Below are 51,971 nucleotides of genomic sequence, written 5' to 3'. Positions count from 1 at the left end.
GTGAAAGAAGTTTGTTTGAAATCTTTGCACATTTACTAAAAATAAAAAATGAAAAAAATCACATGCACATAAGTATTCACAGCCTTTGCCATGATGCTCAAAATTGAGCTTAGATGCATCGTTTCCACTGATCATCCTTGAGATGTTTCTACAACTTGACTGGAACATGTCTTAAATTCAGTTGATCGGACATGATTTGAAAGGCACACCACTGTCTATATAAGGTCCCACAGTTAACAGTGCCTTTCAGAACACAAACCATGTCATGAAGTCCAAGGAAGTGTCTGTAGACCTCTGAGACAGGATTGTATCGAGACAGATCTGGAGAAGGGTACAGATTTTTTTTTCCTGCCAATTTATCAAATATTAAATGTCATAAATTGCCTATGAAACAGATTTTGATAACTGAATGGATCATTTTGCTCACATGATGAAAGAATGTTTAGAGGTTGTGAAGAGTTTCACTGAGAATCAACTCATCAATTTAGATCAAGCCATGAACATTGTCAATGTGAAAATGGTAGATAATTATACTTCTTTTGCACAAGTGCCAAATCACATGCATTTCAATCAATGATAAATTAATTTCTGACGTGAACAATAAACTGTTCAGAGATCTGAATTTGTTTTGAAAATTAAGTCTCATCTGAGAGTTGAGCCAAAGCGATTGAGAAAAATTGTAACCTACATGAAAATCACTCTTATAATCATTCATATAAACTTGATATTACTAAAAAACATCACTACAAAAATTTGTGACGTTTATACTTTAAAACTTAACCAAAATCACAAACTTCAGAAAACAGATTTTAAAACCACTCAACTCATACTCTCTTTATTGTATAACAGCAAAAAACATTCATCAATGATACAGACCATATGAAGTATATCATTACTCTATACCCGAGTCACACTCAGAAAAGAGCAACAAAAACCTGTATAGTATGGAGGACCAGGGGTGCCACTTAAAAATAAAAAGAAGAATCAATTAATTAATTTAATAATTCAAACATAAAAATGTATATAAATGATTCACTTTTTATATCGGCAAATTAATAGACATATTTAAAGTTGTTTATTTAATTCCTGTTTTTAAATGTAGTTTAATAAAACAATAAAACAATACATTTTAAAAATCTTTTTTGAATGTATAAATAAATAGACAAATTTGAAATGGGATATTTAATTCAGTTTTTAAAACGTAGATCAATAAAACAATAAAAAGTTCATTAGTAAATCATTTTAAATGCGCATTTAAATCGCTTTTTTAAAAAGAATTTGGCAAACGCTTTTCTTTCTCTATTTGTCAATCGAGTTGTAAAATGCCATTGGACCGTACACACGTGGGAGCAACCAATCAACTTTCACCTCAATTTGAAGAGCCAATCCTCTCTCACTTGTAACACTCACTGTCATTGGACAGTTAGTACGGTGACCGGGATGGGACATGTTCGGTTCATTTAGCTTTGTCGTGGCCGCAACATATAAATTCGTGGAAACGTGATAATATGTCGTGGGTTACTTAATTAATTAATATTATTTTTATTGAATTAATTAATATTAATTCGTGGGAACGGCCACGAGATCGTTTTGTCGAGGAAACGACATCCTTATGTGGTATCACGCCATATAAAGTCGTGGCCTCGATATCATAGGTGAGGGAACGATATATTTTTCTCATGGCCACGAGTTAAATGTGTAAACAACCTGCGTGACCATCGCAACCTGGAATTATCACAAATGGACAATGCCATAATATTTTTAATTAAGAAAAAGAACGGAATTAAGAAATTATATTAACGTGCATATTATTATTATATGAAGTTTATAAATCAATGTTTAAATGTTGTACATTTTAATCCCACCGAACAGTCTTTTAAATCCATTCACTTATCGTTTATTTTTTATTTAATATTTGTATATTATTAGTTACATCTGTATATTCAGGCTGCGATGTGTGAAAAAAAAAAACTTTTTTTTTTTCTTTTTCGTTCTTTAAAAACCACAGTAGAGCTATACTATTTTTGGCAGCTGTTACAGAAGCATTTTTACAAAAAAAATCTGATTTAACTTTGAGATTTGAAGTATTAGATAGCCTATAGCTTAGATATTTGCAGCACTACAATGATTTCTTTAGATGGAATATAAGCAGTCATGTTCATTTTTCGGAGTTTTAACAACAACGAAGTCGGAACGCTCGTCTGTGTTTTTTTACTGGTTGAGTTGAATGATGTTAGTAAAAGTCAGAAAAATTAACACGACTGTCCAATCAGCCGTTATACTGTGCTGCATAATTACTTTATTATAGCTTAAATAAAGCGCAAAAGAAACTATGAGCAATGACCTTCGGTGTTCTGTTAAGTCATGAAATTACCAAACATGCGATTAAAGCTGTCTCAAAACTGTGCATGCATGTATTTGATGACATGGTTTTAAAGCTATTATCCAATTTGTTGGCCTTTAAACGTCTTAAAAATGTACACCAGGGAAATCTAAATTTTCTCGGTGGAGCATGCCCGACATGCCCGTTTTGTCGTTTCCTCGACAAAACGATCTCGTGGCCGTTCCCACGAATTAAGCCGCCTTTCCACTGCACACGACAAACGACAGCCGTTGGACCGGAAGTCATTCGTTTCCAATGGAGAGTAGTACGGGGGCTGCGTGAAGTTCCGATCATATGCGAATGCGGAAATTTCGGATCCGATTTGAGCTTCAGATGCGTTGAAATATTTGAACTTCTGCGGCTAGACCGTATGCGACCGGCCGACCGGATATGATGTACTCTAGTCAAAACGATGAGCACGAAGTTAGAATTACCAATATTTTAACACTTTAACGTTATTATATAAACACTATTTCTTTAAAATGGTGGTTATCAATAATTATGTAAAACAAAAAAAGATATTTTATGATTATTAAATAAATTTTTACGTTGAAGCTCTATAAAATCTACTAGTATGTTTTTATTTCAAATGTATTGAGGGTCATTTGCTTTGTATGGATATATTCATACATGCATTAACGTTACATTCATTAAAATCGTTCAGTTTACCATGGTGGTTGCTTGGGTTGGAATAAGCCGAGGGTGCTTCACTACCAATTTCTAAGTTCCGTGCGACTGCCGCTAGGGGGCGAAATGCGACAATCGGATGCGAATGTCGTGTGCAGTGGAAAGGCGGCTTTAATATCTTGTGGCCACGACATATTATCACGTTTCCACGAGTTTATATGTTGCGGCCACGACAAAGCTAAATGAACCGAACATGTCCCCTCCCGGTCACCGTACTAACTGTCCAATGACAGTGAGTGTTACAAGTGAGAGAGGATTGGCTCTTCAAATTGAGGCGAAAGTTGATTGGTTGCTCACACGTGTGTACTGTCCAATGGCATTTTACCACTCGATTGACAAATCGATAAAGAAAAGCGTTTGGCAAACCGACAAAGAAAAGCAACTGGTAAATAGAGAAAGAAAAGCATTTGCCAAATTCTTTTTAAAAAAGCGATTTAAATGCGCATTTAAAATGATTTACTAATGAACTTTTTTATTGATCTACGTTTTAAAAACTGAATTGAATATCCCATTTCAAATTTGTCTATTTATTTATACATTCAAAAAAGATTTTTAAAATGTATTGTTTTATTGTTTTATTAAACTACATTTAAAAACAGGAATTAAATAAACAACTTTAAATATGTCTATTAATTTGCCGATATAAAAAGTGAATCATTTATATACATTTTTATGTTTGAATTATTAAAGTAATTAATTGATTCTTCTTTTTACTTTAAAGTGACACCCCTGGTCCTCCATAGTATAGAACTTTCAGAATTAAGAAATCAAAACCAACTCCATTAAAATATTCAAATTCAGATGTATTATTTCTTCCATTAACCAGTTTCAAACACCACTCTGTCCATACCCTTTTCCTCCATACTTCATGAAAAAGTAGGAACGTTCATCAATGATATAAAGCATATGACTAATATCATTACTCCACATCTGATTCACGCCCAGAAAAAAGTATCAAAACTCGTCATTGTGGTTTGGGAGACTCAACACTTTCACAATACACATCCTAGTTAAGAACTATAGAAATGATCCCTGAAAGTATAGTCTTAACTTTCCCACATCAAACCCAGCTGAAGTCTCTTCTGACACTAGGTGTCTCACAGACGGTAGGGTCTCATGATGGAAAAAAAGACATCTAAAACAATGGGATTTATAGTCTTAAATCTGTTAAATACACACACACACACACACACACACACACACACACACACACACATATGCAGATTGACTAATGCCAGATGAATATTTAGTAAATGGTTTTCTAAATAACATGAGGGGGGAAATCATGCTCATCATGGTCATATATAAGAAAATAACCACAATAACATGTCAACACTTCACAATTCACATTTAATCTAACCAATAACTATTTTATTTTCAGCATAATAAATGTTAATACTGCTACACAATAACCACACATAACAACACATAAAACAATAATAAGCACATAATAGTGATGTCCAATTCGCAAACGAATCGTTCTTTTTAACCGGTTCTTTTCAGTGAACCGGTCGAACCAGTTCACCAAATCGGTCTGAATCGTTCCAAACAGTTCACATCACCAGTAAGCAAACACTGATCCACAATACTAAAGTTACTCACTTTTTGACGTGCCTGACACTACCTCTCGAAATAAACCAACATCCCAGAGTTATTCAGTTACTCCAACAGCACACTGACACGTAACCTGCTGTGAAGAGAACGGATGATAGCAACACAGCAGCTGATATACTGAGTGAGCATGCACGGCATACACGAACGAACATACACGGCCTGTCACGGTTCTCGTTCTTGAGTCAAGAACCGGTTGCAGCGGTTTCGGATCATCAGTACACAACCGAGAACCGCTTCCTTCAGATTTGAGAACCGATGAGCTGATGATACTGCACATGCGTTTAACTTTTCAAGTGAATGAAAAGTACATTAGTCAAGTTTGTTGAACATCGGAAAGTGTGATAATATAAAACATACTGGAAATATGTTTATGACTTAATTCAAGATACAAAAAGTTTATTGTGCAATTCCAAATACATCATAACAGATTAATAGCATACAAAATACTGTACATGCCAACATGAACATAATATTTTGTACACAGATCAAACTAATGTTCATAAATAGTTCTACAAATGTCTTTTTCTAAGTTATTTAAAAAGCAATAAGCAGTAAAAGTTGGGCAGTTGTGCTTTCATGTTAATTTCTTTTTAAAGATTGGAAACTTTAACTTTGGAAATAAATTGTTTGTAAAACTATCAAACTGAACATTTATTTGTTTCATAAATAATCTATGGACAGCTTATTTAATTTCTAAACAAGGTGCTATAAAGATAAAAAATGACAATCAGCGTGTGATCTGAAATTACTGAACAGTAATGATTGTCTCAGCACCAGTTAACTAGAACAACTGATGCTATGAGAGGACTTGAATGAGGGACCAACCTGGCAAAACATAAGATTAGTTAATTAAAAAAATATTGTGATGTAAGAGATCCATGGTTTCTGAAAAATTACCTAACTTCCCATCATTAACACATATCCAGCTATACCCATCAAAAAAACACATTTTCTGACACATTTAAAGTATATTATCTTATATTCTTTTCATTGTTTATTAAAAACCACTCTGATCATACCTCTTTCATCCTGACCATTTTAAATAGTAAGGTACGTTCTTCAATGATGTAGGGCATATGAACTGAATCATTACTCTACACCTAATTCACGCTCAGAAAGAAGTATCATAATTCGTCATCGTGGTTTGGGAGACTCATCACTTTCACAATACACTTCCTAGTTAAGAACTATAGAAATGATCCCTGAAAGTATAGTCTTAATCTCACTCACCAAACCCAGCTCGACTCTCTTCTGACACTAGGTGTCTCACAGACGGTAGGGTCTCATAGCGATGAAAAAAATGACATCTGAAACAATGGGATGTTTAGTCTTAAATCTGTTTAAAAAATCTGCAGATTGACTAATGCTATGTGAACATTCAGTAAACGTTTTCCTTGATAAAATGAGAGAAAAAAAAAGAAATATGAAAATAACCATAACAATATGTCAATGCTCACAGTGTTACAAGTAACTTGAGTTACATAATCAGATTACTTATTCAAGTAACAAGTAACACATTTTTAAATTTACAACAAAATATCTTCAAAGTATTTTCAAAAAAAAATTTCAAAGTAACACAAGTTGCTTTTCCACATTATTGATGACAGCCCCCTGTCCCCATGTTGAGAGAAATAAATAATGCTTTTCCTTCCACTTTAGGCTTATTCATTCCACTTTTGGTGTGAAAGGGCCTTTACATTTGCCCAAAAAAAAAAAAAAAAAAAAAAAATTAAAAAAAACAAAGCACGCCCAGCCCAGGCGAGAAAAAGTAACACAAAACCAATGTAATGCATCACTTTTCATAAAAGATAACTAAGTAATACAACACTGTAATTAACCATCTATGGTACAGAGTTGCCATATGGCAACAATTAATTTCTACTAATTTCCTTGTTATTCAGAAAAAAATTTATATATTGCACTTTGGGAAACAAAAGGGTAGGCCTTAAGGTTGCCATGTGCCGTTTTTAATTCCCATGGCATTTGAATGTCCCTCAAAAACTCTTTTTCCCACTGTCACCCTCACATGGGAGACACCTGTAGAAGCGCTCCAGAAATTACTCTATTTACCTAATTTCTAAACATCTCTACTCATCTTTTCAAGGGGGATTTTTTTTTCTTTTTCTGCAGGATCTTTGATAAATTAGAAAGTTTTATTCACAAACCAACTTTGTCTAACATAGTTTTTTTCTGTAAATTGAAAAAATATCAATGTTGCCATATGGCAATGCTGTACCATTATGGAAAAATAGGTATGTTATCATATGGCAACTCTGTACCAGAGTGGAATTGCAGTATTTCCCCAATGGGATTTTTTATAGATAGTAGCATCAACAATCTGATAGCTGTTATTTATTTATTTTGAAGTGTTTTTTGTAGTATAGTTGTATTTATGTATAAATAATAAAATTATTTCTTCTTTTCAGAAAAAGAATATAGCAATATTTTACAGAAAGGGCAATAGAAAGAGTGCAGAGTTAGCTCTTCCATGTGATGACAGTGAGGATGAGTTGGGAATGATAGGGATTGAATGATAAAGATCTACTTTTTGGTTTACATGAGTTCCAAGTATATAAATATATCAATTTCTAAAAGAAATGTGCATTTTAATAGAAAAGAAAATCCTAACTTTATAGAAAACCTACTTTTGTGACCATTTTCAATTGTGGTACAGAGTTGCCATATATCCTCCTGGGACCCAGGAATAGAATTTTGTCCTTTGTAGAGGACATTATATTTTAGTGAATTTCTCTGGCAGCAAACATGCCACCGTTTTAACAAACATTCAGGACAAGCACAGATACCACTTTGCAGAGATACCAAATGTTTGGAAGTTTCCCCATGACAACAACTTCTCCTTGGTCTTTAAAAATGACTGACATTAATTTAGTGATTAAATTTAACACTCTTATGGAAATATGATAATATTTTGTAATTATCATTTAATCAGATTAATTTTCAAATTGTTTGTTATAATTTTCTAATTGTTTTTTTTTTTTCTGTTACGAAACAGGGCATTGATTTCAAAATGACCTCTGTAGAGGACACCAGGATTTAAATCATGATTATCAGGCATTTTGGGAGACAAAAGTAAATAGTGAAATAAATTATAAATTAGTATTTCTACTAATTATTAGATATTTTTACTCCCATTATTACACTTCCTTTTTCATTACATGTTGTTCCAAGAACACATTAATATGCAAATTAGTTGTACAGTGTATAGATGTATTGAATGGGAAAATCCATGTATGGCCATTTTTCCCACATATTACATAAAGTAAAATGGTTTATCGATTCATTCTGTTCTATCTTTCATAACATAGTTGAGAATCATGTTTAAACAAAATTTAGCTGAAAAAAATCCTGAAACCTAATTTTTCAAAATTATTTTATTTATTTTTTTTCCTTATGCTCTAAACAATGTAATGATATGGAAAAAAAAAATAAAAATACTAAATTCAAAAACCTTTTTTTTCTAGGTTCCAGGAGGATATGGCAACTTTTAAGTACCCCCAAAAATATTTTTGATTTGTATAATTGAAGCTAATTCATGTAATAAAAACTTATATTTAATGGTTAGAACATGATGGGTACCATAGAGGATTAATTACTTTTAAAAGTTACTTTCCCCAACATTCAATACTTTACAATTACATATGTACCCTAACATTTTACTTCATTTTCAGCATATTAAATAACACCATCAACATAGCTCATCATTGTGAAATAAAAGACCCCAACCACACTACGTCAACAAACATGTAGACTAACAAAATATTTTACTTAATTGAGAAACATTAAATTATGTTTGTACAACAGAACAAATACTATTCTAACACAACTACATCATTTTTACACTACTAAATATAATCACATTTCATTAATAAATTTTTGGTTTAAGAACCACTCTGATCATACTCCTTCCATCCCAACTGTATTAAACAGAGAGGAACGTTCATCAATGATATAAAGCGTATGAACTGAATCATTACTTTACACCCGATTCACGCTCAGGAAAGAGTATCGAATCTCTTCATCGTGGTTTGGGAGACTCATCACTTTCTTAGTACATTTCCTAGTTAAGAACTATAGAAATGATCCCTGAAAGTATAGTCTTAACCTTAACTCACCAAACCAAGCTGGAGTCTCTTCTGGCACTAGGTGTCTCACAGACGGTGTTCATCAGTTGTTCACTCGCACAGTACATGAAACAGCGATTAGGAAAGTAACATCTAAAACATCAGTATTTTTCACAATCACTAACGCTAATATTTGCAGCTAATACAAATGTTGGCTAATATCGGTGTACAACTAGTAGACACAATTTCTCTGTTAAATGAGACGCATATTTCCACATACAACATGTGCTCAACCATTATCACCGATGAGAAAAACAACAATCACAGCCACTTTCGTGTGGATTTTTTAAACATTGTTCTTATAGTTCTGGTTGCATATATAACTTAAATAACGACGAACACTATCTTTTTATTGTAGAAACAATATAAATAAACTTACATCTTTGTCACCTATAGAGTTACCCATAATGCACGTCAAGCTCTAAAAACAACGCGAGACAAAGCAACCAATCAAGAGAGAGCATACGTGTTCCTCAATAAAAAATGGATAAATCGGCATGTATAGACATTTTAGACTTTCGGACACAATGTAATATACACATACATAAGAATGCCAGTTACTATAAATATAAACATATTTTATTTGTTTATTTAGGGTAATTCGTTTATATCGCCAATTGGTACATCACTAACAAATGTCCGGAGAGAAATCGCCCACTCTTGTATAAAGGTTCCGTCAAGAATGAAAGTTGTTCATTCTAAGCAGATTTGTATTCACCAGATTTTTATTACACATTCTTTATGTCACATATTATATGTGCTACAATCCAGAAAATTACACTTGCTGTATTCTTAAGACGTATGTCTTTAAGATAAATCCAATAACCAAATTCAGTCAGCAGCATCTTTCAAAAATCACGAACGAGGCAAATTCATACAAAAGTCATCAAAACTTTAATAAAAACATAAACGTTCATGCAATAATCTTTTATGTTTTATTTTGTGTCGAATTCTTGTGTATCTGCTAATAATGAGTTTCAGAATTATTTTGATGATCTAAGGAAATTTTAATCATTATAAACCCTAAGGGGCAGTTTCCCGGACAGGGATTAAGCCTAGTCCTGGAATAAAATGGCCCTTTAAACCATATTAACAGAAATCTGCTTTCTCTGTCATGGTTTAAAATAGTCCTAGACTTAGTCTAGTCCAGAGTTTAATAAACTGATTTCCTGGAGGAAGACTAGAGCTACCCCAGGACTAAACTGAGGTTTAAATTAAACCTACCAGGAGGCAGGTTTAACTTCAGATTAACGTTGTTTCAAAGAAGACACATGTATTACTTGGATTTTATATATATATATATATATATATATATATATATATATATATATATATATATATATATATATATATATATATATATATATATGTTTTTTTCTTTTTTTGATGCTGTTCACTTTATTTAAACAATTTATTTTGCTTTAACACCATTGTTTCTGGTTGAAATGTGATTGCTTCATGTTAAATTGACTTGGAATGGTTCCCATCATGCTTTGCTCCAAGCTGAATTGGAAGAGTAAATGTTGAAAAAGTTTTATTTTATGCACTTTTTATTTTATTTTATATATATATAAATTCATCTTTTTAAATAAAATTCATTACAAACAGTTTTCCAGGCATTTCTTCTTTTTTTCCACAGCTGATGTATTTTGCTTGCATTAAAAGAAAATTTTTTTTTTTTTTTTTTTTTTTTTTTTTTTTTGGAGATTGCAGTCTTTTTCTGCTGCCATTGTTTTCCTTGGATTTGCTTCTCAGTTCCATCCAATTTTAAGATTTTCTTGGTTCCTTCCATGTTTTACAGGCAACCCCTCTCATGATAATTCAGATTAGCACAGTTGGTTTTTAATTAATCTAGTTTATTTTAAGTCTGGACTCCATAGTCTAGGTTTTAGTAATCTGTGTTTCAGAAAGCCATATTTAAAGCCACAATTGACTATTCTAGATTATGGCCTATCCTGGCTTAATTTAAACCCTGTCCGGGAAACCGCCCCTAAATCATTTACTTTTATCTTTGCTCAAAAAGGAAAACATTGCCTATTTCTGAACAGATTAAGAATTTACTTTGAGTTTTATAAATATATTTCTGTATAATATTAATTATTATATAATAAATAATATTCTAATAATTACTTCTAGACTATATGAGAATTACATATAGGCCTATATGTCATACAGAATCAATGAGGACAGTCACAGAACACAGTGCATCAGGCATATTGAAACAACTTTATTGACTTGTATAACATTTTTTTTGTAATTTCAAGTCTATTTGTCAAGTACTTGAATTACAGTCTTAAAATGCGTGCTTAGACTGTGCCGTTAATTTCCTTACATGTCAATACAACCTGATTCGATCTTTGTACAGTCATACCTGTTCAAAAATAAATAAACTGTATGAGAAAAATACGTTTTTATATTTTTAGATTAAGGCAATGCTCATTATTGCTACATGAACTACATAATCTCTTTCAAACCCAAATGACAAAGTATTATTCTTTTCACACAGTATGATTCAGTATATTTAAATCAATCATGACAGATAACAATGATAAATACATATGATTAATAGTTTTGTTTAATTGGCATAATAAAATCCAAGGTACAATGCAATATAGTATAAATATAATTAAAGGCCATAATGAGCTCATCCTGCTTAAAACATCTCTATTTAAAATGCATGAAAATTATCTCTTTACCCTACCTGGACACATATGTGCAACTTTAAAAACAATCAAAAACTGAACATGTACCAACTGAAATTCAGTTACAAGGCCATCCTACAGGTTACATGCAAACAAGATTAATAGCGGATTACAGAACAAAGTTTGATCATGCAGATATGCAGAGTAGAACATGCAGTGCAGAGCACTGATTGCAGGGACACTATCCCAATCCGAGTATCCCAAGGTTTCAAGATCAGAAGAGGATGAGGTAGATCTCATGATGGAATCTCTAACACTATGTCTTTGATCTCAAAAATTTCCAGAGCAGACAAATCCGTTTCCTTCCAAGAAAGAAAAGCCACGTCCTTCGTTCACCTGGTGCAAAGGGGAATGGAAAGGAGCTAATAAAAAACTTACACTTATTAAATCATCAGATGTATGATTTTCCAGTATAACAGGCTATAATCCAGACAGCACTATCATATACTTTGTATTTTTACAGTGATATTTTATTTATTTATTTTAAAGAAATTAACACTTTTATTCAGCAAAGTTGCATTTAATTTACCAAAAGTGATGGTAAAGACATTTACATTGTTACAAAAAATTTAACTTCAAATAAATGCTGTTCTTTTGCATGTTAATATTAAGTGGCACAACCATTTTTAACAATGATAATCAGAAATGTTTCTTAAGCACCAAATCAGCAATTTTAGAATGAATTCTACACTTCTAATGTGACACTGAAGACTAGAGTAATGATATTGAAATTCAGTTTTGCCATCACAGGAATAAATTACATTTTAAAATATATTAAAATAGGCTGTATACCCCCAGTTCCACAGACAAGACTTAAAGGATTAGTCCACTTTTAAATAAACTTTTCCTGATAATTTACTCACCCCCATATCATCCAAGATGTTCATATCTTTCATATCTTTTGAAAAGAAATAAAGGTTTTGGATGAAAACCTTCCAGGATTTTTCTCCATATAGTGGACTTCAATGGCCTCCAGACGGTTGAAGGTCAAAAGTTTCAGTGCAGCTTCAAAGGGCTTTAAATGATACCAGATGAGGAATAAGAGTCTTATCTAGAGAAATGATTGGTCATTTTCGAAAAAAATACAACCGTTTATGCTTTATAAACACAAAATATCGCCTTGAACGTACTTCCCGTTTCCACATTATTCAAAACGCTTACGCTGTATGTCCTACGCCTTCCCTATTCTACTTACGGAACGAACGCAGCGGCAGTTCAGTTTTTCTCCGTAAGTAGGAAAAAAAAAAAAAGACTGATCGTTTCGCTAGATAAGACCTGGAGACCTGAAGAAAGAAAGACATGAACATCTTGGATGACATGGGGGTGAGTAAATTATCAGGAAAAGTTTATTTAAAAGTGGACTACTCCTTTAAGCTATTACTAAAATGCATGTTTGAGCGCTTTTGAACTGAATTGAACTTTTGAACAGCAGTGGTAGTGCACATATACACATATATATATGTGTGTGTGCATGTGTGGTTACTTATCTGCCTGCCAGTTCCTTCTTCAGACATGATCTAAATGAAGTGAAACGCTCTACAGCCTTATAGCCCTGCAGGTAAAAAAAAAAACAACAACAACAAAAAAAAAAAAACAAAGTGGGATAATGATTCATTTCTTCAGTAGTTGACACAATTTACATTTTTATTAACTATAAACAACCAGATTACAAGAAAAAAATAATCATAAAATCTTGTTTTTGTAAAAAAAATCATGCTATTCATCATGCATTTGCTATTTGCATAGTTCAATTTAAAAAGAAAATGGTTTGCTTATTTGACAGTGGAATTAGGAACTAGACCTAAATGTTGATTTTAAAAAAATAATCATTGAACACTATAGACGTAGCTACTGAACACTAGATGGCACTATAGTTGAAGTGATACTGTCCATACCTACACCTCTTTCTTACCCTGCCTCCACGGTGCAGACGGTCCTTCATTATACCAATGAACTCTTTGTAACTGAGCTGATCATCATGATCCACATCAAATATCTTGAAAATGGTGTTAACCAGGTGACGGGTCAGCTTAAGGCCTGTTGCGACATACACTGCCCGAGCAAACTCATCTGGAGGATGGAGAGCAACATACATTCAGAGGATATAATGAATTTGCTCTACAAAACAAACACTCAATGTGCTGGTAAAAGATTTTCATGATCAGATCATGATCAGCTCATTTTTGATTTTCTTAATCTTTATAGTACATTTTGAGTAGAACATAAAGGCCCTGTTTAACAGACAAGGCTTAGACTAAGCCAGGATTAGTTCTTAGTTTAATTAGGGTATTTAAGTAACTTTTATAATGTACCCTAGAAAAATACATTACTGGTGTGCATCTTGAGACAAAACAATGGCACAGACATATTTTAAGATCTGTCAGTATAAGTTACTTTCAGTTAAAACAGCTCAAACATGTATTTTAGTCTAGGACTAGCTTAAGCCTTGTCTGTGAGACTGGGGGAAAGTATTTGTACCCTTAAGTCACACTTAAACAAATGTCACTGCATTAGATAACATAACAGTCCAATAATAAACAAAAAACAAACAAAAAAACCCCAAAGGTATTTGTGTGTATTTTATGTAAGCAATAAGGCAAGCGAAGCAGAGTGCCTGCAACCCCTTCAGCTATGACTTATTCACAATATAGAACTAGCCTCAAGTAGTTTATTGCTTTTATAAAACGGTTACCACACAATACAAATATTAAAGCCAGAAATATGTATCAATGCAACTTTCATTAAGTATACTCTTACTAAAAGCTTTCCTTCCACCAGAAAAAAAATAGTCCCTGACCATGAACAGCAACAGAAGTTACATTATTACGCCATTAGATGGCGGCAAAGACTGTCTTTATGAGTGTGTCAGTCAGTAGCAAAGACTTTTATATTGAAAAGACTGAATTGTTGTGAACACAGAACAAGACACAACTAACAAATGCTTTGACTTGAGCTGTCAGTCATGGGAAAACCCCTTAACTGTTAAAAGGACAAGATAATACATCGGACATTTAAACAGATTTTTTTATTATGAACATAGGACTGACCTGAAAGAAAATGCTAAATCTGAATGCAGGTAATAAACTCGCTCACTCTATCTCTTTCTAACAATACTCTTCTACATAATACAGTGCTTCAATGAACAATATCAATTGAGGGCATACAGATTACAGTGAATAAAACACAGCTGTTGACCAATCAGAATCAATGACAGGAACTAACCGTTTTATAAATATGTATTAAATACTAGTATTTGTGAATCCCAAATGCATTAAGTATTTCACCTTGTCCAATGGAACGGCAAGCGAAGTTGTACATCTGCATGGCAATGGCAAAGTCTTCAAGGTTATTGAGAAACTGAAAGAAAGACCTGAACTCGTCGAAGGTGATGCCCTGATCATGAAAAGAAAGAAATGAGCAAAAAGACAGAAATCTTTTAATCTGAGATATCAAATCCAACAGACAAATGATGTTACATTCCATTCCATTTCAAAGAGGATCTGTAAGAGACATGACATCACGCAGAATACACAAGCCAAGTTGTCATTTCATACTCAAGCGAATCTGATCCGAACAGACAAATGCAAAGATGGACAGAAAGAAATCAACATGTTGATATATGCAAAAAGAAATCAGACGATGTGCCACTCATGCTTGTTTGCTGATGCATGTTCAGCTCTTTGTGCTCTGCCGCACTGCATACAATGATACATGCAACGATTAAAGGCATGAGTCATTTTACAGCACAATGTCATAAAATTGTCAGCCTGTCTGAATGCAGAGAAGCAAAAACAAACAGCATGACATCATAGACTGGAATCAAAGAGATAACTTACAATTTGACTGACAACAGAACACCAAGAATCTTTCTTAAATACACCACTCAAAAGGTTGGGGTCAGTAAGATTTAAAAAAAAAAGAAAAGTCTCTTATGCTTACCGAGGATGCACTTGTTTGATCAAAAAGGCAGTAAAAATAGCAATATTGTGAAATATTCTGTTTTCTTTTTAATATATTTTAAAGTATAACTTAGTGATGGCAAAGCTGAATTTTCAGCATCATTACTCCAGTCTTCAGTGTCACATGATCCTTCAGCAATCATTCTAATATGTTGGTTTAGTGCTCAAGAAAACATTTATTATCAATGTTAAAAACAACATAGAAATGTTCGTAACAATGTTAATGTCTTTAGGCAATTTTGATCAACTAACTTCTTAATAATGAAAAAAAAAAAAAAAAAATCAGAAAAAAACTTCCAGACCCCAAACTTTTATACAATAGTGTACAGTACATTTAGGACTTAAAGGGATAGTTCGCCCAAAAATGAAATCTACGTAATCATTTATTCATCCTCATGTCATTCCAGCCCTGCATTTTTTCTTCTGTAAAACACAGCTTGAAGTAGTGTTGTCACGATACCTAACTTAAATATCACGATACTGATACTTAAACGATACTATGGCAAAAACCTAAAACAGCAGGAAAAGTAAATAAATTACATATGACAGAACTTTTCTTCACCAATGTGCAGGCTGATAATTCTTTCCATTCATTTTTTCATGCTCAATAAAATAATTATTTGCCATTATGCTTTTTTTATATATATAGGTGTTTTGACAGTAAGATTATTGTAAAAACTAGATTACTGTAAATACTTAATAGCAATGTTATTAAAGCATAAATTGGTTTAAAATTGTATATACCCTTCACATATTTATGCATTTTTAAATTCATTTTATTTTTGCAACCAGATATCATTTATTAATCTTAGACTCAATAATACACCTCAGGTCTGCTTGCACGAGTAAAATAAATAAATAACACTCATTTAATGTTTGAGAGTATAAACATAATGCTGGTATCACACTAACCTGTCGCTCTTTAAATTCTTTGTACAAATCGGGATGTTTGTCAGCAAGATGCTTTTTGACTCCCTTCGCTTGCATTATTTTGTAACATCTTTTGCAGACGGCTTTGTGGTGTCTGTGGGCTTGATCCGACTGTCGGCAATGTAAGCAAAATAATGCCATATTTCAGCATCTGCTTTCTCAACAATTTTCATCAACAATACCTCTCGTTTCGTCACCGGTTGCGCAGTTGAGAGGAATAAACGCACTCAATGTGCCTTAAAAGCAGCGCGCTGCATATACACTGCCCCCTGCTGTCGCACATTAGGAAATACAGCTGGCACTCAAAGTACCGGTACTAATGAAATGTAGAACCGGAACGTTTTTAAAAGCAGGGTATCGCGATACCTTTCTATTACCGGTATATCGAGCAACACTAGTTTGAAGAACTTTGGATAAAATGCAAAATATCTTCTTTTGTGTTCCACAGAAGAAAATAAGTCATACAAGTATGACATGAGGATGAGTAATTTTCATTTTATTTTTATGCACAGAATGCTGCAGCACATTGTTCTGTCTGTCCAACCAAAATCTATGATTAAATCTTTCACCTGAGGGTGTCAGATGTATTAACACAGACCTGCTTTTTTGGTTGTAGAAGAAGATAAAGGGTAATGAGGTAGAAAATACCTTAAACAAACACAACAAGAGTTGTCACAGCTATGGTAATCCACATAAACCTCTCTGGTGAGTATTTAACATAGTTCTAGTTACACATTAGGTTTAACTGAGGGTTAGGTTTGAGGTCAGGATTTGTGTGATGTTTAAAGCTGAATTTTGTTTGATTGAGTTGAGGTCTTGGTACTCATGATGGAAATCCAAAAAATGCCATGAAAGTGAGTTTAGGGTCTATTCCGTGGGAATTTGAGAGGGGGTGAAGTCATTCTAGCCAAATGTACAAACTGCTCAAAGGGGCCCCAAAACCTGATACCCTCAACACAAACAGATCCCTCAGATGGGACTAGGAAAGAGCTAAAAGAAAGCAGTCAGGCATGGAGAAACCTACATCAGGTGACCCTCGATAGAGGGGCAGCATGACAATCTGATTTCAAACACAAACTTTGCCCCAAGCACATACGCACACCACACCCACACAAATACAGTGAGTCGAAAAAAGTATTTGGACACTTCACTTAAAAAGTAATGGGATTTGGTTATACACATTACAGACTGACAGATAGGTAGGTAGACAGGAATGTTGGTAGGTAGGGTAGGTAGGTAGACACGTATGTAAACAGGTAGGTTGGTAGGTATACAGGTAGGTAGGATAGATAGGTAGACAGGACAGGTAGGTAAGAAAAGGTAGGTAGAAACATATTAAGGTAGTCACACATTTTAAGTATGGATGAAGTGACCAAATATTTTTTGGGCCCACGGTATATCTTAATAGAAATCTGTAAAAATGTTGGAAGTTCTCCAAGAACAAGATCATTTTAGATGGTTGAAAGTAAATGGGAATTTACTTTCTTGAACATGTGCCACAAGATCAAAGAGAGGGGAAACAATTGAAACACAAAATGAAAAGCACAACAAATCAAAACACGATCTGATCAAGGACTGCGGGACGACGGATCACTCTGGCAGGGACAAACCTCTGGTTTCTTCCAGTGTGTGATAAACAGGGATAACAGAGAGAATACAGGTAGTTTTTGTACATTGTAACAGAGATGGAACTTGCTCTCCAACTTGTGTGCACTTAACAAGACGTTCTTTGACTCCATCATCATTATTTCAGTGTAAGTATAGATATTAATTTACTTTAACAGCAATCATGCCACAATACATTTGAAAGAGCAATTCAAAATTCTCATTATGTTCATCAAGGTTTGCATGCTTTTTCAGATGTCTTTGGCCTTGTTCAGACAGGTGGCAAAAATCCATTTTTTGTGTATCCATCTCAAATTCATGTAAAATTTTGTAATCTGCAGACAACTATAAATAAAAATTTCCCAACATGATCCAAACCACATTCAAAGGTGGTGGGAAATCTATTAAAATGGCCACAGTGGATCATTTTTCTATAACTGTGTTATAGAAAAATATATCTGTGTTTAACTTTTTTACCAAACTGTGTTTAACTTTTTTACCAACTCTTTCTCTTATAAATCTATTGGCATTTGGATATATAGCTAATATGAGACTACAAGTGAGTTATTTTAGACAGCTTATTCATTAATGTGTAGAATACAGTTAAATGGTTTTATTACTATATTACTTACATAACCATAGCAAATGCATCATTACTACAGTAATTACTAATCAGTGTAGATATACTGAACACTGAAGACAGTATCTGAAGAAAGGGATCAGATTTCATTACTTACAAAATGACAGTCAGTCCAAAAGTTCGGATTAATGTGCAGTTTGAACAAAGCCTGTTTTTTTTTTGTTTTTTTAAGAACTAATATATTGCACAGTAGTGCACCAGCTAGATACAATAGCACCATGCAACAAAGAGACACATAATATAACATTTGCATCAAGATATTAAAACAACTGGACCTGGGAAAGTCCAGTTCCACTTTACTGCAAAGTGTGATTTTGACACTTGCTTCTCAAATAAACATGGTAATAATTAGAAAGACGGCTGTCTGCAGCATAAAAGGGCTTAGTTGCATTAGTTGTGGAGAGGTGGGAATAGAGGGACTATAAGATTAAACAGCAGTTTACATGCAAGTGTTACACTCACTATGGGGTGGTGGAGCATTCAAGGGTGAATGACCACTCAAGGTGTGGGAATGTGTATATTTTGGGGCTGGATAACATAACTATAAGACATGGAAAAAATATACGTGTGAGTGGACAAAAATTAATTTGTTGTTGTATTTTTAAGATGATAAACTCTGACAATTTCCTTGTGGGCACAGAATGGAATGTGAGTTTGAGGTGTGAACCAGTAACCTTCTTGTACATGTAAAGCTGCTGGGAGGAGGGGTAACATGGGTCAGTTAAAAGGGTGAAAGTGTGAGTGTGGGGGAGGTGGGTGTCATAGTTGTCCTACACCTTGTTTTCAGAGGTTAGCAGCTAGGTGACGTTAGTCATTACCTTCTCGTCTGGTATGCACTGCCGCACATTCTCCAGATAGCTGCGGATATCCTCTACATTAGTGTAGCGCAGCAAGATTCGTGCAAAATCCTCCTCACTGATGGTGGTCATGCCTTTGGAATAGGTCAGGAACTCAATCTCCAACATCTCAGTTTGCAGGTTATCCATAAATCTGAAAGCACAATGACCGTAAATAAGAGTCAGAATGTAAAGAATTAAATCTTTAAGATGAAATGTGTCATTTCTGTAACATTAGCAGCAAAAAAATGGAATGTGAATGGTATTTGCCCATGCAAAACTTCTCACGTTACGTATGTAACCATAGTTCCCTGAGAACAGGGAACGAGACTCTGCATTGCCACGCTTTGGAGAACGTGACACCGAGTCACGTGTGACATTCCCCAAAGCGTGGCAACGCAGAGTTGAGTTCCCTTCGAAAGGGAACTCAATGCTATGTGCCAGCAGGCCTGGCTCCACAAGGGGGCCATGGTGGGCCTGCCCCACCCAATCAGCAGCTTGGCCCACCATGGCCCCACACCAAAAAACAATCTCTCTCTCCCACACCAACGCAATGTCAAGACAATGTCTTGACGCTTGGTAACCATAGCGTACAAGTGGAATAACTGACTTTGTGTCGTTGAATTATTAGAAACATAATGCATTGTTTTTCTAATAATTTAGTGGCCCATCATAAATTATTCCTTACTTATAAAACCGAGTTTGTTCCAGTTTTTATTACATTCTGCAAAATAAAATAAAATGAAATAAAATAAAAAATATATATATTTTTTGTTTTTTTAAAGCATTTTTAAGCAAGGATGCATTCAACTGAACAAAAGTGACAGCAAAATATTGATAATAGTACAAAAGAGTTCTATCTCAAATAAATGCTGTTCTTTTGAACTTTCTATAAATTAAAAAATAATGTATTGCGGTTTACACAAAAATATTAAGTAGCATAACTGTTTTCACCATAAAAGGAAATGTTTCTTGAGCACCAAATTAGCATTTTAGATGATTTCTGAAGGATCATGTGACCCTGACGATGAGTAATGCTGAAAATTCAGCTTTACCATCACAGTAATGTATTAAAAATAGAACTATTTTAAATTATTATTTCAAATGGTAATTTTTCACAATATTACAAATAAACACAGCCCTGGTAAGCATAAGAGACTACTTTAAAAACTGTAGTTTAAAATCCTTTAAAATCCTGTTAGGACAAGCTGTTAACTAACTTCAGCATGTCCTTCTACCTGCTTGATGGATATTATTTCTTATGTATCTTTCCATGTCTAATGCCATGTTTTTACACACAAGTTGTCATACCTGTAGAAGTCATCAAACGTCAGCTCCGCCTTCCCCTTCTTGCCAAAGAAGTGCACGAGCAGAGTGGTGTCAATCATCATGTTCTCATCGGCACGCTGCCATTGGTGAGGAGTGGTGGTAAAGAGAGCAAAACGAGAAAGAAGAAACTATGACAAAAATCTAGCTGTTTTTGCAATAAGAAAGCAGTCCATCATAGGCTTGCTGAGCCATTCAAAATACCAGCCATCGAGTGCCTGAAAGTGTGCATCCATTCATATTGTCTCCCCTAGCACACAGAGGACATGTTTTGAGTAGACGTGCAGATCTTTATACCATTAGTGGCTGAGAATGGCATAAAGACTGTATATTAAACAGAAACAGAAACACAAAGAGCAATAATACACAGAAATGCACATAAGCATGCCAGTTGTGTACATATAGAAACCCTGAATACACCTGGTATATTCAATTACCACTGGATGGTGTTTAAAAGAGCCCTTCACAAAGCCTTTTAGAGTCCACTTGTTTATAGCGATAACCAAAAATTAATACCAGGTGTAAATGGGGTCGAGCCAGTATAGGACATAGATCAAGACACGACATCAAAAGCAAAGACACACAAAGCGTCCACATAGCATGCATTTCTACGGCAAACATTCACACAGGAGTATCTGCGGGGGATTTGTGAAAGAAACGCACACATGTGAGCAGATTCCACCTTTCCTTCTCTGAATAGAATCTTCTGTTCGTTTAAACTCCTTAACAGTAATGTTCAAGATCAATTTGAGTGATCTAACAAGTGTCAAGATTGCTTTTTCAGTGAAGCTCAGGAAAAGGCGCTCATTCGCCGGTAAAAAAAAGTGGCATAGCATTCAAAAAACTGGAAGAAGGTGGTTGAAAGGTGCAAGGCCAGATTAGGTTGTATTTTTTCTCTATCCATGCTTCACCCTCATCTGCAAAAGGACCCTATCATCTTTGTCTCTGGTTATGGGCCTCTGTGCAATACAGCGAGCCAGAATGCAAGTCCATGCCACTGCTGTACCTCTAGCTTAAAATCCTATCCATGAGGATACAATCAGAGGAAAGTTATAAAGAGAGAAAAAATGATTCTGTTTCACTAGCCAGATTGTCTCAGACACATATCACACATGTTTGGTGTTTTATCAACACAGTGTTTAAAAAGAGCAATAAATACACAAATAAACAAACAAATAAGAAACAAATAAATAAATAAAATAAAACTCAAAGTTGTAAAACGATTCTGGTATGCCTGATTAACCCAGGGTGTAAATGGTATCATTTGATCCCAACAGCAAGCTTGTTTCAAAGCAAAGCAAAGCAAAACAAAGCAAAGCAAAACAAAAATCAAAACAAAACAAAACAAAACAAAACAAAACAAAACAAAACAAAAAACAAAAACCAATTGAGATAACATTTAAAATAAAAAGTCACAAATTGAGATAAAAATTCACTTGTGATAAAGCATATATTATGCATCTATGTATTAACAACTAAGCTAACAACTAAGGAGTTAACTAAAGTGTTAGTGTTATACTAAAGCATAACACTAACAACTAAGGAGTTCATATAAGAGACTGTTCAAACCATATTCACAAAGGCTGTATAGATGGTGGAGTCGACAGGGAATTTTTGCAGATTGTAAATATACCGATATATTTCATTTAATAATGAAAATATTTGAAAAAAAAAGCAGTTCCACCTAATTAATTTCATCCAATTTTTGTGTGCACTGCATTTTTGTGCGTATTTGTATTGTAACGTCGCAACTCTGCTGGAAACAGCTGTAAGTGTTGGGCGGAGGAGCATTATATATTTATGACAATCATGGGGCAAATCCATATAGTGACAATATACGGAGATGGATTGTATATCAAAATGTTAGATTTGCTGGAATCTGTGCCAACTTTAGATCTGTAAAAATATTTTCTGGGACATAGCATGGATCAATTCCAAACATTTTTATCTAAATAAAAATTCTGGAGCTTAAGTTCAGTGTGTGGACATCCATTCAAATCCAAAAAACAGCATTTTTTTCTTGGTATCTCTGTTCATCTGTTTTTGTATTCACCCCCATTATTTTGCCACACTGATGGTTGTAAATATGCAGAAAAGGTGCAGAAAAGCCATGTGATTAAAACTGATGGATTGATAAATGATTATCTTTCCTTTATCTAAACCATAGCTGTTTTTCCCATTTCACAATTTCATCATCAATCTGCTGGAAGTGTGACATCACAGCACTGTGGTTACAGGAAACCATTAATGTGAGGTCATCATTACATGTAACACCACAGCCAGGCCCACAGTGTGACTTAGACAAGGCCTGAGGCCTTTTACTCTTTGATCTAAAAACAGTGGTAAAAACAGTGATTACTGCTGTCGACTTCTAAGATGAGTAACCCCAATCACACTTCCACACATGCTAGCATGCACCCTTTAGCCCACAAATACACAATGTCTGGTACCTTGCAGTTGTCAGCTCAGACAAACAGACCTGTCTAACTGCTGTGTCATCTGAGGAAGCCAAGCTGAAATTACCCTTTCATTGTGAATAACAGACTAAGTAAATACAGGGCATATGCACACAGCTCTCCACAATCATTAAACTACTGCTTCCTACAGACGCCCTCTATTAGCCATCAGAACACAAACACACCATCAGGATGAGCAGACATACTCTGAATCGGTGTACAAACAAAGGCCTTTAATGTGCCTCGCCGCTGTGAGCATTTGCAATATTGTTTGGTATTAGTCGCAGTCAAATACAGACAGAATATCAGAACAACAACTGAACAGACACTGATAAGCTGAAATTACAAAAACGATTAATTGATTAAAAAAATAAAAAATACAGCAATTCTTTGCAATACTATAATCAAATTTTTAAAATCGGTCTTTTTCTTGTTTTCCAGTAAAATATCAAAACTTCCTTATGATATATATATATATATATTAGTCCAAAAGTTTGGAACCACTAAGATTTTTAATGTTTTTAAAATAAGTTTCGTCTGCTCACCAAGGCTACATTTATTTAATTAAAAATACAGTAAAAACAGTAATATTGTGAAATATTATTACAATTTAAAATAGTTTTCTATTTTAATATATTTCACAAAGTAATTTATTCATTTGATGGCAAAGCTGAATTTTCAGCATCATTACTCCAGTCTTCAGTGTCACATGATCCTTCAGAAATCATTCTAATATGCTGATCTGCTCGTCAAGAAACATTTAATGTGTACAGATGTACAAAATATTTGTGTACAATATTTTTTTTTTAGGATTATTTGATGAATAGAAAGTTTAAAAGAACAGTGTTTATCTGAAATCTAATCTTTTGTAACATTATAAATGTCTTTACTGCCACTTTTGATTGATTTAATGCATCCTTGCTGAATAAAAATATTAATTTCTTTAATTTATTTTCAAAAAAATAAAAATAAAAATTCTTCCTGACCCCAAACTTTTGAACGCTAGTGTATAATGCTACAGAAGCTTTGTATTTCGGATAAATGCTGTTCTTTTGAACTTTCTATTCATCAAGGAATCCTGAAAAAAAAAGTACACAACTGTTTTCAACATTGAAAATAATCATAAATGTTTATTGAGCAGCAAATCAGCATATTAGAATGATTTCTGAATGATCATGTGACACTGAAGACTGGAGTAACAATGCTGAAAATTCAGCTTTGCATCACAGGAATAAATTACTTTGTCAAATATATTTAAATAGTACACAGTTATTTTAAATTGTAATAATATTTCACAATATTACTGTTTTTTTACTGTATTTTTAATTTTAAAAAAAAGTAGCCTTGGTGAGCAGACAAAACTTCTTTTAAATACATTAAAAATCTTAGTGGTTCCAAACTTTTGGTTTGGACTGTACTGTATATATATATATATATAGGAATAAAAAAATAAAATGGTAATTGTTATTTTATAAAATAGATTTAATTGTGAATGTTTCTCAAATTTGTGCCTTTATATGCCACAATTGTGACAACTTTATCTCACAATGATTATTATTATTATTATTATTATTTTTTATATTCTTATATTCTTAGAATCTTATAAGACATTTTCTATGAACACAAGTTGTCTCACAAAATTTTGCCTATATCAGGTAAATTCACAACAAATTTATCTAGTTTAAAGGATGTTCAGATGTTTTTCGTGGAAAACAGAACAAAGATACTGAATCTGATATGATTTTTTGGAGTGGAGCATCAGAAACAGATTTACTAGAATATCAACAGTTGATAATATAAATAAAAAAGAGGGATGAAACTAATGAAAATAAACAAAAGAATAATCATAGGTCATTAAATGACAATGACCAATGTTAGGGTTAAGGTGGATATAGGGTTGGGATGCTGGAACAGGAAGGAGGAATGAAAGTTACGATGTACCTTTTTTCAGGTGTGACCATTGTGTTAGGGATGGCTAGGGGCGAATAAAAACATGGGATGAGACAGGAGGACAGAGGGCTATGGCTGTACCTCTGCCAGGTCAGAAAACAGGGCTTGGCTCGCGCCACGTCTCAGCATGTCCCAGTAGCTCCTGGGCACAAACTCCTGACTCTCTTTTTTTAGCACCTGCAGAGGGGTTAGCATGAGATGGAAAGCTGTTATCATGTTAGCTTCTATAGACAGGGTTAAATAGATGATGTTTCGGGTGGTCTCTCAGATCTTTCTGGACTGTTAAGGACATATTGCTAATATATCAACTAAAACCAATCAAATATGAAAGATAAATATGAAGGTTGGAGGGGGGGGGGATTGGTTGATGTTAGCCAAATGCTAATTGTATGATGTTCTATGATGTGAATGATCAATAATCTGAGAGATTAACCGAGGCTGGAAGGTTTTAAATATCAGCATATAGTGTACCAGGATACCTATAAAATGGCTCAGAATGTCATCATGTCATTATTCACTCTTAGTATTCAGTTTATACAATGACTCTGTTGAATTCTTGATTATGATTGGTTGAGTCAATTTTCTGTAACTGCACAGCTATGGAATAGATTCAGGTTTGTTTACAGATGCATATCACCTCATGTTATTTTTATACTCTTTTGAACAGTGGCTGTTTTGAAGCAATATACTGGCATAAGAAAGTTTTTTTTTTTTGGTGTGTGTGTGTGTGGGGGGGGGGGGGGGTGTTCTTGAAATAAATGCATGGAGTAAACAAGATATAAGCAAAATAATTGATTTTGAACAGTTGAATGATTGAAAATGACTGCATACACATTTACAGCATGGCAGCGTGTGCATTTTCAATAATTCAATGATTTGCCTCAATTATTCTGTGCAAATTTATTGAATAAAGAGGCTGAGAGACTAAAGGTGACACATCAGGTTAAGGAAAACCACGGACAATGCTGCTCTTTCACTCTGTCATTCTGTACATGATTCACAGATATACAGAGTGGCTTTATCCAGACATCACATAACCACAAAAAGGAACACCAGCTCAGGAAGGCTTTCATGGAAATTCTTGTATAGATGTTTGTGTTTTTACTCGAGTTGACCATGTGTTTGTTCGTGAAAGTGGATGTATCTGTTTGTATGGGAACAAAATTGTCCACTAAATTGAGTTGTTGACATTCAGGGATGTCTTGAATTTAAAAATAATTTTGTTAAAAAAAAGCTTTATGTGTGTGTGTGTGTGTGTTACTCTATAGTAATTATAATTAACTTTTTATTATATTAATTTATTATTATTATTTTATTATACTGTTATAGTATAGAGCTACACTACTTTTCAAAGAAGTCTCTTATGCTAATTTTAAAATATAATGTATTCCTATGATGGCAAAGCTGAACTGTCAGCAGCCATTACTCCAGTCTTCAGTGTCACGTGATCTTTTAGAATTTGTAGTTAAGTAATAGTTCTAATTATCAGTCCCACTTTATATTAGGTGTCTACTATATACTAACATTTAAATGAATCAATTTATACAATGCACATACTGTGTACATACGTTTTTACATATAGTTATATATAAGAAGTACCTGGATGTAATTACAGCTGTAATTAATTTCTGTAATTACAATGATAATTACACTGTTGACCATTTTTTTTATGTAAGTACATAGTAGTTACTACTATGGACATAGTTTTATGTCCAATATAAAGTGTGACTATGTTGAAAACAAAACAGCTCTCTTGCTTAATATCATTGAGAAAACTGTTTTAGTATTATTTAATGAATAGAAATCTTGTAGAACAGCTTTTATTTGAATTAGAAATCTTTTGTAACACTATAAATGTTTTTACTGTCACTTTTATTCATCCTTGCTGAATAAAAGTATTCATTTCTTAATTATATACTTGTTGAATGGCAGTGTATAAAATTTAGTCTTGAAAGAGTAGAATTTTTGTGTCCATTTAATCTCATTGCCGTTGAGGAGAAACAATCTCAACATCTCATTTGTGATCTTTCTTTTCTTTGGGGTGTCAGTGAGGGAGAGAAATGTAATGTAAGTGATTTAATGTAAGTGAATGTGAAAGACTCCAGAGCTGGCTCAATAGAAAACACATTTTACACCAACAACTCCACCCACTCTTACCCAGACCTGTTCTTTATAGCCCACTGATGAAGTTTGTAACTGACACGTTGTGGTTAAAGAAAAAAAAAAAAATCAATAAGAATGAAATTAGACTGATTGTGGCAAAACACCCACATGCTCTCTGACCTCTGAGGTCCACTCCACCTCCCTTCACATTTTCATTCAGTCATCTGCAGATCTCTTTCATTCTCCCATCATTCCTTCCATGATTTCAAGATTCACACAGAGGTTATAGTTCACAGGTCAGAGGGCCGAGGTTATACATACGCTGTTTACGGGGGCAACCTGATATCCATAGAGCTGCATACTCTACACAGAGACGAGAGGAGAGGTCACAGCATGCGGAAGAGGAGAGGAAGCAGAGAACCACATAAGAAGAGATGGACAAAGACAGGTTAAACATGCAAAGAGTAGAAAGTGGTTTAACTACAGGACAGTTGGCACACTTTCGCAAGCTTCCAAGAGGGGATGATATACGACTGGCTCCCTCTCAGACTGCCCTTGATAAACTGGACAAGTGAATGAGATAAGAAGGGTTATGCACCCAATATAGGCAAAACAAATACAGTCTAGAGGAAGTTTACAGAAGATGGCCAATTGTACTCTGATGTTTTCAAGATATATATGGGATTTTGAGCATCCCATATATAACAAGACTTGTACATTTTCTGAAGAAAATGTGAGCTTTCCTGTGCAAAACTCGCCATCATGATGCTAGTTCGTTGCGGCTCATTGTCATAGCGATGTTTTGTGTTGTTGCTAAGTTCTGAGTGCTAGGGTGTTGTTAAGAGGTGGCTTTGTGACCCAGGTCAAGAAAGCCCAAGATATGGCTCGGGTCCCTCGTTCAACGCACATCAATGGGATTATTAACCTAATTTGTCATCCGACAGCTTAATCAGAAAAATTGTAATTCTACTCAAAAGTAATAAATAGGGATGGATGATATGCACGGTACCATATCAGTTATTGGCCGATGTTACACGTATACACTATCGTTTAAAATGTTGAGGTCAGTAAGATTTTTTTTTGTCTCTTATGCTCACCAAAACTACATCTATTTGATTAAATGCAGTAAAACCAGTAATAATTGTGACATATTAATGTGAAATATTAATAAGATTTAAAATAACTGTTTTCTATTTTTAAATATTTTAAAATTTATAATTCCTGTGATTGCAAATCTGAGTTTTCAGTCTTCAGTGTCACATGATCCTTCAGTATCATTCTAATATGTGACCCTGGACCACAAAACCAGACATAAGGGTACATTTTTTTTAAATTGATTGTTATGATAGGACAATATTTGGCTGAGATACAACTATTTGAAAATCTGGAATCTGACGGTGCAAAAAAAATTAAATTTTGAGAAAATAATCCAAATGAAGTCCTTAGCAATGCATATTCACTCACAAAAATACATTTTTGATATATTTATGGTAGGAAATTTACAAAATATCTTCAGGGAACATGATCTTAACTTAATATCCTAATGATTTTTGGCATAAAAGAACAATCAATCATTTTGACTAATACTGTCACACCCTCATACCACATGGACTTTCAGTTTGTTTGTTTTCATTAGTCTCACGTGCTACTTTGTTCTAGTTTCCCGCCACTAATCAGTCACCATGGACACTAACTCACTATCACAGCTGTGTACCCTTAGTTAATCTAATCTTGTGTGTATCAGTTGCTGTTTGTGTTTGTTGTCCAGTCTCATTTCAGTTATGTGTACATGTACCTCGACCAGTTTGGATTATTTTAAACCTTGTATTGAAACTTTTTTGTCTTTGTCTTCATCTGCATGCCTACGCAGATGCGTTATACTATTGCTACAAATATACCCGTGAGACTTTTGCCTGGTTTTGTGGTCCAGGGTCACATCAGGGTATCATACATATCCGTAGCACATAGGATGCTTTGTACACTAAAGTTTATCACTTAGGGTTAGGGGTTTTGCTCATATTACTAAACCCAAGTATGAGCAAAACAAATAGTGATGCAAAAGCCACTAATTACATGTTACAGTACCAGTATTTCACACCAAGTGCTTTCAAAGAGCGCTGAATTCAGTAAGTGTGAATGGATGTCACCCCTCCATTTATATCTTATGTAGAACACTATATAATTTAGTAATGATGTGTTGAAAGATTTTTACACAAAGTATATGCTGCTTTACACAATAACAATATCTCTGACTAAGTTTTAACAACCTGGCAACATTTTTATCTCACAGTCTTTTAACAAACAAACATCTTAATTAGATTATAACAAAGCACAATGCTTACAAGCGCAAAGTTGTTGCTAAACAGCCATTCTACTTGGTGGTTCTTTTTTTTTTTTACTTATAACTCACCGAATCTGACATTTGACATAAATTACAACACAATTATATGACAAGTACATTTTTCACATTAAATTAAATTAAATTAAATTAAAATAAGCCTAAACTTCTTAAGATTCTCAGTAAAATCATCATCTATGACATCAAGATTTTGATGAAAAGTATTAGGTTTGATTAATATGAAATTAATCATTGGCTCATTGTACATTTGGAGCATTTAAAATGACAATAGCAAATATTCGGCCCCATGTCATGTTTGCTCTGATACTGGTTGCCAAGGCACAAAACATAAAGAGCTTTATCATGTATTTCCCTTTATACAGAAGAATAACAAAAAGGCATCATTTTAAATAAGAATCCTCAGTAATGTGGAATAAAAGACAATGTGGTAAATAGTGAAAGACAGATACTGCATTCCAAGTCTTTGAACTCCTGTTTATCTCATGAAATCCTCTTGTTTGCATGGCTCTCCAGAAACAGCTTATGGAAGATACAAGTATAATCCATAAAACTGAACAAGTGTTTGATTTTAGATCAAACCCTTCGTCAATAATATGTACCACTCATTAGTTTTAAAGAATGGAGGCAATTTAGACAATACTGAACATTACTGATTTGCTACAACAAACTTCGCTTTATAAAGCCATATAACTCTACCTCTAAAAATCCCTTTGTGAGAAATGAGAAAGAAATAGGCAATGTATGGAAGCTTGTTTCCACCATGGAGTAAATAAAATAAAATAAAAAAGGAGTTTTGTTCTTGCAACTGTTTACAAAAGTATTTTTCTCGCAATTCAGACTTTTAGAATTGTGCAATATAAAATCAATTAAAAAAAAGGTAATTGCGACTTTTTATCTCGCAATTCTAACTTTTTTCTTACAGTTGCGAGATTATATCTTACAATTCAGACTTTACAACTCAAATCACTTTTTTCCCCGCAATTGTGAGTTTATATCTTCCAATTCTGACTTTAGTTCTCACAATTCAGATTTTATAACTTGAAATGAGACAAAATTTTCGGACTTTTTTTCCTGCAATTGTGAGTTTATATCTTGCAATTCTGACTTTTTTTTCATAATTGCGAGTTTATATCTCACAATTCAGTCCTCTTAATTGCAAGACAAACTTTTCTGACTTTTATAACCCACAATTCTGACTTTTTTTTCTTTTTTTTTTTACTCAGAACTGCGAGTTATAAACTATTCTGTGGTGGAAACAATCTTCCATACCAATGAGATACTGTCTACACCTCAGTATTTATTAGCATATAGATATACTGTTTATGGCTCTTTCTACAAACAGAAAACAAAAAATGTCTGAAATCTTAAAAATGGAAAATCAACCTTTAAAAATGGTAAGAAAATGTTGATCATCAAGTTCAGGAGGTCAAACTAAATGTTCCGAATGCTCTGTGAGGTTATGATTTAGTTATTTTTTACAAATTAAATGTGAAAATGTATAAAACTATCATTTTCATACAGGATTATACTTTTAAGTTTACAATTTGGGATAACTGGAACTGAAAAACAGATTACAATATTATTATAAACAAAAATCCTGATATCAACTTACAAGTTGAGCAGATTTTTCAGCATCTCCTTTTCTTCCTTTCTTCTCATTTTTCTTTCGGAAGATTTCTTGCAACTATTAAAAGAAGTAGAGAAGGAATAAAGCAAATAAATGAAGTTGAATGATTAAATAACCAAGACGACTGTTTAAAAACAAACTTCTAAGGCCAGATTCTACACTCTATCCACTCACCACGAGAAATTCCCGTTTATCCACCATCTGGTTACCGTCAGCGTCAAACATGTTAAAGGCAATCTTAAAGCCTGCATGAGGCTCTGAAGAATAGATGTGAAAAGAATGTTAAATTATTATAATGTGCTGTACCATGTATATAATAAAACAATGCTATGCATAAATGTATTTGCTCATTTAGCACTTTAAGTTTTGCAGTAAATCTGGTTAACCATTATTAAACATTTCAACCACTAGGTGGCTAAATCAGAGATCAGATCAGAGGTGAAGCCAACATTTGTAAGAACCTGTTATCACCCCAAGAACTTCCAATACACTTTTGCTTTCACCACTTTTCCTTTCATCACTCTCTTCAGGTGTTTTTCAACCCATCAAGAGCCACATGTCTCCACTTTGTTATGTTGCCCAAGCAACAGCAGAAGAGAGAACACATTAGGCAGTTCATTTCTGTTTATGCTGTGTGTTACAGCTACTTTAAGATGCTAGCTTAGTCAGACAACTCTGTACAGCTGGACAACTCATAAACAGTACATGGAGAACAAATGAAGACTTTTGTTGAAGTCTCTTGCTTCTCATATTTTTATCTTAAGGAAAAGTAAGTTATGCACGAAAGTAGAATCTGGGCTATGTTATCCACATTTATTAATATCTGTACAGTTATACAGTTACTGCTAAAAAATTACTGTAATGCAGCATTTGTCTCACTTGTTTCTAGATAAATGACAAATGTATATGGAACTTTATATTTGCATAAGCAAAAATGTATACTTAACAGTGTAAGTGATCAACAGTTTTTTTTGTTGTTTTTTTTTTTTTTTACAACATTTAATCAATCTTTTGACATCGCTAGAATATTTAAAAGTAGTAGATTTTGTCAACACCAATAACTAAATTAATATTAAATGTTTTTCTATTATTTTTTCCTAACTTACAAACTTGAAAAAAGACTTCCAATTGGGGTCCTAATTAACATTTTTAGGGAATTCAAATGGGAATTTTGTTAGCCACACAAAATTCCATAAATGGTGACAAAATTGTATATATATATATATATATATATATATATATATATATATATATATATATATATATATATATATATATATATAGACACACATATATTATATTATATACACACACACACACACACACACACACACACAAACCCGATTCCAAAAAAGTTGGGACACTGTACAAATTGTGAATAAAAACAGAATGTGGAAGATTCAAATTTTTAATAATTTATTCAGAATACAACATAAATGACATATAAAATGTTTAAACTGAGAAAATGTATCATTTTAAGGGAAAAATAAGTTGATTTTAAATTTCATGGCATCAACACATCTCAAAAAAGTTGGGACAAGGCCATGTTTACCACTGTGTGGCACCCCCTCTTCTTTTTATAACAGTCTGCAAACGTCTGAGGACTGAGGAGACAAGTTGCTTAAGTTTAGGAATAGAAATGTTGTCCCATTCTTGCCTAATACAGGCTTCTGGTTGCTCAACTGTCTTAGGTCTTCTTTGTCACATCTTCCTCTTTATGATGCGCCAAATGTTTTCTATGGGTGAAAGATCTGGACTGCAGGCTGGCCATTTCAGTGCCCGGATCCTTCTTCTATGCAGCCATGATTTTGTAATTGATGCAGTATGTGGTCTGGCATTGTCATGTTGGAAAATGCAAGGTCTTCCCTGAAAGAGACGACATCTGGATGGGAGCATATGTTGTTCTAGAACTTCGATATACCTTTCAGCATTGATGGTGCCTTTCTAGATGTGTAAGCTGCCCATGCCACACGCACTCATGCAACCCCATACCATCAGAGATGCAGGCTTCTGAACTGAGCGCTGATAACAACTTGGGTTGTCCTTGTCCTCTTTAGTCCGGATGACATGGTGTCCCAGTTTCCCAAAAAGAACTTCAAATTTTGATTCGTCTGACCACAGAACAGTTTTCCACTTTGCCACAGTCCATTTTAAATGAGCCCAGAGAAAAAGCCTGCGCTTCTGGATCATGTTTAGACATGGCTTCTTTTTTGACCTATAGAGTTTGAGCCGGCAACGGTGAATGGCACGGTGGATTGTGTTCACCGACAATGTTTTCTGGAAGTATTCCTAAGTCTATGTTGTGATTTCCATTACAGTAGCATTCCTGTATGTGATGCAGTGCCGTCTAAGGGCCCGAAGATCACGGGCATCCAGTATGGTTTTCCGGCCTTGACCCTTACGCACAGAGATTGTTCCAGATTCTCTGAATCTTTGGATGATATTATGTACTGTAAACGATGATAACTTCAAACTCCTTGCAATTTTTCTCTGAGAAACTCCTTTCTGATAATGCTCCACTATTTTTCGCCGCAGCATTGGGGGAATTGGTGGTCCTCTGCCCATCTTGTCTTCTGAGAGACACTGCCACTTTGAGAGGCTCTTTTTATACCCAATCATGTTGCCAACTGACCTAAAAAGTTGCAAATTGGTCTTCCAGCTGTTCCTTATATGTACATTTAACTTTTCCGGCCTCTTATTGCTACCTGTCCCAACTTTTTTGGAATGTGTAGCTCTCATGATATCCAAAATGAGCCAATTTTGGCATGACATTTCAAATGTCTCACTTTCAACATTTGATATGTTATCTATATTCTATTGTGAATGAAATATAAGTTTATGAGATTTGTAAATTATTGCATTCCTTTTTTATTCACAATTTGTACAGTGTCCCAACTTTTTTGGAATCGGGTTTGTATAATATACAATTATTATAATATACAAGTATTTGTATAATAATTGTATAATATATATAATATGAAAAGCAGGAGATTATATTCTCAAGACTATATTCTTGAGAGAATATAGTCTTGTGGTCTTTGAAATAGAAATCTCTCTCAAACTCTCTGTTCTCTGGCACAAAGTCTGGAACGTTGACAAACGTGCAGTGAGTAAAATGTGAACTTGAGTGAAACTTTTTTGGGTGAGGGTGAGAGTCTGGGTGGGCCTTGTCTGAGTCTGAGCCACACTATAGACATAAAACATCCACGGACCAGAACGATCCTTGATTCATGTTTAAAATAGGAACCATGCATAGTGTGCTGATTTCAAAAGAGAGGGGCACAGAAAAATAAAGCATGGGATAAGAATGAAAGGTTAAGGGAGGGAAACAGAGGAAGAAAAGATGTAGAGATAGAGGTCATACTCACTTGTCAGAATGCAAAGCAGAAAGAGATACTCCGTGTAAGCGATGATGCCTGAAAAAGGATATCAAAGGGTCACATCCATTCTGCTAATGTACAGTAACACACTAACAACCTTCAAATGGCCACGTCTTCCCTTTTTATAATCTCTCCTTTTTCTTTTTACTCTTTGTCTAAACTGAAAACTCAGGAGGCGGCTCATCTGAAGCTTGGATTAAAATGTTTACTGATTTTCAAAGCTAGGGGCCTCCAGAGATAGATGGAGTCACATACCCTTTTCCCTTCTTCTCCTGCTCAAAAAAAAAAAAAAAAGGGACAAGTAATCCCCCCTTTCATGACGATAACATCTAAAAAGGTGCCTCTCGGCTAAAGTGTCCGTCTACATTTAGGCAACATTTGCCCCGCGTTTGGCCCACACACTGAATCTGAAGACTTTGACACAGTGAGTGACCGCCATGGAGACAGAGGCTGCGTTCAAAGGCTTCTGTTTGGATAAGGGTGTTCTAGAGGCATCCGTCAGGACAAGGAGATGTGCCCCATTTAGACAGGGAACTGTCCCTGCTTTTGTTAGACTCGTGAGAAAAGTGGCAAAGTAGAGTAAGAAGGACAGAAAGAGTGAGAGTCAAAAGAAAAGCGAAAAAGAGACAAAGCGAGGTGGGCTGATGGAAAGATGGAAGTCCTGTAAAGGCACTGGGGGAGGGCAGACAGAAGGGATAAGTTTTCCTACACCACTGAAAGTGTTCCTCTCCACAGCTTCTGTGTGAAGGGGGACATGGAGACAGTAGCAGGAATACAGATAGTTCAGGGTGAGTGGACTGAGTGTTACGGGACACTGCCTGTGTGCCTTCGGGAGGAAAACCTGACACTGAAATTTCAACCGAACACCCGCAGTCTCACACACTCACTCAAGCAATACAGAGGCATTCAAAGTCCACTGAGCAAAAGAGACAAGATTTGGGTATATTTACTTATATTCCTTAGAAGGAACTTATTCCCTGATAAGTGTTCCCTCTGCCAGAGCTCTCAAATCTCATGTGTGCTCATGTTCAATTCAAACTCTGACATTTTAACATCTGGAATATATGTTTTATGGAATAAAGAAAATAATACAGGGTTTATAATGGCAAAAAAAAAAAAAAAAAAAAAAAGGATAAAGGTGAACTATTGCTTTAAAATTCACTGTGAATTCTGTGGTTTAAGTTAAATTGTAGTTAGACGTGCAGACTCTGGGTCAAAGGTTATCATTTAGGATCTAAAACAAATTTAAAGACATTAATTGATGTCTAAAAGCTGCTTTAAACTAGTACAACAAGGCTTTTAGCAGCAGACATTTTGTTAATGTTTATATGCTGCTTACATACGCAGTAAATCTTTGTTTTGAGCAGGGCTCCTTAAATGAGGAGGCTCTGTTTTACATTCCATTCATTCCTGTTCAATACAGTCCCAATTTTAAGGACGGATTGTCTCCTAGTGAGGTGTATTGACTTTAAATGCCAAATCTGATGTGTTTGTATGAGATGATTCATACTTTTAAGGGTTTGCATACCGATCGTTCTCAAGAAAGGTCTGGTTCCTGATCTGGATGCATATCAACAGTAATGGAAAATATTTGCAGAATTTTTGTTATGAGAAAACATGCACAAATGTGCCATTCATTTATAAGGTCTGTATTAGTGGTTCTCAACCAGATTTTACATGGACTTAGACACACAAAACGTAAAATCAAATATTAACCATCAACTGCACAGGTTCAACAGTAATACGAGGATGAGGACAATTCACATAACCTGGCTATGTTGTCTAATCTGTCTGGCTTCCAAGTGAATTTTTGCAAACATACTGCTTAATTTGGAAAAATGACCTTTGACATGAAAAACAAAAGGTATGGGATGTGTTTTCTCATAATTTTCTATTTCTATTTATTTGCCATCATAACAATGCATGACTACATGGTTAGTCTATTTTAAATACGAAACACTAAATGTATTTTTAAAGTTTGCATTTATGTATGTATGTATTTATTTGCAGTTAAAGTTCAATTAAGTAAATTCAAGCAAAATAAAAATGCAGGCTAGGATACTATTTTTCTAGAATAGATAAATATTCTAGAACATTTTAAGGAAACAATCATACGCAAAAAACAAACAAAAAAAACAAATAAATAAATAAATAAAAACTGAACACATATTTGCTATAATGTATTATTTTAAGAATGAAAAAAATAAAAATAAATTATATATATTATATAATTAAACAAACAAATATTTTTTGGGAGCCAAACATGTATTTGCTATAATATATTTAATAATATTTGTATAATATTGAATATTATACTAATAACTAGTAGAATATATGTATAATATAATGTATTATTTAAATTAACTCAAAAATGAATCAATGGTGTTCTTGGTGTTCATTCGCTTGCTATAAGTATTTCTCAAAGTCATAGTGAAGATTTTCCAGCAACTTTTGAACTTCCCATGCCTCCTTCAAGTTCTTCACTATGACGTCCGCTGTGTTCGCTTCCTCTTAGAAACTGCTCCTTGGAGACCAGAGCACATTCACGGATCTCGTTAGCACAGCTTCCTCAATTAACATCTGCATGCTATCATTACCACAGCTTGAGATCAGATGCAGTATCAAGCTTCAGCTTCTGGCACACATGGCATCTTCTGGATGCATGGCTCCACATCAGTGAAACCAAGATAAATGTACCACCGCCAATTTAAGGTGATGATTTCAAAAACTGCAATTACTACTAGGAAGAACAGAATTCAGAGGGTTTATTTTTAGAGTCCTGCTGGAGTGTAAGAGGGTGGAGTGGTTGCCTGTGTGTGTGTGTATAATTATCACCACTGGGAATTAGCTGGTGGTGTGAGCAAGTGCTGTTACGTACGCCACAAGCAAATACTTTAATTGTGGCTGTGCTGCTGAAGAACTGCTCGCTCGTGCAGTTATTTCAACAATATTTATTTATGTATTAATGCTATCCTGCACTCTGTTTTTAGGTTTTAATCTTCATTTTGGTCAGCAAGCATGTATTTTGCCTGGAGAATGTACGGTGCACTGGTCCCAGTGAGAGAATGAGAGGGAGGAAATGGAAACAGTAAGAGAGAGGGAGACGTAGAGCGTGAACTGAGCTATTTTTAGGAGTGCTCACAGGAAGTGAAAGCCTCAGGCCTAGGCTTAACTGGTGCTTGACTGGTACCCACCGAGAGAGAGCAAGAAAGAAAGAGAATGAGAGACAGGAATGGCCAGGACAATTCAGCATCACTCAGAAAAGCTCTGTAGGACTGGATTTTACTTTTTTATGATTCTGTACACCAGCCACAAAACTGAGAAAGTCTTTTTAGCCCTATGTCTGTCTTCCTATGTCCTTACCAAATAAATTAATAAAAATACTGTGATGATACCATGGTACACTGAGGTATTAGGTGGTAATATCATGGTACACTGATACTGAATGAGTATTGTATTCATATACCATGGTCTTTACATGGTATATGAATAGATATTTCAAAGGTCATGATATTATGGTCAAAAACAAACAAGCAAAGAAAAAGCATGGTAATACCATGGTACTTTTAAGAACAGAAATACTAACAAAATCAAAAAAAAAAAAATGTTAAGACTTACATAATATAGTTAAGCACTACCATTCAAAAGTTTGGGATAAGGATGATTTTTTTTAAAGAAATTAATACTTATATTCAGCAAGGATGCATTACATGGACCAAAAGTGACAATAACAACTGTGACAGTGTTACAAAATATTTATATTTTAAATAAATGAGGTTCTTTTGAAAACCAAAAAATCCTGAAAAAACTGTACCATGGTTTCCACAAAAATATTAAGCAGCACAACAGTTTTCAACATTGATAATAATAAGAAATGTTTCTTGAGCATCAAATCAGCATATCAGAATGATTTCTGAAGGATCATGTGACACTGAAGACTGGAAAAATGGCAGCTGAAAATTCAGCTTTGCCATCACAGGAACAAATTACATTTAAAAAAATATTAAAATAGAAAATAGTTATTTGAGATTGTAAGACTATTTCAAAATATTACTGTTTTTACTGTATTTTTTTATCAAATACATGCAGCCTTGGTGAGCATCAGAGACGTTTTTCAAAAACATAAAAAAAAAAAAGATTGACCCCAAACTTTAAAACGGCAGTGTATATTATGAGAGATAGAATGGTCATTGATTAATTATTTCCATATTTTTTGCATACACATACACCTGCACACGCTGCCTTCATATGATCCCAATAAAGTGTTTTAATTCTAATAATGAGCTTAAAATTCAAAACTCACCTCGTTCCCGAAGGTTCCGGAACAGCTTGGATGTTCCTTTCCAAACTGGTGGAGTGTCAGACAAGATCTTCTCCAGCTCCTATAAAACATGACAAAACATACAGGTGCTTGTCATATAATTAGAATATCACCAAAAAGTTTATTTATTTCACTAATTCCATTCAAAAAGTGAAATTGTATATCCATTCATTACACACAGACTGATATATTTCAAATGTTTATTTCTTTTAATTTTGATGATTATAACTGACAACTAAGGAAAATCCCAAACTCAGCATCTCAGAAAATTAGAATATTGTGAAAAGGTTCAATATTGAAGACACCTGGTGCCACACTCTAATCAGCTAATTACTTCAAAACACCTGCAAAGGCCCTTAAATGGTCTCTCAGTCTAGTTCTGTAGGCTACACAATCATGGGGAAGACTGCTGACTTGACAGTTGTCCAAAAGACGACCACTGACACCTTGCACAAGGAGGGCAAGACACAAAAGGTCATTACAAAAGAGGCTGGCTGTTCACAGAGCTCTGTGTCCAAGCACATTAATAGAGAGGTGAAGGGAAGGAAAAGATGTGGTAGAAAAAAAGTGTACAAGCAATAGGGATAACCGCACCCTGGAGAGGATTGTGAAACAAAACCCATTAAAAAATGTGGGGGAGATTCACAGAGTGTGGACTGCAGCTGGAGTCAGTGCTTCAAGAACCACTACGCACAGATGTATACAAGACATGGGTTTCAGCTGTCGCATTCCTTGTGTCAAGCCACTCTTGAACAACAGACAGCGTCAGAAGCGTCTTGCCAGGGCTAAAGACAAAAAGGACTGGACTTCTGCTGAGTGGTCCAATGTTCTCTGATGAAAGTAAATTTTGCATTTCCTTTGGAAATCAGGGTCCCAGAGTCTGGAGGAAGAGAGGTAAGGCACACAATCCACATTGCTTGAGGTCCAGTGTAAAGTTTCCACAGTCAGTGATGGTTTGGGGTGTCATGTCATCTGCTGGTGTTGGTCCACTGTGTTTTCTGAGGTCCAAGGTCAACGCAGCCGTATACCAGGAAGTTTTAGAGCACTTCATGCTTCCTGCTGCTGACCAACTTTATGGAGATGCAGATTTCATTTTCCAACAGAACTTGGCTACTGCACACAGTGCCAAAGCTACCAGTTCCTGGCTTAAGGACCATGGTATGCCTGTTCTTAATTGGCCAGCAAACTCGCCTGACCTTAACCCCATAGAAAATCTATGGGGTATTGTGAAGAGGAAGATGCGATATGCCAGACCCAACAATGCAGAAGAGCTGGAGGCCACTATCAGAGCAACCTGGGCTCTCATAACACCACCTTAGCAGTGCCACAGACTGATCGACTCCATGCCACGCCGCATTGCTGCAGTAATTCAGGCAAAAGGAGCCCCAACTAAGTATTGAGTGCTGTACATGCTCATACTTTTCATGTTCATACTTTTCAGTTGGCCAAGATTTCTAAAAATCCTTTCTTTGTATTGGTCTTAAGTAATATTCTAATTTTCTGAGATACTGAATTTGGGATTCTCAGGACTGTACATTATTTGCATGAATAAATACATTTTGAAATGCAAACCTATTTATTATTTATAAATAATAACTTATTTTACTGAGCTATCAAATCTACATAGCATGCATTAGCAATAGTTTTATAACAGACCTGTTTGTTGAGGGACCTCCAAGGTTTTTTGACTAAAGAAAATGGACAAACAGAGACAGACAGCAACAAAAAGAAGCAGAAAGAGGGTGGCCGGTGAGATAAGATCAGGATAGGGGTCTTGTTCCATTTAACAATCAGACAAAACAACATGATTGTTTTTCTGCTCAGCAAAATCCTGCAACAAATGTTTCAATCAATGAATTTCCCACTAAAATATCTCTGTGTGAGAGAGAGGCAGTTCACCGTCAGTGTAAATGAAGAGAGCTGGACTAAACAGTCCTGTTCTCTGTCATAGCAACCAGGCAATCAGCCCCATGGAGCTCTGCTCAGAGGCTCAAGGTCAGTTTGTCCCACAGACTTTGCTTCAGGTCTCAAGAGCATGCAGCATAATCTGAAATAATGCAACTACCATCTTGAATGTATCTTTATTTATGTATTAAAGAGTACAGTTTTGTAAATTTTATACAAATTTTAATACAGTTCACCCAAAAATGAAATTTCTGACATTAATTACTTACCCTCATGTCGTTTCACACCTGTAAGACCTTCGTTAATCTTCGGAACACAAATTAAGATATTTTTGATAAAATACAATGGCTCAGTGCGGCCTCCATTGTGTATCAAACTGCCAAAGTCACGTGAACCATGGAAATTACTAAACGTTTCGAAACACTTATGACGTAACAAAGTCTCATTTACTGAAATCACATGACTTTGTCAGTTTGATACATGCTCCGAACCACTGATTCTAAACAAAAGATTTGTAAATCTTCGAAACTTCATGAAACAGTGTTTTGAAATTGCCCATCACTAGATATTGTTGAATAAAGTCGTTATTTAGTTTTTTGGCACGCAAGAAGTATTCTCGTCACTACATAACATTAAGGTTGAACCACTGTAGTCACATGAACTGTTTTAAATATATCTTTAGTACCTTTCTGGGCATTTGAAAGTGTTGATGAACGTAGGTCTTACGGGTGTGGAACAACATTAGGGTGAGTACTTAATAACATTATTTTTATGTTTGGGTGAACTAACCCTTTAAAAACATACATTATTGTTACAAATGCTGAAACAAAACAACAAAATTTACAATCACATTAGAATAACACCTCCCTTCTGCTATTCATGCTCCACTAGAGCTGTACTGGATGAATCAGCGTTTTTAAACAAATCTCTTGAATGAATGATTCAATGACAAATACATTTTAAAAAGTCACTTATCGCCACCTACTGGTGTAACTGGTGTAACACTGATATAAACTTTATTTGAAGAGTCAAGTTGCTTTTAAAAGGTGATTTACTAATAGACATATCCAAACTATAAACTTTTATCCCAGTACTTCTGGACCCTTTTCTGTGATAACGCATTTCCACAAATTATAAACCTCACAAATGTAGTAAAGTTTTTAATATTTTAATTTTTAAAAAATGTAACACACATTTATAAGACACATTTATAGTGTTATATTAACTTAGCAGTAAATTAAAAGAAAAAGATGAAAAAATAACGTTGCTGTAAGGGTGTTTTTAATACAACAGCTGAGGGAGTGATGGCAAATCTTTCTCTCTTCTGACTGCTGTAATCAATCTCTCGATTATTTTTCCCTCTTTTGGAAACCCATGGATATGCTAATGTATTTTTTTATTTTTTTTTTGCTTTAAGAGCAAATGCAAATACAAAAATGATATTTGATGTCTTTTCCCATTCACCGCTATAAAAGTTTACCCAACTATGACGACTTCCGCTTCTGAGAACCCTGGAAACGTGAAAAGGGTCAATATGAATTATTGTTACAGAAATAATTATACTGTGTGGTTGAAAAGACTGTTTGTGAAGCAGTTTCACACCTAAACATGACAACTGCTTTCTCTGGCTCAGCGGCAGCGACAACGCAGATTTGAATGTTCCGCTGTGCTCTTACTTGTCAAAAGTTTAATAGACAGAGGTGAATCGTTTAGGAATAACATCACATGGGTGTTTGAATCAAGATTGTGATCTTTTAATGATTAATAGTGCAACTTTATGCTCAGCCTTTGTCATGCATGGAGCAAGCACAAACAATAAAGTTTTGCAGGTGTAACATTAATGGATGGCATGCTCCTTTTATATAAGATTAATGCCTGTTGTGTCTAGTGGAACATTATGACATTTATTGTATTTATTCTATCAAGACATGCACTTCAAAGACTAAACAACAGTAGAGATTGAATCCAGCTAAGTAACAAGTAAGCACTGCTGTGGGTCTCTTGAATAGCTTTGATCTGGCCCATTAAGACCTACTAACATTCATTTCTAAAGATTATTAATTGGCATACTATAAGATTAAGGCACAACAACAAAACATTTACTTCACACTGATGTCCTAATTAAACAGTTTTACGTGCACTTTGAAGTACTGGGGAAAAAGAAACAAGTCATACTTCCCTCAAATAAAAACATAATAGTTTCTTTTTGTCTCATTTAAATAAATACGTAAAACAGAGACACCTAGACATATCTCTTTTCCTCATGTTTAAGTCACTTTGGATAAAAGTGTGTTTTCTAAATGTTCAAAACAAAATGATGCATATAATCACAGACCTGAGTTAAGTCTACTTGCAACTAGTTAACTTAAATGGTTAGAGAAGACCACATTAGGTGATTCCAAGACCATCAAGTACTTCTTAAAAAAAAGAAAAAAGAAAAAAAAGAAAGAAAAGAAGATACCATTTTTGGTCTTCCTTACTTAAGGCAAATAGGGCAAACATTTTACATGAATTTTAGAGTAAGGCAAATAAAGCAGAGTTTACAGTAAAGAGCTTTGCACTCTGCTGCTGTCCCTACAGTAATTTAAATGAAGTATAACTTTTAGATGGAGCATGTGTGTTACTCACCACGGGGCTCACTCATAGTGACCGACTCGATGAAGTTCTGAGGAGTCATGTACAGCTGTCCCTCATACTCCACTGAACTGAAGAGACGGAAACGATGCTCATGAGACGACATGTACACGTCACCTTCGTCAAAATCAAACGGAGCCTGCAAGAACCAATGACAAGCAAAATCTTACATCTTAATCTAAAAGTCTTTAGTGTTAAATTGCTTATCATTATGTATAGTGAAGCTGTCTCTGTTTAGTCAGGATAAACAGATAACATCTGTTTCATCTGACATCAAAAGGTCATCATGAAGGGCGTCATGTGGAATTGTTCTGCCTTTTGTGTCATGAAACTCAGACTTTTTTTTCACACTGGCACACTATATTATTCCCATGTGGCACATATTGAATGACTCAATATAAAATATAGATATTAAAATACTAAAATATATAGATTTAGATTTTATGCAACTAATAAAATCTTATTGTCCAAACTAGGAAATTATAATTATAATTTTGTTTTGTTTTTGAAAGAAACTCTTATGCTTGGTGACTCTTATGCTCACTAAGGCTACAATTATTTAATTAAAAAACAAAACAAACAAACAAAAAAAAAAAACTTACAAACAGCAACATTGTGAAATATTATTACAATTTAAAATCACTGTTTTCTATTTTAATAGATTTTAAAATGTAATTTATCCATGTGATGACAAAGCTGAATTTTCAAGCATCATTACTCCAGTCTTCAGTGTCACATGATCCTTCAGAAATCATTCTATTATGCTGATCTCTTAAAGATGTATTATTACTCTAAAGATTTATTATCATCATTATTATTATTATCAATGTTGAAAACATTTTGGAACCTATGGAAGCACATCATATGCATGCATTTGCTTTCATTATAGTTTTGTTTGTAAACAAAATTTAAAATATGAATTTAAAAATAAAAAAGGTGTTAATGTGCATTGCACTGTCAAAGACATCAATAGTAATGCTGTTTGATGTAGGCTAATGTATATGTATGTGTACAACAGCAATACATAGAATAATGCATTTGAATTGAATACCACTTGATGTTAAAAATAATTTATATGTAAGAAAATACTATTTCATCTCTCTACACTAAACTAAGTCAAAGAAAAGGTTTCTTTGATGTGGTAACACACACAAGAACTGCAACGTTTCCACCCCAATCAAGAAAACATTTAGTTACTAAGTGGAACAGTCAGACCAAAACATCTGGCAGCCCATGGAAACCAAATCTGACCGTCTGCCAAAGGTACAAAAATCCCAAAAATATGTTTATATGCACGTGCCAAAGAATTCTGTGCTTAGATATGACAGCCCAACTCTGATAGGGTACTGTTTGACAGGCCTCTATGATACAGCACAGATAGGTGCATAGCTGTTTTAACCAACCGTAACGCTCGGATAGGCTATGTGGTCTGAAACAGTCACTCGTGTGCGCAGTCATTTCAGCACCATGACCGGGGAAAGCGCCCTTCTTCCTGCTGCAGCATCACACAATTGCGCATTGTCATGGTTTCGAGGCATTATGACTGTCAATTCACGAAACTCTACAGCATGAAAGCCAAATAACAGTTCATGTCCCAGAAGCAGTTGCATAGACTCGACATTGAAAAACACTTGCCAGGAAAAAAACACTAACAGGAAGCAGTGTTACGTGGCACTGAGAACAGTGGGAACAGTCATACCTTCTCCTTTGCGGCCACAGCGGGTAGTGAAGGCAGCAGTGCCCGACAGCCCGTTCCGTTTTTCGGGGCTTTTCTAGCTCTGAATCCGCACATATCTGAATAATAATAATACAACACGGCTCCTCCGGCCGCAACACCCACAGCAACTGCTATCCCTCTGCGTCTGTATCGGTTATCCTTCTCCGAGGAACGAAAAAGAGCATTCCGTGGAGCTGAAGAAAAACTCCGAAATATACCTCCTAGTCTGCGCACAGCGGCCATTATTGTTGGTATGACAGAATTTGTGCAAGATTCTCGAGTTCTCATTCATTCATCGCGAGATTATGTGCTGCTCCCTCACCGGGATCACCCAGAACAGATCAGCAGCGAGTCCAATATGTCCATTTGAACTCTGGTCGCAAACTTAGCCTATATAATGTAAAATAAACTTCTATAATGATATGAAAAACGGTTGCCAACGCATATGTAAGTCTAATTACTTGTCAAATTCAGGCTTGAACCCCCACAAAATAAGTCAAAACAAAAGGTGTTCTTTTTACACGACTAAACGTTTCAAAAGTTATAGTTGTTACAAAAAAGTGCACTAAACATGTCGCGTTTGCCTGATGAGGTAACCATAGCAACTGTATGCCGCTCGAGCGCTTTCCGTTTATTACAGTAGATACAGAATACGTCGACGAAACATAAGCACAGTCAATTTTAGTTTTATTACAGATTTACATATAACAAGTAAACATCACATAAACAAATATAGAAATCTGTGTTTTGTTAAAAACTTTAGAGCGGCAATAAAAGACCATTTTTGTTGCGCGAGACGAACCTCAACAGATGCTACTGCAAAATATAAGCTAGGCTACTACAGTGACAGAAATTAATACGTCTACTTCTTAAAGTCATTTCCTTTCACACTCTTTCTACCAAGTAAACATCTAAAAAATTAAAGACATTTTTTTTTTCAACCTTCTCATATTCAGACAATTTTAAGATCTATTCACACATACTTCGGTGCGATTACGCGAATCAAAGTTTTGCCAATCGTACTGTACAGTCACTGAAGTCAGATGACTCAAAGTAGAGGTCTGCAATCGGGATCCGACGCAACAGAGTGATCCAAGGGACAAGTTTAGAATTGCTGAGTGCAGATGTGGGTGATATGTGCGCGTGTATTGAAAAATCCATCCCGCGCAGACCTCTAATACATATGAACTCATATGAAGCTTTTATGAAAAACGCCAAACTCCTTTGGTTTACCCATGCAGCAAACTGTCAATGTCACCACGAAACCTGACACATAACTGACATCTCTATCGCAAGTGATCGATCCACTGCGCCCGTGGATTGATCCTGCTCTAGCTGACCACATTGATTTTGGTTTAAGGTATTTTTGGAGATCATAAATACTAATGAGCTAAGGGGAACGACGTGGGAGAACGTGTCCCTTGAGAGAACCGTTGATAAATCACCTACGGTGGGAGTGATCTATCCTCGTGAGAGATATCAAAGAAGGGGTAAATGTTATTTCAATATGATTCAATATTATATATATATATATATATATATATATATATATATATATATATATATATATATATATATATATATATATATATAATGACAAATATTAACATGCAAATAAATTGGTGGATCTCCGGGGAATTGTATAAGCGCAGTTGATTGCACGCGCATTTGTTTTAAATTAACAAGGCAACACCAGATCCATACCTAAGTAATCTTTCATGTAATATCTACTTTGAGGCATGTTCTTAGCTGTTGGGCTGGAAAATTTCTATATCAATCACTCATAGTATCAACGATTTGCCATCAAACATTTCGTTTCCTTTGTGTTAATGACCCCTCTTTTGTGCGTAATGAATCTTTGATCTTTGATATCTTTGATACTTCATCTGAACTCATGTTGTGCTGGAACTGTTCAAAGGCACGTTGACATCAGTCAGAGTTGACAGCGCAGTGATGGCGTTTTTGCAGCACAGATGTGCAGGTTGTTTTGACTTTTCCTTCTTTATTCTTTTAAAGGCAGTTACATGCACACTTTAGAGGTCATATAAATTTACACCTGGCTATCGATTAAGCGAAAGTCTAAACCCAAGTATAATGGTATAAACCAAGTCGCAAATCAAGTACAAGAGACTTTTTGGCATCAACTAACGCACACACCTTGAAGTCTTGTCTCTCTCTCTCTCTCCCTCTGCCTCTCGTTCTCTATCGAGCACCGCCCCCTTTCTTTTCCTTTTTCCTCCTTGGCTTCCACCTGCTTCACACTAGAGATTCGCCAGAGCGCGTCAGTGCGCGTAAACCCCGGGGAACGGAACGGATCGGTACACAGTGCGCATCCCTCTTCACCATCCAACTGCACTTTTCTTTTCCTCGTTGCGCACTCATCTCCACAATGTTGCTTTCTGCACTTTTATCATAATCCATCAATGGATTAAACGCGTGGATGCAGATGAAACCGATCATCAAAGAAGACAGAAGAAGAGGATCAAACGATCAAGGAGTTATGTTTCAAACAGTCATCTATAAAGGGCTCCATTAGCATATGTCAAGAGGGCATTTACATAAGGGCCATATTTAGGCTGCTGCTTCAGAACAGAGCCAGTCACATCCAGAGAGCACAAGAGGAGAGAAGCCGCATAAGCTTGTGTGCTGGAGTGCGTAAGAGAGAGTATTGGATACACAGGGGACCGGAGCAAAGGGGAGTAGCCTGGAAGGTCGAGAGAGCATGTGCTAAACCGAGAGGGAGCGAGCGAGAGAGAATCGGATGTAAACACGCATTGACTGTCAAAGCCGCAAGCAGTGACTGCGCAAAACACTAGGGAAAGAGAAACCACAGGGGCTCTCCTCACGGCAACTTTTCTTCGACTGTCGGTGATGGGTGCAATCGGTGAGCTGGTGGGCAGCTTCTCTCACGGCTTTGAGAGCTTTGCGCACGGGTCTCATTTCGTCCTCACGCCCCCCGGGGACTCCGGTGCTCTGATGAACGAGCACATCGTCTCCGCCGAGCGCCTGTCACGCAGCACTTCACCGGACCTGACGCATCTGAAAGGGATCCTCCGCCGGCGGCAGCTCTACTGCAGAACCGGCTACCACCTCGAGATATTACCGGACGGTTCGGTGCAAGGCACGAGAAAAGACCACAGCAGATTTGGTAAGTATTGTTTCATTATTTCAGTCAATGCTACAAAAAATTGCATGTCACTGTAATAAATTAGTACTATAATAATAACACTAGCTAGCTATATATATACATTAGGTACTTGTGTATAGAAATTGACCTGGACTGATAATGATTATTTTAACGGTTAAAAGTCTTTGTTACTTAATATGCATCATGATTAATGCTGACTGCTGGTCAATCTCTACTTATGTAACTGCACTCCACTGTAATGTAAAATGTGATGATATTATTATGACGATGGTGATTATTATTATTTTCACGGTCATAGGCTACTGTGTTCAAATAATGTTCATTATAATATAGCAAAACACAGTGATTAAGTGTGAAAGACGTCATGAATTAAGTATAGGGCAGGTTGATGCCACTATTGCAGGTGCTTGTCCTGCTGTCTCAACTGAGAACTAACAGCTGTGCTTTTCTCACAGGTATATTGGAATTCATTAGCCTCGCTGTGGGGATGGTGAGCATCCGTGGTGTGGATAGCGGATTGTATCTGGGAATGAACAGCAAGGGCGAACTGTATGGATCTGTAAGTATAGCATAAATGCTACTACTGCATATTATCGAGTAATGCAACAATTAATTTCATTCATAGCCTCCCTGTGCTAAATTGAGAGTGTGATTTATGGTGCAATTTCAAATAGCCTCTGGACACAGTTTATCCTTCTGTTTGTACTTATTATGCATGGTTAACCCTTGCTTTCCCCTCTCTTTCTCTTAGGATAAGCTGACAGCAGAGTGTGTGTTCAGGGAGCAGTTTGAGGAGAACTGGTACAACACTTACTCTTCTAACCTGTATCGACACGGCGAGCGAGGATCTCATTATTACGTGGCCCTCAACAAAGACGGAACGTCTCGAGATGGAGCCCGCTCTCGGAGGCACCAGCGCTTCACGCATTTCTTGCCGCGGCCTGTGGATCCAGAGCGCGTTCCTGAGCTTTACAAGGAGATACTAGGTCACAGTTGAAACCACTGAACCTCAAACTAAAAAAAAAGCACCTGCATGCTCTTTATCCCCCCCCCCCCCAGACAGACCTGTCTCAGGAGAAAGCAGTGCAGATGGGGGGGAAAGAGGCCGTCTTCTGCGGCCAAGGTTGGAGCAAATGCAGGAGATGGAAAGCCCTTGACTGCAGTGACAGGAACCAAATGTCTGGACTCTGGATAGTTCCTGAAGAACAGAACACTGCTTTGGATCCATTCACCTGCTATATGTAGGGATTTTGGATTAAAAGAGAACAAATTACCACTGGTGGACCTCTCACCAGAGAATAATGGACATCTACTACTACTGAAAATTCTAGAAGGCTTCTGAAGGAATTCTGCGAAATGCTTTTGAGATTTCATACTCTTCCAAACACTGGCATGGACAAGCAGGAGACATAAACTCCTCCAAACATTTCTCTTTAGGTCCTTTAATTTATGTTTTTTAAAGATATTTATTTTATATATTTATTTATTTTGAAAGTATATTTTTACAAGAATATATGCAAGATGTAACAGGACGTCATGAGAGCTTTATTTTCTACCACTATAGAGACATGACTTCTAGAGATAGAACTACTGAAGAAAGTATTTTCTTATATGAGTTGTTAATTTTTGGTTGTATGTGATCCACCTTGGTGTCCCCCCGTTTTTTTGTTTTTCTCTCATGTCATTAAACCAGATCCTTAAGAGCCTGAGAATGTTCCAGAATTCACTGGGGAATTAAACAGTTCAAATGATTGCATTTTGTTGTGTCTGTCTTTTCAGTAGAAACATAAGGTCACCTGTCAGAGGTGAATGGTTATTGAATTTCTATTTGGAGAAAGGAAAAGGAGGTCAACTTTTAGGGAAATGTAAGCAGGGACAGCAGGTGTCTACAGCTGTCTGATTTTCATAGAATCTTTTGCGGGGAAATCACTTAATCGCTTAAAAGCCTAAATGGTTATGCTAAACAGTAAACATGTAAGTCACGATAATACGATTTGTAAAAAAAATGTTAAAGGGTTAGTTCACCCAAAAATGAAATTCAAACCCGCAATGCTTTCATTCGTCCTCGGAACACAAATGAAGATCTTTTTGATGAAATCTGAGAGCTTTCTGTCCCTCCATTAAGAGCTACTCAATTTAAATTTTGACGCTACAAAAGAGATTGTAAAACTAATCTGAATATATTGAGCGGTTTAGTTCAAATTTTCTGAAGAGACTTGGTCACGTTTTATGATGAACAGATTTAATTTATGTGAATGACACTGTGTGCACCTTCTATATATTAGTACTGTCCTTCGCTGCTTTGGAAAAGCTGCTTGTGATGAACTTTGATTCATCATGTGACTCTCATCACCACTGTTTGGTGGTTGTCAGTATATTACAAAAGTACAAAACAGATATTAATACTTCAATAGGTTGGTAAATTAACATTATATCAGTTAATGAAATGCATTATTTTTTACTGTAAATTTAACAGAATTCTTTTACAGTGTGTAAAATAAAGTTATCAATCATAATTATTACCATAATAATATAAACCTTTAAATTATATGGTTTTGAACCGTAAAATAGACAGCTGTCCAGTAAAACCTAAAACGTTGCTACTGTATTTTTTACGGTAAAGTTCTGGCAACCACAGCTGTTGTTTTTTTAATGTAAATTTTACAGGGATTTTTTTTTTTTTTTTTTTAGTGTAGGCTTTTATTCACATATAAACATTGATCAGTGAACATAAACAGAAGCTCAACCGAACCCGCTTGAACAAACGTGCTAGAACAAACCTCTTCCGGAAGTTCAAACGTGCTGTGTAACTCACAAAAATGAACCTCATTGGTTCTGACATGCGTCAAGCAAACATGCTTGAGCTTCTGTTTACCACAACTGATGTGTGAGTTGGTGAATGTTTACATGTGAATATAAGCCTAAATTCAATCTGTTCATCATATAAAGCGAACAAGTATCTTCAGACAACAATCTCTTTATGAACTTTTTGAAGCATCAAAGTTTCAATTGCATAGGCTGTCTATGGAGGAACAGAAATCTCTCAGATTTCATCAAAAATATCTTAATTTGTGTTCCTAAGATGAACGAAAGTCTTAAAAGTTTGGAACAACATGAGGGTGAGTAATTAATGAGAGCATTTTCATTTTTTTAATGAACCCTTTGATTTCATGCTCCAGGATCTTTCCATTTCACTTAATTCCCTGCTTTCTCTGACACCCACTGTTAAAAAGGCAACACAATGCTAACATTAAAACACAATGACCTAAAAACAAACTCCCCTCCCCTTCTTTTCCTACGGCAACCTTCTCAAGTGACACCCTGGGCTGCAACTCTGGCCTGTGGGAAGTCCTCCACAAAGTGGCCTTTTCTTTTTCTAAGTGTCTTTTGAAAGCCATGCACTAGGATTCAAAAAAGCTCTCAAAGCTGTAGTAGAATGCTGGATTGTGGGATATAGTACGTTTGCTGATCCAGTGCAGATGGAAGTTTTCTTAGGAAGCATGAGGTCATGATCGCGTGTGGTCTGAAACACCACAATTACTGACTG

At 35.2% G+C, this 51,971-nt stretch overlaps 2 protein-coding genes and 3 non-coding genes across 5 annotated transcripts; 1 reads left to right on the top strand and 4 right to left on the bottom strand.

The window, feature by feature from the left end:
• Window positions 1-3,904: 3,904 nt before the first annotated feature.
• On the bottom strand, window positions 3,905-4,118 carry LOC137033216 (small nucleolar RNA U3). The gene has a single exon (XR_010896838.1). It is a non-coding gene; the product is annotated as a small nucleolar RNA U3 (small nucleolar RNA).
• A 1,569-nt stretch (window positions 4,119-5,687) lies between these two features.
• Window positions 5,688-5,902, bottom strand: LOC137033214 (small nucleolar RNA U3). Its single transcript, XR_010896837.1, has one exon. It is a non-coding gene; the product is annotated as a small nucleolar RNA U3 (small nucleolar RNA).
• Window positions 5,903-8,589: 2,687 nt separating this feature from the next.
• LOC137033213 (small nucleolar RNA U3) lies at window positions 8,590-8,804 on the bottom strand. Its single transcript, XR_010896836.1, has one exon. It is a non-coding gene; the product is annotated as a small nucleolar RNA U3 (small nucleolar RNA).
• Window positions 8,805-11,042: 2,238 nt separating this feature from the next.
• Window positions 11,043-45,511, bottom strand: micu3a (mitochondrial calcium uptake family, member 3a). Its single transcript, XM_067404774.1, has 15 exons — window positions 45,259-45,511; window positions 43,554-43,698; window positions 40,677-40,708; window positions 39,003-39,081; window positions 34,688-34,735; window positions 31,494-31,576; window positions 31,305-31,376; window positions 27,655-27,696; window positions 25,312-25,407; window positions 20,810-20,904; window positions 19,481-19,652; window positions 14,813-14,921; window positions 13,441-13,598; window positions 12,392-13,080; window positions 11,043-11,864 (listed from the first exon to the last, which is right to left on the bottom strand). Exons 1-14 carry the CDS (start codon window positions 45,349-45,351, stop codon window positions 13,012-13,014), a joined length of 1,293 nt encoding a protein of 430 aa, XP_067260875.1. The 5' UTR covers window positions 45,352-45,511; the 3' UTR covers window positions 11,043-11,864; window positions 12,392-13,011.
• A 2,636-nt stretch (window positions 45,512-48,147) lies between these two features.
• Window positions 48,148-49,421, top strand: fgf20a (fibroblast growth factor 20a). Its single transcript, XM_067404665.1, has 3 exons — window positions 48,148-48,424; window positions 48,880-48,983; window positions 49,176-49,421. Exons 1-3 carry the CDS (start codon window positions 48,148-48,150, stop codon window positions 49,419-49,421), a joined length of 627 nt encoding a protein of 208 aa, XP_067260766.1.
• The last annotated feature ends 2,550 nt before the right edge of the window (window positions 49,422-51,971 follow it).

Source organism: Chanodichthys erythropterus, chromosome 12 (genome assembly GCF_024489055.1).
Source record: "Chanodichthys erythropterus isolate Z2021 chromosome 12, ASM2448905v1, whole genome shotgun sequence".
Classification (NCBI taxonomy): Eukaryota; Metazoa; Chordata; class Actinopteri; order Cypriniformes; family Xenocyprididae; genus Chanodichthys; species Chanodichthys erythropterus.
The sequence above is the reverse complement of the archived record's forward strand: the minus strand, read 5'-3'. Positions and strand labels throughout refer to the sequence as shown.

Excerpts from the sequence above, each read along its gene's own strand:
- micu3a (XM_067404774.1), bottom strand. The coding sequence starts at position 45,351 with ATGTGCGGATTCAGAGCTAGAAAAGCCCCGAAAAACGGAACGGGCTGT. Across the intron at positions 25,408-27,654 it reads AGGTTGCCCCCGTAAACAGC|GTGCTAAAAAAAGAGAGTCA; the intron begins GTATGTATAACC and ends ACCCCTCTGCAG. Across the intron at positions 14,922-19,480 it reads AGTGCATACCAGACGAGAAG|GGCATCACCTTCGACGAGTT; the intron begins GTAATGACTAAC and ends TTTCATGATCAG.
- fgf20a (XM_067404665.1), top strand. The coding sequence starts at position 48,148 with ATGGGTGCAATCGGTGAGCTGGTGGGCAGCTTCTCTCACGGCTTTGAG. Across the intron at positions 48,425-48,879 it reads AAAAGACCACAGCAGATTTG|GTATATTGGAATTCATTAGC; the intron begins GTAAGTATTGTT and ends CTTTTCTCACAG. Across the intron at positions 48,984-49,175 it reads AGGGCGAACTGTATGGATCT|GATAAGCTGACAGCAGAGTG; the intron begins GTAAGTATAGCA and ends TCTTTCTCTTAG.